At 38.8% G+C, this 72089-nt stretch overlaps 2 protein-coding genes and 3 non-coding genes across 5 annotated transcripts; 3 read left to right on the forward strand and 2 right to left on the reverse strand.

Moving 5' to 3' along the window:
- Window positions 1–5528: 5528 nt before the first annotated feature.
- On the forward strand, window positions 5529–11203 carry LOC120005855. Its single transcript, XM_038855713.1, has one exon. The coding sequence runs from the start codon at window positions 5603–5605 to the stop codon at window positions 10877–10879; it is 5277 nt and encodes a 1758-aa protein (XP_038711641.1). The 5' UTR covers window positions 5529–5602; the 3' UTR covers window positions 10880–11203.
- Window positions 6099–6206, reverse strand: LOC120006738. The gene has a single exon (XR_005470081.1). It is a non-coding gene; the product is annotated as a small nucleolar RNA R71 (small nucleolar RNA).
- A 7950-nt stretch (window positions 11204–19153) lies between the features above and the next one.
- LOC120006751 lies at window positions 19154–19259 on the forward strand. The gene has a single exon (XR_005470091.1). It is a non-coding gene; the product is annotated as a small nucleolar RNA R71 (small nucleolar RNA).
- Window positions 19260–30193: 10934 nt separating this feature from the next.
- LOC120005963 lies at window positions 30194–48679 on the forward strand. The gene is made up of 12 exons (XM_038855842.1): window positions 30194–30374; window positions 33246–33309; window positions 41296–41466; window positions 41638–41690; window positions 42184–42391; window positions 42479–42592; window positions 42995–44242; window positions 44357–45065; window positions 45363–46189; window positions 46765–46856; window positions 46936–46978; window positions 47515–48679. The coding sequence occupies exons 1-12, from the start codon at window positions 30194–30196 to the stop codon at window positions 48677–48679; spliced, it is 4875 nt and encodes a 1624-aa protein (XP_038711770.1).
- On the reverse strand, window positions 41207–41313 carry LOC120006747. The gene has a single exon (XR_005470090.1). It is a non-coding gene; the product is annotated as a small nucleolar RNA R71 (small nucleolar RNA).
- Window positions 48680–72089: the final 23410 nt, after the last annotated feature.

Below are 72089 nucleotides of genomic sequence, written 5' to 3' on the forward strand. Positions count from 1 at the left end.
GAGAAGACAGTAGAGTTGCTACCTTGAAGTTGATCGATCGACTAGTAAAGAAGATCGATTGGCTTATGTTATGTGACACATTTTTGCATGAATAATTTTCACATATATGCACAAGTCTATCACATAGTATGATCAAGAATGAGACACAAATTAAGCATAGTCATTCAAACTCATATGAATTCTTTTCAATTCAATACATAATCAAATTACACTTAAATGAGTGTATATCATCAAAATCAACACTAAGACCAAGGGTCCAACTTATACCAAATAATTCATATTGGGGTGGAATATAAATAAAAAAGTATGTATGAAAGTAAAAATCCACAATCATTAAACTTTTTCGCGAAAAGATCCCATGTAAAACCGCGGTGCCAAGAGATTTGCAATGGCAAGGACAATCACTTGCTCATCAATCGGCTATTATCACTCCTTCCATCATAACTGATACCTATTTTCAGTTATCTCCTCCGATGTTATTATATAATTTTGAGCCGTCCAAGTATCAATTCAACCAGCTATATGCAAAGAAGAGTCCTTGTTGTCGACATAGTAACCCCATGTTGACAACACTAACCATCATGTCGACAACATTGAACCAATGTCCTAAATGTCGAACTCACTTCTTTTCAAATATAGCTGCTTAATCACTCTTATTCGAATCAAGACCTCGAATCCGTCTACATTTGATGCAATATGTAGTTATAAGAATTTTTGGTCAAATATTTTGTGCACCTTACGTTCCATAAGTTATTTTGTAATCTCTTCGAGACATGCACCCATTTATGGCAATAAAACTCGAGCATCAAACCTTCTTTTGGAAAAAAAACCAAATCCAAGGGATTATCACTGACACACACCTAAAATTCTCTCAACCTAATCATATCCAAGATTCATTTCTTGGGCAAGACGAATAATCCTTACTATAAAAAGGGACTCCATCCATCAAGTTAAGGGAGGAGAAGTCCATTTACTAATGCTACTGTAGTGTTTCTTAGAAGAAATCGAAAACTTACTGATTTCCTGATAGGTATGAGTAAATAAGGATCGATTTGTAACTTGATTACTAGAACCAAGAATGATTCCACAGTACAAACACCTTTATTTGCTTGTGAGCTTTTTGTTCTCCAATATCAAAAGGTATGGAAGATTTTACAGAGTTAACTTTCTCTGTACTATGTTCTCTCTTTTAAAGAGAGAACAACGTCAGTTACATCTTTGTAACTGACGTAGGTTACCAGCTTAATAACCAACCTAATATGGGTTGGGTTGGGTTGGGTTAAGCCCTCATGGGCGGCCCATATTTAAAACCCAATTTCCAACATCTCCCACTTGCCCATGTAGGGCTGAACCCCTTTTAATGTAAATTTCAAATTTGTACAAGCAAATTCATACAAGTGAATGGACCGTGCGACCTGAAGTACACGAACAATGGGAGCTCCAATATAGAAACCTTCCATAGGCCATATAGGAGACATCAACCTCTTTGAAAAAATTATTACTCCCGAATATGTACCTATATACCCCAAGTATTTTCAGCTACACATAATTGAGTATTATCCAATCCCTCACGAATTCTATACTCAATCCATCTTTACAATTACAAGTATTCTAAATCAAATCAAACTCTTTTGAATGAGATGATTCCGGCCAGTGAACACCAATAACTGGTGTAAAACCAACAAATACTTTTCTTTTCACCCTCATATCACTTAGATCTGAATCAACATGTTTTCCTAGGAGTGTTCCTTTATGTCGAATCATTCGATAACCATAGGTGACACCCTTAAAGTAGCAAACATTAATTCATCATATCATGACATAGTCAAAAGTTGCAAAGGGTAATAAAAATTTGAGATCTATTTTAAGATCTCCAAGACTCACATAGTAAAGAAGCAGGGATCCATTCTTTACTTCCTGAATGGTCGCTAGCACATGTAGTATGAAATACATGCTATGGTGGAACTTCTCTTTTCTTATCCTCAGATAAAGAGTGTATGTCATTGCCCTCCTCGTAAGAGGAATACACCATACGAGTCTGAGTCTTGTCACAAATTCACAGGTGTCAAACTTGAAATTCTCATCTACTCACTATCAACAATGCTAGATGACTAATTTCACACTTGGCATTCTACAAATAGACTCATGAATGGTGAGGATTCATTCATGTTGGTTCTTCTTATTGTAAGAAACTCATCTTGGCCTTAACCAAGGCGACTTCATAATATTGAATTATACTCGCTCCTACTGCGCCCAAGTCGTGCTCTCAGCGTTCTAATTCAAATAGTCTCATCTCTACTCGCCCTCCTAGCGCTAGAGGCGATTACTCGTGTGAGTGAGCCAATCCATGTCTATTGACACACTTCATAAATTGTACTATCAATATTCACACTGTATGCCATAAATAAATGTTGAATAATTTAATGGCATTCAAATATTATTCAACAGTTGTAAGTATTTACATGGTCCACATAACATATAACATTCTAAATCACATCTACGTAAGCCTAGGGATCTCACATGTTTAACAAATGCGTCCCTAGCTATTGGTTTGGTAAATGGGTCAGCCACCATATCATGTGTAGAAATGTGTTTGAGGACCACTTCCTATTCAGCAATTGCGTGTCTAATATAGTGATATCTCATCCTGATGTGTTTGGTCTTTCCATGGTATTTGGGATCCTTGGCTACAGCCAATGCAGCAGTGTTATCGTAGAAAATTGTCACAAGTTCTGATGCTGATTTGACAATTTCTAAATGCTGCAGGAAACTCCCTAACCAAATTGCATCTAGTGTTGCTGCGGAACAAGCTACGTACTCAGCCTCTATCGTGGATAGGGCTACATAGGATTGCTTCTTGCTACTCCATAGTATTGCACTACCATTAAGCAAGAAAGTATATCCTGAAGTTGATTTAGACTGATCTTTTTCTCCTCCCCAATCAGCATCAGAATAACCGATCCCTCGCAAATCCTTTTTTCCTTGGTAACATAGCATGTAATATGAAGTCCCTTTCAGATATCGTAGAATCCTTTTGACTACTATCTAATGCTTTTGACCAGGGTTCGATTGAAATCGACTAACCAACCCAACAGCATAACATATGTCGGGACGTGTACACATCATTGCATACATCAAACTACCGACAACACTGGCATATGGTACTCTGGACATGTTTTCTATCTCTTCTAGAGTCTTGGGACACATATCACGACTTAGGCTCAAGTTCTTATCAACAGAGGTATCCATCGGCTTGCTATCTTGCATGTGATAGCGCTCTAACATCTTTTTGATGTAAGTCTCTTGAGAAATTCCCAAAAGCCTTCTAGCGCAATCTCTTATGATCTTCACACCTAGCACGTAGCTAGCCTCACCCATGTCTTTCATTTCAAAGTTCGATGATAACCACTTGTTAGTGGCATCAATCAATTCTTTGTTATTCCTAGCCATTAAAATGTCGTCGACATACAAGGATAAAATTGTGAAACCATTACTTGAACGTTTTAAATACACGCAATAGTCTTCTTCCATCATCGTAAAGCCATCCCTTTGGATTGCTTGATGAGATGTTCCATTGCCTAAATGCTTGTTTACGACCATATATGGATCTATTTAGCTTGCAAACTTTGCTCTCTTGTCCTTTAGACTCAAAGCATATGGGTTGATCCATATAGATTTCCTCATCTAGTTCTCCATTGAGAAATGTAGTTTTCACGTCCATCTTGTATAATTCTAAGTCCATGTGTGCGACTATTGCTAGGACGAGACGAACTGAAGTTATTCTCACAACTGGTGAGAAAGTATCTTCATAATCAATTCCCTCTTCTTGAGTGTATCCTTTTGCTACTAACTGAGCCTTATATCGTTCTATTGACCCATCCACCTTTCGTTTAATTTTTAGAATCCATTTATTTCCAATGGATTTTCGACTTGGCGGTAAATCAACCAAGTCCCAGACTTGATTAGTTTTCATAGAATCCATCTCTTCTTCCATAGCTTTAATCCATTCCTTAGTTTTAGGACCAGATAAAGCCTCATTGACTGTTTTAGGCTCTTCATCATCCTATGGAGTAATCATGAGTATTTCCCCCTCAATCTCAAATCGACGACGTGAGATTCGTTCACGAATACTTCCATGAGGTTGAGATTGCTCATGATCTTGCTCCAAAGGAGTTTGATCAGGCACTACTGATGTACATATATTTTACCACATTTTTGTGCTTAAGTGCATTATGTTCTCGGTAATTCTTTATGGAATTAGATTGATATTATTCATGTTCCTTGTATTTTTATGGTAGGAGGAGTTGGAGCAAAGATACGGATCAAAGAGAGGAGTAAATTGCAATTGGAATCATATATAGGACCACTGGAGCACTAATGGCCGCTCGAGCACAAATGACCGCTCAAGCGGCCTAGTATTCCGCTCAAGCACCCCACAGAGATCGAGCGGAGCTGAAGGTAGCTGCTGCCACAGAAGCTACATCTTTGACCGCTCGAGCAGCCATCACCGCTCGAGCGGAGGTTGACGTAGCAGCTTTCCGAAATACACCAAAATTAGGTTTTTCTGGGACTTTTAAGGATATAAAAGAGGGCGGCCGAGTTGAGGAAACTCTGAACTCTTTTCCTGGGTTTTGAGGCTACAAAGCTCCTTCTCACCAAGCTTTCATAGGGATTCAAGGATCTGAAGGTTTCCTACCCAACAACAACTCCAACAAATCAAGGGGATTTTCTTCAACTCTTTTCCATGATTTTTCTTCTTAGATTTCTTTTCCATGATTTCTCTTCTTAAATTTCTTTTTGATACTTTGAAGATGAGTTGTAACTAAACCTCTTTGCTAGGGCTTGATGTAGCCTAGTATGAATATTGCAAGTATTTCAATTTAATGGATGCATAATTTTGGTTCAAGGATTCATGTTTTTAATTACCATGCTTATAGTATATTGTTTGTTTGATTGCTTGATCACCAATTGAATGCTCAATTAGATTCATCTAGCTAGGACTAAGGAACGAACCGAATTCACGTGTTTTAGTGGAACTGAAATTAAGGAAATCAATTGTCGACTGCCATGAACAAGGTTTAGGGGATTGATTGGTTGTTATAGTTCTTTAGATCGTAATGAGTTGTTAGCCTTGGGTTAAAAACTGCGAACCGAACAGGATTAATCCATTGTTAATAATATTTGTTGGCACCGCGAACGAACGAACCAACATATTTAAGAAAGAATCAACCCTTGAATCGGAACCATAATTGTGTGTTTGTTAATTGAATGCTTGTGATAGGATTACTAGGTGAAATCATTGCCCTAGTGTTCTTCTCATATTGGTATCACAAAATCTGAATTTTATTTCTTTGTTTTTATTTTATTTTATTACATCAATCATTCTTCCTTTTTCCCCAAATCTCAATCATTCATCACGTTAGGTACATAAATTAGATTAACTAGTCTCCGTGGGATCGACCTCGTACTTGCATACATTGTACTATTCGTAGACTCTTGTGCACTTGCGAGAATTATTACATCAAGTTTTTGGCGCCGTTGCCGGGGACTAGTTTAGTTCAATTGTGTACTTAATTTTTTTTTATTTTAATTTCTCAGGTTTATGCAAGGTAGACGCTCTTTGAAAGGAGAGCTACAACCTTACATAGACGACATTGAAAGTTTGTTAAGGAATAAGAATCAAGGTGAAAGTAACGAAGAATCCTCAACCGAAGACAAGAAGATGGCAGCAATAGTTCCAGCTGAAACAATGGGTGATCTTGACATCCCCACTATTCCAGAATCCCCATCTTGCATCGTACTTCCGACGGCAGCTAGGAACTACGAGCTTAAGACTATACACTTTAACATGATGCCTTCTTTTCATGGTCTAAGTTCGGAGGATCCACTTAGTCATATTCGTGAAATTTTTAATATGGTTTCTAGCATGTCTTTGTCTACGGGAGTTACTGAGGAGCACTTGAGGTTGAAGATCTTCCCCTACTCTGTGAAGGACAAAGCAAGAACATGGCTCAACAGTTTGAGACCGGGTTCACTGACGACATGGATTGAGGTACAAAATAAATTTTTAGAAAAATTTTTCTCAACTCAGAAAACTGATGCTCTTAGGGATAAGATCATGCAATTTGAACAACAACTTGATGAGTCGTTTTTTGAAGCGTGGGAGAGATTTAATAATTTGTTAACTCAGTGTCCCCATCATGCTTTGCCTTCATTAGTGTTGATGCGCATATTTTATAAAGCACTGACAGTTCCTAGTAAGGCTGCAGTTAATAATTATGCAGGGGGATCTATCAGGAATAAGACTCCAACAGAATGTCAAACTTTGTTTGATAATCTAGCAGTTGAGACCCAACATTCAGAGATGCGAGGTAAGCGAGCTGGTGTTTATGAACTTAATAATTCTGACACTTTTGCACCAAGATCGCAGGTTGACGCCATTGCTAGTAAGTTGGACATGCTTCTAGCAATGAATGGGCACACAATTCAACAAGAGATCTGTGCCATATGTCATGTTCCTGGCCATGCCACCATTACATGCCCTCAAGGAGTGGATTTTCCGGAGTTTGTACAAGAACAGGCAAGCATGATGAACTCTTATAACCGGAATCCAAGGTTTGACCCATACTCCAACTCTTATAACCCAGGTTTTCGAGCACATCCAAATTTTTCATGGAAGAATACCCAGAACCAAGCCAATCCACCAACCACCACATTGGAGGACATGGTGCGGCAATTGGCTATTAGTCAACAAAAGTTGGAGGCTCAAGTTGGTCAAATCGCTGAGGCATTAAGCCAAAGGGAAGCTGGAAAATTTCCTAGTCAAACTGTTGTCAATCCGAAGAACAATGAACAAGCCAAGGCCATTCATCTTCGACGTGGTAAGGTTATTAATAATGGTGTTGATGACATTAATGACGTTGTGGATGTAGGTGAAAAAGAACAAGAAGATGTTCAACAAGATGTTGAAAAATCTGAGCCTACTCCACCTGCCACCCATTCTAAGGAAGGCAATACGAGTGTTCTCCATAAGGAAGTCAATCCTTACATGCCACCTATTCCATTCCCGGGTCGTCTTAAGCAAAACAAGCAGGATAAGTATTTCAAAGAAATTTATGATGTGTTGAGTAAAGTTCAAATTAACTTGCCCTTGCTTGATGTGATAGAACAGATTCCGACATATGGGAAATTCTTGAAGAGTTTGAAGACTCATAAGCTAAAGTTTGCACCTAACGAAGGAGTCAAGTTGAATAAGAACGTGAGTGCAATTCTTCAAAGGGACCTTCCACCTAAGTTATCTGATCCAGGTAGCTTTGATATACCCATCACCATTGGCAGCAAGCGACATGGACATGCGATGCTAGATCTTGGAGCAAGCATCAACTTAATGCCATTCTCGGTTTACAAGGAACTTGGAATCCAAGGAATGAAGAAGACTACAGTTCGTCTTGAGCTTGCCGATCGTTCTGTGAGGTATCCTAAAGGTATTGTAGAAGATATTTTGGTTCAAGTAGATAAACTCATTCTTCCTGCAGATTTCATAATTTTAGATACGGAAGAAAGTGGGATGAATGGACATGATGCACCTATACTTCTTGGTCGGCCATTCATGGCAACTGCAGACACATGCATCCGAGTGAAGGACGGTACCTTGACAATGACCGTTTTGGGAGAAACTGTGGAACTTAAAGTGTTTGAAGCTCTCTCTTTTCCTTCTACTTCACTTGATACGTGTTTCTCTATTGATCTAATAGATACGTTGATTACATCTACCTTTGTGCATAATGAAATTACGGATCTTGAACAGGTTTTGATAGGATCACCTAGTGAAGAAGAAGCAATTGAAAGTGTTGGAGCGGTCTTAGAGCACACCAAACCATATCAACCAAGGTACACGCCTCCAATTGAGCCATTGGTGATGAATAAGACAAAGCTCGAACCATCTATCATCTCTCCACCAAAGTTGGAATTAAAACCATTGCCACAACATCTCAAGTATGCATACATAGGTAAAGATGAGACTCTTTCGGTAATTATTGCTACGGATTTGACTAAGGAAGAGGAGAAGAGTCTCATTCAAGTGCTTAAACATCATCAAACGGCTTTGGGATGGACTATTGCTGATATCAAAGGCCTTAGCCCCACCTTGTGCATGCATAGAATTTTAATGGAGGATGAGGTAAGACCATCACGAGAATCACAAAGAAGACTCAATCCAAACATGAAGGAAGTGGTGAGAGCTGAAGTCCTCAAATTGCTCGATGTGGGGGTGATCTATCCAATTTCGGATAGCAAGTGGGTAAGTCCAGTTCAAGTAGTGCCAAAGAAATCCGGTATCACGGTGGTAAAGAACAAGGATGATGAACTCATTCCTACAAGGATGACTACCGGATGGAGAGTGTGCATTGACTATCGGAAGTTGAATACCGCCACTAGAAAGGATCACTTTCCTCTCCCTTTCATTGATCAAATGCTTGAACGCTTATCGGGTCATTCTCACTATTGTTTTCTTGATGGGTTTTCAGGTTATAATCAAATTCCGATTGCACCTGAGGATCAAGAAAAGACCACCTTCACATGCCCATTCGGTACATTCGCTTATAGAAGGATGCCCTTCGGATTGTGCAATGCCCCCGCTACTTTCCAACGTTGCATGATGGCAATTTTTTCCGACATGGTGGAGCGAATAATTGAGGTATTCATGGATGATTTTTCAGTTTTTGGATCTTCTTTTGATGCATGCCTTGAAAATTTAGCTCTAGTTTTGAAACGATGTCAAGCGACGAATTTAATTTTGAATTGGGAAAAATGTCATTTCATGGTTAGGAGGGGTATCGTGCTAGGACATGTAGTGTCTCACGAGGGGATTGAGGTAGACAAAGCAAAAATTGACTTGATAAAAAATTTACCTTCCCCTACTTCTGTTAAAGGTGTTAGAAGTTTTTTAGGACATGCGGGTTTTTATAGACGTTTCATCAAAGATTTTTCTAAGATCACCAAACCTCTTTGCGATTTATTGGCTAAAGATGCAGTTTTTGATTTTGACAAAGAGTGCTTGGCAGCTTTTAATGTGTTGAAACATGCATTGACCTCGTCTCCTATTATTTCTACTCCCAATTGGTCGTTACCATTTGAGCTTATGTGTGATGCATCTGATTATGCGGTTGGTGCGGTTCTTGGTCAAAAGGATGGTAAGGCGTCCCATGTTATTTATTATGCTAGTCGTACTTTGAATGACGCACAACTGAATTACTCCACCACAGAAAAAGAGTTGTTGGCAGTGGTATTTGCTTTGGAAAAATTTCGTGCTTATCTAGTTGGTTCCAAAGTAATTGTTTATACTGACCATGCGGCTTTAAAGTATTTGTTGAATAAGAAAGATGCCAAGCCTAGGTTGATTCGGTGGATCCTCTTACTTCAAGAGTTCGACTTGGAGATCAAAGATAAAAAGGGTAGTGAGAATGTGGTGGCCGATCACCTATCACGCATTGTGGAAGAAGGATTTTGTCAAGAGAATCAGGTGCCGATCAATGAGACTTTTCCGGATGAACAACTCTTGATTGTCCATTCAAAGGAGCCATGGTATGCTGATTTTGTTAATTATCTTGCTTGTGGCGTACTTCAAGAAGGACTAACTTTTCAGGAAAAGAAGAGATTTTTGGCATCGGTCAAGCACTATTATTGGGAGGATCCTTATTTGTTCAAGCATGGACCCGACCAAATCATTCGCCGGTGCGTTCCTGAAGAAGAACAAGAGAACATTCTACGACATGCACATGATCTTGCTTGTGGTGGACACTTTGGAGCTAAGAAAACAGCTTTAAAAGTGCTCCAATCAGGTTTTTTCTGGCCTACGCTTTTTAAAGATGCATTCAACTTTTGTGCTAGATGTAATAGTTGTCAAAGGTCGGGAAATATTGGTAGAAGGAATGAAATGCCTTTGAATAGCATTCTTGTGGTTGAGATGTTTGATGTGTGGGGTATTGATTTTATGGGCCCGTTTCCCCCTTCTTATGGCTACACTTATATCCTTGTAGCAGTGGATTACGTCTCTAAATGGGTTGAAGCCCTAGCTACTAGGACCAATGACCATAGGGTTGTTCTTACATTCCTTAAGGATATGATTTTTACTAGATTTGGAACCCCTAGGGCCATTATTAGTGATGGTGGTAGTCATTTTTGCAATAAGCCTTTTGAAGCCTTGTTAAAAAAATACAACATCACTCACAAAATAGCCACCCCATACCATCCTCAAACATCGGGTCAAGTGGAAGTTAGCAATAGGGAGATCAAACGAATTTTGGAGAAAACTGTCAACTCCACTAGGAAAGATTGGGCTATTAAGCTTAATGATGCTTTGTGGGCATATCGGACAGCTTTTAAAACACCGATTGGTATGAGTCCTTATCGTCTTGTGTTTGGAAAAGCATGTCACTTGCCTATGGAACTCGAGCACCGGGCGTATTGGGCTATAAAGAAATTAAATTTTGATATACAAGCTGCAGGTGCAGAAAGAAAGTTACAACTCAACGAGTTAGAGGAGCTCCGTCTTGAAGCTTATGAAAATGCAAAGCTCTACAAGGAACGCACTAAGGCAGCACATGACAAATTGATTCAGCCAAAAGAACTTACCGAAGGTATGCGTGTTTTATTATATAATTCTCGATTTCGTTTGTTTCCGGGTAAATTAAATTCTAGATGGACGGGACCATTTGAGGTCATGAAAGTTTTTCCTTATGGTGCGGTGGAAATTCGGAATCCGAGAGATGGTAGCACGTTCAAGGTGAATGGGCAACGAGTGAAGCCATTTTTAACTGACTCTCTCACAGATGTTGACATTGGTGTCGTAGTTGATCAAGTCCCAAATCTAACACCATAGTCAAAGAAGTTTCGTCTTGCCAAGACATTAAATAAGGCGCTTGGTGGGAGGCAACCCACCCGGTAAATTCGTTCCTTTTATTGTATATTATTTTAATTCATCCCACACTGAATTGAATTGCTATTTGTGCATCAAATGCAAAAAGAAAAAGTTGTGCCAAAGTGCTGGATTGAAACAATTTTCTGGAGCAACTCAGGACGAACCAGAATGTTTGCCATATATGTGCAGAAATATACGGATGTCTAGTTTCTGCAGAATTTTACGGTTCGTGAATCCGAGCTCAGATGAAGGAGAAATTGATGATTTTACAACAGATGTGCAGTGCAGAATTCCACGCAGTAATTACTTCCCGAATGTTTTCACAGTCAGGTTGTATCGCTCTAACTCAGTACTTTGTCTTCGCGTTATTTTTTCACATTATTCCATGCACTGAGGACATTGCATAATTCAGGACTCGGGACCCTTCCCTATCCCTATCCTTTCGGCCCCATATAACAGAACACCAAGGCCGGCCACTCCGCAGACGAGGCCCCAAGGGCCAGGGGCACAAGGCCCATGGATACCAGAGCTCCCCACAGGGCAAGAACGAGGGCTCTGATACCAATGATAGAGTAAGAGGACCATCACTCAATAACCAAGCCCCAACCCAACCACAGGCCATTGGGCCTGGCCCATACCATGCAGTCCAAGGCCCAAGGGGGTTGTGGCCAAGCCCTTCTATGGGAAAAGCTTGGTTACTAAGGAGAGAGAATACCTCTCACCTATATACAGCACTTCATCCCCTCTCCTAACCGATGTGGGACTCTATCATAATCAATCTCGACAACTGAGTCTTGATACCACTGTAAAGTTCCTTTTAACCTGAACTCTTTTAAGGAATGCGAGAGTAACTTGAGCATCAGAGGGTTGACAACCAAGTCGTCGGCCACCCCACACGGTTTATTTGGAGTGTTGGAAAAGATGATTGCCAACACGACAGGATTATTAGAAGATAGATAGAAAAAGCATCCACCACCTCTAGGCGACAACGTTCCTCGAACAACTCCGCCATACTCCCAATTCAAGATCAACGACTAAAGCACACTGACCTCAAGTCAAAAAGAAAGCATAAGTATAATATTACCTCACACTCAGATCATGTTTAAGCCTTGTTTAGTTTTCTGTGATCTTAGTCCAACGTATTTTTAGTAAATAACTACTTTTCAATCTGATTACTTTCAATGATTTTGGACTTTATTTAAGTCAAAAAGTGCTTAATTTTGTTCAAATTTTGGACCAGGTATATCAACGTCACATTCCTATGAGATTCCATTTGATTACATGACGTTCAAATTTTATTTGAAATTTGACATAGAAGAGCTCGACATTGCAGATAAGGTACACAAACTCACCTATATTATGTCATTTAAAATCATTTAAAGCATTTGAATCCCAAACAACTCCCTTGTCCTTGTCCCGTTGAAAAACAATATCAACATTTTTCTCAAATACACAGCATCAAGATGTAAATAGTTCTTGTTTATTTACAAATTTTTCTCGACAAAGAAAATGGAATATAGCTTTGCAATAAATGATCCCCTCTAAACATAGTCTTCACAAGAATTCTTCTTCCGCCATCAAACGCTCATCTATGACGACATACAACTTCTTCATATTTTTAACAATATGTGACTTCCTAGCTCCACAAGTTCTTCCTCAATTCCCCGCCTTAATTTTCCCTTTAACAAACTTTTCAAAGAGAGTAATGTCTTTTTCGACCTCGACATGTATTCATATCCTCTTACCACCTTAAGCCTCTTCCGGGGGGATAGGGGGCTGGAATTAGTCCAGCCAATTCCATCAAATCTCCACCATTCAATGTATGAATGCATTGGATTTGGCAACACCACACCCCATCATTCAATGGCGTAGATTTGGTGAAATTGGTGGAATAATTCCAACCAATCTTTTTCCTCTTTCGGGACCCATTAGGCAGTCCATTTTTGCCCACGACAGTTGATATCGCGACCTCTTGCCTCTCTAGAAATGAACCGCCAAACTCTCATATGTAAAACTTGCAGACACAGAGTGAAGCAAAGCAACAATCAGAAATGAGTATTATATCCAATCGGAACATCAACAAAAGCCCATAGATTACTCCGCCTAAATGACTCTTCATTCAAAATCGTAGCCCAGTTTCTTTCTTCCGCATCCCTAGAAAACGAGCAATTCTCATCTTTGATACATCACTCATTGACCCTCTAGTCCGACGCAAGCGAACTACACGATAGAAATTATCATACTTTTAAATCAAAAAGAAAATCCATATTGGTTAGATAAAACTTACTCCCTCCTCTCCAAGCTGTTGGAACGCCAATGATATCCTCAAACAAAGAGTTGGCCCAAACAAAGAAAAACCTTTGCTCCCAGCCATGGTCATCCGACTAGTGTCCAACTATCAAAGTCTTTTGCTCCCGACAGTTAAACTCCTTTCTTTTCTTTTCTTTTCTCTTCTATTCCCTCCAAATCCCTAAATCCAAACACACTTTAAATACCACCAATTAATATGTCTTTCAAAAGAATTGCATATGTAAACTTGCAAAACTAGAAAGCAGAGAGTTGTTCCTACTTTCAAATTCCACCAAAAAGAAAAGAAGAAATAAGAAAGAAGTGAAGACATACTATAATTACAGACAAAACATGCATCTGAACTCTGAAGTAGGTGCTAAAAGATTTGAGGCAAAATTAAACAATAATAGAATTGGGTTGTGAGAAATAAAATGGATGGCTCATTCAACACAGATACAACTATAAGACCAAAACGAAAGAAAGGCCAGAAAACCCTAGAGATGCTTCCAATCTAAAATCCTCGATTCGTCATTCTCACCGTATGCTTCAGCTTTTCAAATCACACTACAGTTACAGTATGCGTCTTTGATTTGATCATTTTCCTTGCATGCTCAGGATGTGAAAAGGGGGTACGATATACATTGTATAATATTATCATCACGTCAACAGTTTAATTGTTGGACCATCTGATCTTAAATCAACATAATATCACTACAAACTGTTTGTTACCTTTCCTAGCACATTATCTGCTAGCATGAAAATAATTAAGAACCTGCCATTGAAAAATTGTGGAAGACAATGAGATTTCTGCCATGAGCTTCATGCCTCTACATAACTGGCGCTGATAAACCATTGGGTTTCATCATACATAAATACTTTGTTGGATCGACAGAACCTGCTTGTGCACACCGGTCTACCACCACTGGCGTATGCCCATGAATGTCCCGCCCTTCATTTAATAGTACAAGAGGATCCTGCGGCCGTCTCCGCCATACAATCTTAGGAGGTAGCAACCTCTGCTTTCTTCCAAAAGTGGGATCCACGCCAAGTTTCATATTTAAATACTCCACAAATCCTAGCCTTGTGCCCTGATGGACCAACATGGACTTCTGAACAATGCTCACAAAGTTTAGCTGGATGAATGATATGGATTTAATTGGAAGCGCACAAATCGCACAAGTAATAAAGATGTGAGTAAATTATCGTTTCCACTAGGGATGTGTTGGCAATAGAAATCAATGTCAAACAAGTTACAATTATGCAAATTGGGAAACGGATTCGAGATTGATTTTGTTTTTAAACTAAACTAAAGCAAAAGAACAAAGACAAATCAAACACAAGTGTGAAGTCAAGGATGGAAAGCGCTAGGGTACTTAACGTCACCTCACCTATCCAATTCAATTCCCTTGGTCCCTTAATCCCTAATTCCTCTCTCTATAATGACAATCGATTTCCCAAACTATTCAATGTTCTATTCCTAGATACATCAAACGTATTTTCAACATAAATCCCTGTTATTCCTAACAATCGGATTAATATATCAAAAACCCATTAAGAACTATGGAAATCATTTAGCGATTGCATAAGCCACAAACCTATATTCCTATGGTTCATGCATCCTATGTCATCTATGGCTTGAGGCAACCCTAGATATCTCCTTCCGGTCTCAATCTAGGCAGCAAATCAATTGAATGATGGCCAAACATTCAAAAGCATTAATCACACCCATAGACAATCAAGAGAGAGAGAGAAATCAAGAAATAAGGAAACCAAGTTTATTGAATCTTCAAGGTTTGGTTACATTAAGACCCTAGTAATAAATCTAGCCACTCATGGAAGCAAAATACATCATTAAACAAAGGAAATCAACCATAGAAACTAGGATAGAAAAGGAGAGAGAAAACCCCCTTGTAGACCCTCTTCTTCTCCAAGCTTCAATGGTGGCTCCAAGCTCTCCAATGGTGGTAGAATGAAAAACCATCCAAGAACTCCCCAAAACCCTATTTTTTGCCCTTTTATACTTCCCCAAACTCTTATGTCGTTTTCAAAACAAGTTGGGGTCGTTTTGGCTTAAAAACAAGTGAATTCGGAACTTTTTCGCGAAACTGCGCGTGCTGTGAATAGTACCTCCGATCGATCGGAACACTGTTCCGATCGATCGGAAATACAATCTGTCTCCATGAATTCAATGCTGTTTTGGCAGGTCCGATCGATCGGGAATGGCTCAGATCGATCGGAAATCGGTTCTGGAGTAAAAATCTTCATTTTACACTCTTTTCCTTCCTTTCTTGCCTTGATACCTACAATATGCAAATATAACTTTCTTAGGCAATATCAACTCTTAATCAACTCAAAATGGGATGAACTTATCTGTAAAGGATGTGTAAATGTATGTATATATTTGGCACATCAAACACCCCCACACTTAATCGTTGCTCGTCCTCGAGCAAATTGAGAATGAATAAAAGAAGAAAAGAGTATTTTCCGTTAAGCTCAAATGAAAAATAAAATAACTAAGACCTACTCCAAATAAGTAACTAATGTATGCCACTTTCGTAGGGCTCACGATGACACTTAGCATGTGCCACAAGCCTTTAAACCCCTAGGTGCCCCTAGTAGGAGGAGTTGTGTCTCCTGAGGGTTTACCAGAATGATACCCACAAACATTAAACAACTTCAATGCCAAAACTCATGTCATCAACAAGAGTATAAAATGGATTCTCAATTGCAACCCTATCCACACTAACAAATCAAGCATTAGGGCATTCAAACCAATAAAAGCATTCCTTCAAGAATCTTATCTCATCCACTTTGCTTATAAATTCAAGAAATGATGCACATAATGGATTTCACTTGATATTCGGCTTCAAAGTGACATAAACAATGGCCATGAAGTCTTCCAAGAACAATAAGAATCAAAAAAACAAATACAATGAGCATTTATTCAAACTTCATTCTATTCACATTTTTTTTTCTTTCTTTTTCTTCTCAAAGGTGATTTGTGCAATGTTCAACCTCCTTAAGCTTTCTAAATGACTCATGTAACGAGCTTTCGACCAATGACTCCCAATCCAGTTGGCTTAGGGCACTAGGTGTTAAGACACCCCAACGGATCTAATTACCCGAGTCAACAAGGCTACGAGGTTAAACTAGTCACCAAGGTACTCTAACATTCATTTCCTACCTTTTTACGCGAAACTCATTGCTTGCTAGGCAAGAGGCCCGGTTACTCAGCAGAAAATTTATGAAAGAAACCATTTATTCATAAACACAATTTTTTTTCTCTTTTCTATTTTTTTTTTCTATATATATATTTTTTTCTCTTTTACATTGCTCAAGTAATGCTACTTAGAATCAAATTGATCTCAAACAACCACAAATGCCAAAGTCAAGTCATATTTCATACCCCACAATCAAGTGTTCCATATTCACAAAGGCACAATGGACAAAACAATTTTCAAGATAGGAACAACTCAATTGGAAAGAATGTCCATAGCAAGATCCATCAATGCTTCAAAGATCACAAAATTCATCCAAATACACTCAAGAGTGACATGGCATAAGGCATTTGAAGTCAAAAATTTTATTTTTTTTACAAAAACTAGAAACCTAAATTCCCACCCCCACACTTAAAATATGCAATGTCCTCAATGCATGGAATAGGTGAAAATAGAAATAAAAAGATAGAGATAGAACAATAAAACCTGGGTTGCCTCCCGAAAGCGCTTGGTTTAAAGTCTTCAGCCCGACTCCCCTTTGTGAATTCAACCGGGATCCTTGAGGGTTATGGTGTATACTCCCCTTGATGGCTTCTTGAGATTGACATTTGATTGCTTAGGTTCCATGCAAGGAGCATAAGCTTTCATCACCACCGTTTCTTTAGGAAAGGCATGTTTCTTCATTTTCTTGGTCTTCCTCTTCTTCTTTTTCTTGCTCTTCTTTTTCTTCTCCTTGGGATCTTCAACTTGAGACTTTGATACATCATTTTCAGCTTGGGTGGATGCCTTGGGAATTTCATGCTTCACTTTGGAGTCTTGGCCTAGGAAAACTTCCACCGGAATATATGGAGTTTCCTTTTTAAGAGTGTCGGGGATAACCATGTCAATATGCTCCACTTGGAGGCATTGTTGAGAAACCTCATCTTGCCTTCTATTGCCAAACACTTTGAAAGTGATTTGATCACCTCCCGCACCTCTCAAAGTAAGCTTCCCTTTTTCAACATCTATCAAAGCTTTCCCGGTGCTCAAGAATGGCCTTCCCAAGATTATGGGAGTGGTGGGATTGGCTTCCATATCCAAGATAAGAAAATCCACCGGGAACATAAGATCACCCACCTTCACTAAAACATCCTCCACCATGCCAATAGGATACTTGATAGATCTATCCGCCATTTGCAAAGACACCGTGGTTGGACTAATCTCCTTCATCCCAATTTGCTTAGCTACCGATAATGGCATCAAATTGATGCTAGCTCCAAGATCACATAAAGATCTTTCAATCAAGGTGTTTCCAATGGTGCACGGGATTGTGAAACTTCCCGGATCATCTTGCTTAATTGGGAGCTTCCGTTGCACAATGGCACTACACTCTTCGGTCAATTGTATCTTTTCATGCTCCTGCAACCTCCGCTTCTTGGATAAGATCTCTTTCATGAATTTGGCATAGCAAGGAATTTGCTCTAAAGCTTCGGCAAAGGGGATGTTCACTTGAAGCTTCTTGAATACCTCCAAAAATTTAGAAAATTGATCATCATTCTTCTTAGTGCTCTTCAACCTTTGAGGAAATGGAATTGGAGGCACATAAGGTTTGATTGGAAGTGCAGGGAGAGAACTATCGGGCCAATCGGGCTCAATTGCATATCGTGGCTGCACATCTTTCGTTTTCACAGGAGCTGGAACAGGTCGATCGATCGGGTGGGGCTCCGATCGATCGGAAATAGCCTCGGGTAAAGTTTTACCAAGGAGGCCCGATCGATCGGGAACCCCCTCCGATCGATCGAAAATTGTCTCTGGACATTTTTCAGCGTCGTTCTCCCCTGTTTTCCTGCACTTCTCCTCCTCCTGCAAAATATTTGCCTTTTCGGCATCTAGATCAGAAGCATTTTTAACCACCTTACCAGTCCGGAGAGTGATTGCCATGCATTGTTCTTTCTCCTTCCCTTTTGGATTCACCTCCGATTGGCTTGGCAATGTACCTCTTTCTCTATATGACAAAGTGTTAGCTATTTGCCCCATTTGTACCTCAAGATTCCGGATGGAAGTTCCATAGCTTTGCATCAAAGTTGCTTGAGCTTGTAGAGTGGCATCTGTTTTACTCATGTATTGCTCCGTCCTCGTCATAAATTGGGAGGTATGAGTTGTAAGTGTATCTAGGCCTCCGGCTAGCTTTGAAAACATCTCATCAATATCCCTCTTCTTCTCTTGGGGCTGCACTAGATGTTGAGGATTTTGCACATTTTGAGTATTGCTCCAAGAGAAGTTGGGGTGATTCCTAAATCCCGGATTGTAGAAGTTGGAATAAAGATCATTGCGAGGTTGATTGAAATTACCTCCACCAATGGCATTCACTTGCTCACTAGGATTAGATGAAGAAGCAATAAGACACTCTTCGGTAGGATGGCGTCCACAACAATAAGCACAAGACATATGAGAATGTGTGTTTTGCATAGCATGTACCCCTTGAGCTTGATTTAGCGTCAATGCCTCAATCTTCTTTGCCATAATAGCCAAGGTAGACATAACTTCATCATCTCTACAACTTCCTCCTTGCTTTGGATTCCCTTTCACCGAGGACCAAGAGTTAGTGGTCTTGGCCACTTTATCAAGTAATTCCCAAGCCTCCTCTTGATTTTTGGTCATAAAAGAACCTCCCGCAGCCGCATCAATAGTCTCTTTAGTATGCATGCACAACCCATTATAGAAAGCTTGGTACACCACCCATTCCGGAAGACCATGATTTGGGCAACTTCGAATAATGCCTTTAAAGCGCTCCCAAGCCTCATAAAATGATTCAAAATCCTTTTGGGCAAAGGACATGATATCCACCCTAATTTGCACCGCTTTGCCCGGAGGAAAGAATTTCGTCAAGAATTGTTCCGCCATCTCATCCCAAGTGGTGATAGAATTGGGAGGCAAGGACATCAACCATCCCTTAGCCTTGTCCCTCAAAGAAAATGGGAATAGCCTCAACAAGATAGCATCCTTAGAAGCTCCGTTAATCCCAAAAGTAGTGCACACATGCAAGAAAGAGCGAAGATGTACATTGGGCTCTTCATTAGGAAGACCATAGAAAACCACCGAATTAGAGATAATGTTGATGATAGCCGGCTTGATCTCAAAATTAGTAGCATTGATAGGAGGATAGCGGATGCTTGAAGGATTTGTATCCCAAGTAGGCCTAGCACAGTCCTCAAGAGAGCGAGGATCAAATTGCCTAGGAGGGTTTTCAACCGCTTCACCACCATTTCTTCCATTAGCACCTCCACCATTACCATTACCATCATTCACATTTAAAGCTCCACCAAGATCACCAACATTCCCCCTTCCTTGATTGTCTCCCATGCCTTCCATTTGATTATTAATAAGCTCCCGTCTAAGATTGTGAAAAGTCCTTTCAATCTCCAAATCAATAGCAATTAATTCCGGATTAATAGAACGTCTTCCCAAACTCATACAAGAGAAAGAATTTCTGCAGAAAAATAAAAACCAATTAACACAATTGAAAACCTAATTTGACACAAAAAACAATTGCCTCAATCCCCGGCAACGGCGCCAAAAACTTGATATGGATTTAATTGCAAGCGCACAAATCGCACAAGTAATAAAGATGTGAGTAAATTATCGTTTCCACTAGGGATGTGTTGGCAATAGAAATCAATGTCAAACAAGTTACAATTATGCAAATTGGGAAACGGATTCGAGATTGATTTTGTTTTTAAACTAAACTAAAGCAAAAGAACAAAGACAAATCAAACACAAGTGTGAAGTCAAGGATGGAAAGCGCTAGGGTACTTAACGTCACCTCACCTATCCAATTCAATTCCCTTGGTCCCTTAATCCCTAATTCCTCTCTCTATAATGACAATCGATTTCCCAAACTATTCAATGTTCTATTCCTAGATACATCAAACGTATTTTCAACATAAATCCCTGTTATTCCTAACAATCGGATTAATATATCAAAAACCCATTAAGAACTATGGAAATCATTTAGCGATTGCATAAGCCACAAACCTATATTCCTATGGTTCATGCACCCTATGTCATCTATGGCTTGAGGCAACCCTAGATATCTCCTTCCGGTCTCAATCTAGGCAGCAAATCAATTGAATGATGGCCAAACATTCAAAAGCATTAATCACACCCATAGACAATCAAGAGAGAGAGAGAAATCAAGAAATAAGGAAACCAAGTTTATTGAATCTTCAAGGTTTGGTTACATTAAGACCCTAGTAATAAATCTAGCCACTCATGGAAGCAAAATACATCATTAAACAAAGGAAATCAACCATAGAAACTAGGATAGAAAAGGAGAGAGAAAACCCCCTTGTAGACCCTCTTCTTCTCCAAGCTTCAATGGTGGCTCCAAGCTCTCCAATGGTGGTAGAATGAAAAACCATCCAAGAACTCCCCAAAACCCTATTTTTTGCCCTTTTATACTTCCCCAAACTCTTATGTCGTTTTCAAAACAAGTTGGGGTCGTTTTGGCTTAAAAACAAGTGAATTCGGAACTTTTTCGCGAAACTGCGCGTGCTGTGAATAGTACCTCCGATCGATCGGAACACTGTTCCGATCGATCGGAAATACAATCTGTCTCCATGAATTCAATGCTGTTTTGGCAGGTCCGATCGATCGGGAATGGCTCAGATCGATCGGAAATCGGTTCTGGAGTAAAAATCTTCATTTTACACTCTTTTCCTTCCTTTCTTGCCTTGATACCTACAATATGCAAATATAACTTTTTTAGGCAATATCAACTCTTAATCAACTCAAAATGGGATGAACTTATGTGTAAAGGATGTGTAAATGTATGTATATATTTGGCACATCAATGAACCAACAACAATTTCTGAACTCCAGCTCTAAGAGTCTCCCGTGCCCTTAGAGTTCTAGTAGCTATGAAACATCGATCGTCATATGACTAAGACTCAGGTCCATCAATATTACATAAGTCGCTGTATGAGTTCTCACTGCTTGGGTAAGAAGTTTCATTATACGAAACAGCTCCTGCCTGCCAGTATAGCTCTACAATGGCAGGAACTCGATCCAAATAAAATCTTTCAAGCTGCTTAATGACATCTTGGAACATGTTTTACAGGTGAAATATCTCTATTGGTACAAGAATGTCATTCAGACCACCATTAATCCATTCATGAACACGATTTCTGCCAAGGCGCTTGTAACCATAGCAAGTCTGAATTAAATGAACTTTCTCACCAATATATACTTCTGGACAGAACCTGCGAACCTGCGAAGTAGTTTAAGTGAAATTAAAGAAAAACACAACAGTTTCCTAGGGATGAGAAATCACACTTTCCGAAAGTTAATAGCATTACTTATTACAGCCAACAAAATTGAATAGAGAGAATAACGAATCCAATTCAGCTTGAATACGGAAAGCATGAGACTCGTATTTAAGCAGATGGAATGATATGCAAACTAATGTTTCAAGTGATGACTGAAGCAAATTAAAGACAACTTGCTGATTAGCACCATATTACAAAATTTAGCATCCAGTTCCCCTAACTTAGAAGCTGGATAAGCTTCACAGTATACAGGTGGCTAATTCAGATCAAGTCTTACCCATTTTTTACAACAGCAGTTATGCAAATTGACCAACACCAAAGTGTGTGTATACTTACTTCAAGTGTAGGGTATCAGCAAGTAATAAACCGATGAGTCCGGTATCGATCCACAAGGAAGCAATGCAAATTTAAGGTGAATGATATGCAATTGACTAGCTAACACTACTAAACACAATGAATATCAAAATAAAGACAAGTAGTAAAAATTGTCGAATGACTCGGTAGCATAAGCGATTCTTGTAGCCAAAGCAACTGTGAATTAGATTTTAAACAATTAATTAAAAACCTAGTCTCTAATCTGTCCCGATGGCTACTCGGTTCTCATACTCAAGGTATCATTGCAAACACACACAACCATACACAATGCATTGTGTGATACTATCAATCATGCATATGCAAAGAGAATGGGATATAAGACTTCAATTCATACATGTAGGCCTTCGAGTCTCTTAGTCTACGATGAACGCAAAGGGGTAAACACCTAATATTATGGATTAATGTTCCCCTTGGGGCTCGGCCTTGCTAACACACTAGTTTCACACTCAAAGATAAATTAACCATAACTCTCCCAAATACATTCATAAAGTAAGCCAAAACTCCATCATCAATACACATAATTAATAGCTATGCAATGGAAAACTCAATTAATTAAGGAAATCATACAATGGGTTTAACAATTCTCAATCAAACACATTAGATGCAATCCCTAGACTAGACAATCCAAGAATACAATCAAATATTTCATTCTCATATATCCAAGCACACAACTATCATGAAATTAAAAGAGAGAAATCGAAGCTACGATTCTTTGAGTATACCTTGAGTAATCGAAACCTTGCACCCACCGCTCTGGATTAGAAACTAGAAAGGGAACTTAGCCACTCATTATAATGAGAATAAACATCAATTTTATAGAGGAAAACCAATGTTTACAATCAAGATCACAAGAACTAAGCAAAACCCTAGAGAGAGAAAGAGAAAGAACTATGGAGGCTCAAATGTTGTGTAATGAATTGGGGTAGAAAACCCAATCTTAGGGTTTTCCCTCTTTTTACAATAAGAAATACCTAATTACCCTTACAATATCAATCCCCATTGGTTACAATTAAGAAATATCCAAAAAACCCTTCAAAAATCTATGTTGCAACTGCTGGTTAGCGATAAGGTGTCCAGACGATTTTGAAAGGTGTCCGGACACCTAGGCTTCATCAAGTCTTCAACATGGGCTCTATTTCATTTTTCAAAGGAAGTGTCCGGACACCTTGGGAGGTGTCCCAATACCTCACAGCAAAAAATGCCCAAAAAGTGTTCCAACTTGTCCGAACAAGGTCTGATTCCTACAAAACCAAGGGGAAACATTTGTAAGTGTAAAACTAAGCCAAAATGCAATAAAATACATTAGCTAACTGCTAGAATATCCTAATTAAAGGACATTAGAACCTCAAAATAGAGGTCCAATCACACCCACCAACTTAGATGTTGCTAGTCCCTAGCAATGCAACCACCATGTAAAACTAAAATCTACTAAATAAAATCCTAACTCACTGACGTAGGCATCACGATTGCATTTAGCGCATGCAACAAGCCTTTAAACCCAAGTTCTCACATGCAAGAAATAGAGCTAATCCCCCAATTCCCCTGCTAGTCGAAAACATGCAAAATCTTTGGACAACCAATCTCAACCTCTCAAATGTACACAAAAACATAAAAGCATTGTGCTAAGTGAATGACTTACACAACTGAATTAAATGTATGTGTTTATAAAAGATAATATGGATGGGCATAGCTTTGAGAAAGAAATCACCTATAAGAGCAATTAATGCATTCACCAACTAACTTGCTTACCTTGGATCAAATTCATCAAAAGGTTAAATGGGTTGTAATGTGGCCATGGGACAAGGTAGGAAGAATTTGGATCTAGATAACAAGTTGCAAGGTTAAGTTCAACATGTAAGCTAAGTTCTCATTCTTGTCACCCCTTCCATTGTACCACAAATTCAAACACTTCTCGTCCTTTACACATAAAAGCTTAACTTTATTGCATACATCACTTTTTGATGTTTTTTTCTTCTATTTTCTATGCATTTTTTTTCTTTTTTTTTCTTTTCCTCGTTTTTTTTGAAATAAGGAGGGGTAATATCACTACCGACTTATTTTTCAAGCTACTACTCAACCTTGTGTAGTAACTGGTTTTCGTCCGACCAACAATAGTAATAACAGAAAAATAAAGATATGAAATCCAAAATAAAAATTAAAGGAAAGAAAATGAAATCCAAACTCACTTTTACTTAAAAGCCCGTGGATTCATAAATTCAAAATTCAACTCCCAATACCTAAGTTTTGGCTCAATTATCAAAAACAAAACCCTAGAAAGTATTTAGAGAATAAAAATAAATTAAATGGAAAATTAAAAGTGAAAAAGACCAAAAAGAATAGTCACCTTGGTTAAAAGGAAAGAAAAAGTAAGGGCAAAAGGGACAAATTGAAAGAACTAGGGTTTTAGGAGAGAGGGGGGTCTCATTCTCTCTTAATATAAAAGAAAGACAGCATTCTTTGAGGGGAGGGCCACACAAGGGAAGGAAGAAAAAAAAGAGAGAGCAGTCGCACAAGGGTGAAAGAAAAGGAGAGAGGCAGCCGCACACAAAGAGAGAAAAAGAGAAAAAGAGCAACCGGGTGAGAGAAAAGAAAAGAGGAGAAAAAACGGGAAGAAGAAAGAAGCAAAAGGAGATAAAAGGCATACGGGTAGTGAAGAGGTTTTGGGGTAAAAAAGAAGTGGAGTCACCGGACAAAGGAGAAAACAAAGGAGATCGAAGAAGGAGTTTCATTCTCCTCAGTTCTGTTCTCCTGAGAAGGTAATAGATCCACTCATATTCGACACTTCTTATTCCATTTCACTATTTATGTTCCTGTAGTTCTACTTTGCATCTCTTTATTTGTGATTCCTTGGATCTGGCTTTCTTTCTTTGGATTTGATTCTTGGAGGTTTATGTCCTTGTTTGCTCACTATTGAAATTAGGTTTTTACTCACTTATGTTAGTCCGGTTGCAACATATGTTCTTGGAATGTTGTGATGTATTGTGTATATATACGAGTATGTATGTATATGTGTATGTATATATATATGGGTTTGGTTGTGTCCGTGTGTGTATATATGTGTGCAGTTTAGTGTGTGTGTATATATATACAGTGTGTGTGTATATATGTACAGTGCGTGTGTATATGTACAGTGTGTGTATGTGGGTATAAATACCGTAGGTTTGTGTGTATATATTATATGTGTTTGTATATGTATATGTGTATGTATTGCTATGGGTACATGTACATGAATTATGTGTTTATATATGTATAGGCAGGTATACATGATTTAGAGATGGATATGTGGATGATATTATCATATATGTTTATATGTGTACATGAATCTTTGAATATGGATTTGATTTGATATCATGTTTAGACACCCATTTGACCCATTTTGTGTTTGCTTGTTGGGTTGGATCGGGCTTGACCCCATTTGGGCCGGAGGGCATACTTAGAGGATTTGGACCGGGTTTGAGCAACGTGTCCCATTGGCAATATTCCAATTGTTGTGTAATATTTGTATTTCTCATTTTATATTTGTCTTTTGTTCATAATTGTAAAGTATAAGCCATGTAATAGGGTAGTGGAAATAATGAAAAGTAGTGTAGTTTAGTTTAGTTTTATTTATGTTTAACGTAATTGGTATACATGTTTAGGGGTTTAGTTTTGCCAAATTGATGTATGTTTAAGGGTTTAGTTTTGCCAATCCATCAATTCAATAATTACGTTTTTACCAACTCTTCATAGAAACAACTTAATGGATACTAAATTAAAGTTCATTAGGAGGAGGATCGATGACATTCAGCTCCTGCCTAAACTTTAATTGTGTTATCCTTATTTAAACAAAATATAAATGGTAATTTAACTTACTAGATACCTAAATTAAAGTTCATTAGGAGGAGGACTTGATGACATTCAGCTCCTGCCTAGGCTTTAATTATGTTATCTATTCAAATTAAAATGTCATTTGTATTTTTAAACACAGTGGTAATTTAATTTATTAGATACCTAAATTAAAGTTCATTAGGAGGAGGACTTGATGACATTCAGCTCCTGCCTAGACTTTAATTATGTTATCTCTTCAAATTAAAGTATCATTTGTAATCGTAAAAGTAATGGTAACTAAATTGAAGTCAATTAGGAGAAGGACTTGATGACATTCAGCTCCTGCCTATACTTTAATTATGTTTTCTTTTCAAATCAAAATACCATTTATATCTGACAAACAAATTTAGATTGTTCTTTCTGTTTCATTCATTGTTCTTTGATTATATGATAGAAAAATCCTCTTGGTATAAAACCCAATGTCCTTTTGCAAATGCCACCAAATATTTTTTCAAGTCAAATTCCAATAAAACCTATCAAAATGAGATTTTCAAAACAAAGCCTTGGTCTAACATTAATGGAAAGACTCCACCCATTTGATAATACATGGTTTTTCGGGTATATGAAAAATCCATTAAAACAAATTGGGACATACAAACAAGTTTTCAAGAAAAGCACATAGATAAATCTTGGTAACCTTTTAGGGAGTTGTGGGGTGCCTAACACCTTCCCCACACTCAATAGACCCCCTTACCCATTTTCTGGTTTGCAGACCATTTTTAGTGTCCAATTGCACTCATATCAATTGGTGGCGACTCTAAACATTTTTCATCCTTTCATCGCCGGTCGACGTCGTGACCCCGGTTGCGACAACTGGCGACTCTGCTGGGGACATTGGTTTTTATACCAAAGGGGTTGAGCCTGCATGATTGATTTTTGTGCTTTTCTTGTATAGTTTCTATGTTAGTTCCTATTTGTATTTGTATATTAAATTTGAAGAATTTGATAGATTTGTTCAATGTTGTAGATTTCTTCATCAGATATGGGCCTTGTGAGATTTAAATGTTAGGGATATTGGTTTGTATGCCCCCACACACACACTCACTTATCACTTCACACACACAACCCTATACGAGTGATTAGTGAAGGTTGACCTACCACTTTCATGGGATTCACTTCCCTGTATGGGTGGAGGAAGACACCTTCTTGGATTGACGTCCTCTTATAACATTAAGGGATGGGCTTTTGTGATCCAATGGAGCAAAAGCCACCTGATCCAGAGATCTCGTGATTAGTTAGTTAAACCACCCATATGCACCATAGATAAACCGTAGCCATGGTTCTATACCTTCAGAAATTTTTAGGCGGTATTACCCATTTTACGAACAAAGGGGGCATTCCTATCCCTAGCTATTTATTTCACATGCTTATATTATGTTATATTCTTGTACATTTATATACCATGTATCTTTATCCCTTATTTACATATTCATATGTACTCAATGCATTAGTTAGATTACACTTGTATATACACATTTATTGAACCACACATGTTTATACATTTGTCATATATATGTTAGCCTAGGTTGTACCCATGTGTATGTTTGTTAATTATCCATACATGTCCATATATGCTTGCACACTTGTTAATCATCCATACATGTACATATATACTTTTCATATACATAACTATTGCACATATAATAGATCAATTTTTTAAATCATCTTGTTAATTGTAAGGAGTAGTTGGGATTTGCACAAATAATAACCACATGCATGCATGTTCTTAAAATAAAGTAAATGAGGACTAATGTCGTTGTTTTCAACATGCACAGAAAATCATAAATAATCATAGCGTCCAAGAAGCACCATCGACACCCCTATCAGACTCGCCTACAATCAAGAATTATTGAGAATATGGAACAGGAAATGGGTGAGCATAGTCAGAATCAGGATATAGCTGAATTGAAAGAACAGATGGCCTTATTGATGAAGAATATGGCGTTGCTAATGAAAGGAAAGGGAGTAGCTAAAAATTCTGAAACACTGGTGATTCCTGAGAATCATCTATACCAGGAAATATCAACTTACCCACCCGGGTTTACTCCTGTTCGAAATCAACCTTTGGCTAGTTTGCATCAACATCTGTATGAAGAAAGTAGCTCAATGGATGCCATCAAGAAGTTGGAAAAGAGATTAAGAGCCATGGAGGGTTTCAATGCTTCAGGGATGTTGAACCCAGCAAATTTGTGCTTGGTGAAGAATTTGAATATTCCACATGATTTTGTATCACCAAAATTCAGTTTGTTTGATGGCACTGGACTTCCATTGGATCATTTAACGATGTATTGTCGACGTATGCAGCCATATGCAAATGATGAGAAAGTGTTGGTGCATTATTTTCAAGATAGTCTGACTGGGGCAGCTCAAAGGTGGTTCAATACCCTTAGTCCTTCATCAGTAGCTTCATGGGACAATTTAACTGAAATGTTTATGAAGCAATATAAGCATAATGAAGAGAATATCCCTACCATCTATGATCTGCAGAACACAATAATGAAGAGTGGGGAAAGCTTAAGGGAGTTTGCTCATCGATGGAGGGATTTGGCAGCTCAGATAATTCCGCCACTGACAGAGAAGAACCTGTTGAATGCTTTTATTGACGCCCTCCAAGAGCCTTATACGTCCAATTTGGCTGGCGGTGACCATAATAATCTAGCTGATATGATACAAGCAGGCGAACGAGTTGAACGGTGTATGAAGAGAGGTACCCTGCAATATCCCATCCTTGACAAACCACACCCAGCTAAAGGAAGTAAAGGCAAGAAGACTGAAGTGCATTCTGTGAATTTTGATTCAAATCCTGTTGTTTATGGTGCACCTACTTCAGACTATCACCCTAGAAGCAATGCCCCAAGGATGTCAAACCCATGAGTCTATTATAACCAAAACCACATCCAAAATTCTTACCCACCCCGATTCAATGCATCGCTACCCAATCAGTACCCGCAAAACCCAAACACTTACCAAAACTTTCAGAACCCAAATACCTACCAAAACCCTCTTCCAAATTTCCAAAATCCAAGACCCAAAAGGCCGGTGGAACGCTTTGACCCTATACCTATGACATATGCGAAGTGTTTCACTAAGCTACAAGCCCAAAGGGTGGTAGTACCAATACCAGGAAGAGTTCACCAGCCCCTATATCCTCCCTGGTATGATCCAAATTCTACATGTCTTTACCATGGGGGCGTACCCGGACATTCAACAGAAGCATGTTTGTCTTTCAAGAGGTTAGTTCAGGGGATGATTGAAGCAAAATGGCTCAACTTGGATGCTGTGGACAAGCCAAATGTTAACAACAATCCGCTACCAAACCATGGAAATGAAGGTGTGAATTGTGTTGGTGAGTCTCGTGTTATCAAGAGATAGGTGTCAGAGATTACGATGCCATTGAGCCAGTTATTTGACATCTTAAAGGAGCAGGGGATGATTGAAATGATGAGTTCGTTTCACCAAAGTAATCAACTCGATACAACTAAGATTTACAAATTTCACAGTGGAATGGAAGGTCATACTATTGAAGAATGCAATGATTTTCGAGAGAAAGTACAAAAGCTGATGGATTTGAGGAGAATTATTTTTGAAGAAGGAGAAAGTCGAGAGGGTCATGTCAATGTCTTAGGGGGTTACTACCAAGGACCAAGGCTGAATTGTGTGAAACCTTCTGTTCTACAATACTCTACAGAGGATAAGCCAGTGACTGTGACTCCAAGGATAGATCCTTTGTACAAGAATGACAGGGTTGTGCCATGAAATTATGAGGTTGAAGTTAGGAGAAAGCAAGGAGAAATGGTAGATAATATTTCTAGTGTCAGTGGAGTTACCCGGAGTGGGAGATGTTACGCGAGAAATGAGCCAGAAGGGAATCCGATAGTGGATCTTGAAGCTGAACGTAAAAGAAAAGGGAAAGCAATACCTGAAGTTGAAGGATCAGGTTCTATTCCAGAAGAAGGTCTTTTTGTACGCCCAGAAGATAAAAAGAAAGTTGTAACTGATGTGGAAGTCCAGGAGTTCTTGAAAATTATTCGACAGAGTGAGTACATGATAGTGGATCAATTGAAGAAAACCCTGAACCGCATCGACAAGTCTTGATGAGAACGTTAAATCAGGCGTATGTATCAAACAAGATTCCTACAGATTCTTTTAATGGCATTATGGGAAATGTGTTGGTGTCACATTTGTTGTCCTTTACTGAAGATGATATTCCGCCTGAAGGAATGGGGCATAACAAAGCTTTTCATATTTCAGCTATGTGTCGTGGAAAAGAATTAGCAAGTATCCTTGTGGACAATGGATCATCCCTCAATATTTTACCAAAGGAGGCTTTTGAGAAGCTGCCGATCGACAGATCTTATTTAAGACAAGTGTCGATGGTAGTGAGGGCATTCGACGGAACACGTAGAGAGATTATGGGAGAAATTGAAATACCTTTACAGGTTGCGAGTGTAACTTTCAATGTGCCGTTCGTGGTAATGGATATCTCACCAACCTACAGTTGCCTGTTGGGATGACCTTGGATTCATACTGTAGGAGCCGTTCCCTCATCGTTGCATCAGATGCTCAAGTTTGTTCATGATGGAAGGGTTTATATAGTAAAGGGTCGGTCAGAATGGATGGTTGCCAGCTTGTCTAATAGTTCTTCTATTGATGCTCCGACGGAGGGGATTGAGAGTTCATTCCAATCTTTTGAAATTGCTAGTGCTAGCTATGTGAAGGAAGGACTTTCTCCCTTAAAGCCACAAGTATCCAAGGTTATGAAGAATGTAGCAAAATTTATGTTGAAAAAGGGGTTTCGCCCTGGAGAAGGACTTGGTAAGAATCGACAAGGGATTAAAAAGCCAGTTGAAATGGTGAAACATCCAGAACGTTGGGGTCTGGGTTATAAGCCAACTAGGGTTGATAGGAACCGTGCACAAGCGGAAAAGCAGGCGAAAAGGTTTGCTCGCTTGGAAGGAAAGGAACTGGAAGTTGAAAAGAAACCGATTCCCTGGCTTTATGATAGTTTTGTGTATGGAGGAATGTAGAACAAGATAAGTTTCACTGATACTGGGGCAGTTTTTGGAAAACTGCCACTTGAAAACTCGACTGATGTGATTGGGGCAATTTTGACAAATATATGTGATCAGTTTGAGGAGTTTCAAGTTGCTGTGGTGGAAGAGGAACAGAGTTTGGCTGCTAGACCTTGCTTGGTCATCTCACGTCCTTCAAATTTCATACTTGGCAACTGGACCAGTCTGGAGCTCCCAATATCTCTCAAGAACCTGCAAGAGTAATCCCGAGTGCACTACCATCGTGGGCCTAGCTCACGGCCTTCATTTGGGTCTTTTGTAATGAGCATGCTTTACTTTGCTTTCAATAAATTTTATAGTATGGCGATTGCATGTTCTATATTTGTACATATTTCCTTTTCCATGAAATGAAAGTCCTTTGACAGTTATCCAATTTCATGTTTCTTCATTCCCATTTGAGTTTTTCTTCTCAAAATCATTTATATTCGTTTCTTTAACAGGATTGAAAATGATGATAATGAAGATGACGAACTTAATGAACCAGATTTTGATGCACCCATTAGCAATGTTGAATCTGACTATGAAATAGAGGAAGAAAGTGAGATTTTACCTGAAATGTTAAGACAAGTCAATCAGGAAGAGAAACTAATACAGCCGCACCAAGAGATAACTGAAGTTGTTAATTTGGGAACTGAAACGGAGAAAAATGAGGTTAAGGTAGGAGTTGCCTTCGATGGAGAAAACAAAAGGAAGTTGATAGATTTATTGCATAATTACCAGAATGTCTTTGCATGGTCTTATCAGGACATGCCTGGTCTTAATACAAGTATTGTTGTTCACAAATTGCCATTGATTCCTGAATGTACCCTAGTGAAACAAAGGCTAAGGAGATTGAAAGCGGATATGCTTTTGAAAATATGAGATGAAGAGAAAAAGCAGTTCGATGCTGGTTTTTTAGCAGTGGCTAGACACCCAGAATAGGTGGCAAATATTGTCCCTGTTCCTAAGAAGGATGGTAAAGTTCGGATGTGTGTCGACTATAGAGATCTCAATTGTGCAAGCCCGAAGGATAATTTTCCTCTTCCCGATATTGATGTCTTAGTAGATAATACAGCTAGACATTCTACTTGTTCTTTCATGGATGGATTCTCGGGTTACAATCAGATAAAGATGGCACTAGAGGATCGCGAGAAAATGACTTTTATTACCCTTCGGGGAACCTTTTGCTACAAAGTCATGTCGTTTGGTCTGAAGAAAGCCGGTGCTACTTATCAACGGGCCATGGTCACTTTGTTTCCTGACATGATGCATAGAGAAGTTGAAGTATATGTTGATGATATGATAGCAAAATCCAAAGAAGGTGAAGATCATATTGTGAATCTCCAGAAGTTGTTTGATCGATTAAGGAAGCATCAATTGAAGTTGAATCCAGCTAAGTGCACATTTGGGGCAACTTCGGGGAAGTTGTTAGGTTTCATTGTAAGCAGGAAAGGAATTGAGATAGATCCTGATAAAGTGAAGGCGATTCTAGAGATGCCACCTCCTCGGACAGATAAGGAAGTTAGGGGTTTCTTGGGAAGATTGAATTATATTGCTAGATTCATTTCATAGTTGACGACTACTTGTGAACCTATCTTTAAATTGTTGCGTAATAGTAACTCTACTGAGTGCAATGAAGATTGTCAGATAGCATTTGAAAAGATCAAGCGATACTTGAAAAGTCCTCCAGTGTTGATGCCTCTTGTGGCTGGCAGGCCGCTTATTCTCTATTTGACTGTCTCAGATAGTTCGATGGGATGTGTGCTTGGACAACATGATTCATCGGGAAGGATAGAGCATGCCATTTATTACTTAAGCAAGAAGTTTACTAGTTGTGAAGCAAACTATTCGATATTGGAGAAGACTTGTTGCTCTTTGGTTTGGGCTGCACATCGACTTAGATAGTACATGCTTTATCATACTACATGGTTGATTTCTAGGATGGATCCTATCAAGTACATTTTTGAGAAACCTTCTCCTTTAGGAAGGATAGCTAAATGACAGATGTTGTTATCAGAATATGATATTTTGTATGTCACACAGAAGGCGATCAAAGGGAGTGCAATAGCAGATTATTTGGCGAATGGAGCGATTGATGATACTCAGCCAATGGATATGAAATTTCCAGATATTGATGTTATGACTGTGGTGATAGAAGAGGAGAATCAGAAGGATTTGGCAAAATGGACTATGTTGTTCGATGGTGCTTCTAATATCATAGGATGCGGAGTCGGTGCAGCGTTGATATCACCTGAAAAGAATGTTATACCATTTACAGCTAAGTTGTATTTCGAATGTACTAACAATGTGGCTGAGTATGAAGCATGTACGATGGGAATTCAAGCTGCTATCGATATGGGGATTAAGAGGCTACAGGTTTATGGTGATTCACAGTTGGTGATTAGGCAATTGAATGATGAGTGGGAAACCAAAGATGACAAGCTCATTCCATATTATCAGCATATCAATAAGTTAGTCAACTTTTTTGATTGGGTTGAGTTTGATCATATCCCAAGAGAGGAGAATCAAGTAGCGGATGCTTTGGCAACTTTGGCGGCAATGTTTGATGTAGACCCAAAAGGGGAAGTGCATGTGATTAAAATAGAAACGAGAAGTTTGAGGTTACTGTTCAAATTTGGAGGGAGAGCCTGATGGTAAACCGTGGTATCATGATATCCAACAGTATATTGAAAAGAAAGAATATCCATCAGGGGCATCAGAGAATGATAAGCGCACGATCAGAAGATTAGCAGGATCTTTCTTCTTGAGTGGAAATGTTCTTTATAAAAGGAATGATGGGATAGTTTTCTTGCGCTGCGTTGATGTTGCTGAGGCTAAACAAATAATGGAGGAAATTCATGAAGGAATATGTGGCACTCACTCCAGTGGATATGCAATGGCAAGGAAGATTATTCGTGTAGGGTATTATTGGTTAACCATGGAGAGGGACTGTATAAGTTATGCAAACAGATGCCACAATTGCCAGATTTATGCAGATAGAACACATGTTCCAGTTAATCCATTACATGTGTTGACATCACCATGGCCTTTCTCCATGTGGGGATTAGATGTCATTGGTCCAATTGAGCCAAAGGCTTTTAACGGGCATCGGTTCATTCTGGTTGCTATCGATTATTTTACCAAATGGGTGGAGGCTGCTTCGTATTCTAGTGTGACAAGTAGTGTGGTTGTTCGGTTTTTGAGAAAAGAGATTGTTTGTCGATATGGAGTCCCATAAGGAATTATCACTGATAATGGCACGAATTTCAATAGAAAATGGTGAAGGATTTTTGTGACCAGTTCAAAATTAGTCACCATAATTCGACGCCATACCGTCCGAAGATGAACGGGGCTGTCGAAGCGGCAAATAAGAGCAACAAAAATCCCGCTGGAGTGAAAACCCCTTGTGGGGGCTTGAGGCAAAAATTAGGGAAAAAGAAAAGTTTCTACAAGAGTGAAAACCCTTCCTGGGAGCTTCAAGTAACGTTGATATCAGAAAGGGGTGGAGAAAGCAATTAAGGAGAATTGATAAAGGCCATTATGAGGATTCGAGAAGAATATGGGGAAATACAGATAGCAAGACTATGCATAGTTGAACTGGTTATGATCAGAGGTATCCATGATGAATTTGTGGGGGAGAAACTTCATATGAAAATAGTCAGATTCAATAATTGCAATGTGGGTGCAAACAAAACTGGGGCAGTTTTGTGCGGAATCGGAATTATTTCATTTATATCTTGCAAAGATTTCTGCTATTTCCTTTGTTTCTAACCTTCTGGAATCATATATGTACTTCATCAGTTTCTCTTGTTATCTATCCATTTTAATAAAATGCTCTGAAGTCATTCATTTCTAAGTTCCTAATTCATTGATTGTTTTCATCAAAATTTTGATTGCTTGCATAAAATTCTCATATATTACAAGCATCACCATGCTATTGAATTTATTTAAAATGGAGTAAAGCAATAAAAAAAATCATGACAAGTGCATTAGGACATTGTTCTTAGCAGGAACCTGTGAGATTTTGGTGTTCTTGACTGTAAAGGAGCTAAAAGAAATTAAATGGCGCTAAAAGGCATGGTGGAGCCTAAGAGAGTGTGGTGTTCTTAACTCTAAGAGAGCTAAAAGAAATTAAATGATGTTAAAAGACATAGTGGGGCCCAAGAGATTTTGGAGCCGAAAATCTTTTGTTTGGCGTTAAAGGTATGTCGGATTTGATGGAATTCAGATGGAAGCAGTAAATCGATGGAAAGACCAGACAAAAAGAGAACGAAAGATACAAGAATAAGCGTAACATGGCAGATTGAAGATAGGATGGAATCAAAAGATGCAGTCTTCTCATGATGGATGATTGCAGGATGACAGGGGTGATGGTGCTTACGACAATTAACCAAAATCAAATTTTCAAAAGGAGAAAAATGAAAGAAAATACAGTTTTCTTCATGCATTCATACACTCATGGATATTTTCTTGCATAAAATTCAAACAAACATTTTTTGCCAAGCTGAGAATGGATGTAGTGATCCCCCGCACTTTCTTTTCATCAGCCAAGCTGGGAATGACTGTAGTGATCCCATGCACTTTCTTTTCTTGCTGGCCAAGCTGGGAATGGCCATAGTGATCTCATGCACTTTCTTTTTCTTGTCAACCAAGCTGGGAATGGCTATAGTGATCCCATGCACTTTCTTTTCTTGTCGGCCAAGCTGGGAACGGCTGTAGTGATCCCATGCAATTTCGTTTCTTGTCAGCCAAGCTGGGAATGGCTATAGTGATCCCATGCACTTTCTTTTCTTGTCAGCCAAGCTGGGAATGGCTATAGTGATCCCATGCACTTTCTTTTCTTGTCGGCCAAGCTGGGAATGGTCGTAGTGATCCCATGCACTTTCTTTTCATCAGCCAAGCTCGGAATGGCTGTAGTGATCCCATGCACTTTCTTTGCTTGCTGGCCAAGCTGGGAATGGCCGTAGTGATCTCATACACTTTCTTTTCATCGGCCAAGCTGGGAATGACTGTAGTGATCCCATGCACTTTCTTTTCTTGCTGGCCAAGCTGGGAATGGCCACAATAATCCCACGCATTACCTTTTACAGTTCTTCCATACGAAAATCGGTCGACTACACCTTTGTTTGCCTTTTACTTCATAAAAGACATACAAAGGGGGGCAGCTGTAGTAACCGGTTTTCGTCCGACCAACATAGTAATAACATAAAAGTAAAGATATGAAATCCAAAATAAAAATTAAAGGAAAGAAAATGAAATCCAAACTCACTTTTACTTAAAAGCCCGTGGATTCATAAATTCAAAATTCAACGCCCAATTCCTAAGTTTTGACCCAATTATCAAAAACAAAACCCTAGAAAGTATTTAGAGAATAAAAATAAATTAAAAGTGAAAAAGACCAAAAAGAATAGCCACCTTGGTTAAAAGGAAAGAAAAAGTAAGGGTAAAAGGGACAAATTGAAAGAACTAGGGTTTTAGGAGAGAGGGGGGTCTCATTCTCTCTTAGTATAAAAGAAAGGCAGCATTCTTTGAGGGGAGGGCCGCACAAGGGAAGGAAGAAAAAAAAGAGAGAGCAGCCGCACAAGGGTGAAAGAAAAGGAGAGAGGCAGCCGCACACAAAGAGAGAAAAAGAGAAAAAGTGCAACCGGGTGAGAGAAAAGAAAAGAGGAGAAAAAAGGGGAAGAAGAAAGAAGCAAAATGAGAGAAAAGGCATACGGGTAGTGAAGAGGTTTTGGGGTAAAAAAAGAAGTGGAGTCACCGGACAAAGGAGAAAACAAAGGAGAAGAAGGAGTTTCATTCTCTTCGGTTCTGTTCTCCTAAGAAGGTAATAGATCCACTCATATTCGACACTTCTTGTTCCATTTCACTATTTAAGTTCCTGTAGTTCTACTTTGCATCTCTTTATTTGTGATTCCTTGGATCTGGCTTTCTTTCTTTGGATTTGATTCTTGGAGGTTTATGTCCTTGTTTGCTCACTACTGAAATATGGTTTTTACTCACTTATGTTAGTCCGGTCGCAACATATGTTCTTGGAATGTTGTGATGTATTGTGTATATATACGAGTTTGTATGTATATGTGTATGTGTATATATATGGGTTTGGTTGTGTCCGTGTGTGTATATATACAGTGTGTGTATATATGTGCAATGTGTATATGTATATGTATATGGTGTGGGTGTATATATGTGTACAGTGGGTGTGTGTATATGTGTGCAGTATAGTGTGTGTGTATATATGTGTGCAGTTTAGTGTGTGTGTATATATATACAGTGTGTGTATATATGTACAGTGTGTGTGTATATGTACAGTGTGTGTATGTGGGTATAAATACCGTAGGTATGTGTGTATATATTATATGTGTTTGTATATGTATATGTGTGTGTACTGCTATGGGTACATGTACATGAATTATGTGTCTATATATGTATAGGCAGGTATTCATGATTTAGAGATGGATATGTGGATGATATTATCATATATGTTTATATGTGTACATGAATCTTTGAATATGGATTTGATTTGATATCATGTTTAGACACCCATTTGACCCATTTTGTGTTTGCTTGTTGGGTTGGATCGGGCTTGACCCCATTTGGGCCGGAGGGCATACTTAGAGGATTTGGACCGGGTTTGAGCAATGGGTCCCATTGGCAATATTCCAATTGTTGTGTAATATTTGTATTTCTCATTTTATATTTGTCTTTTGTACATAATTGTAAAGTATAAGCCATGTAATAGGGTAGTGGAAATAATGAAAAGTAGTGTAGTGTAGTTTAGTTTTATTTATGTTTAACGTAATTGGTATATATGTTTAGGGGTTTAGTTTTGCCAAATTGATGTATGTTTAAGGGTTTAGTTTTGCCAATCCATCAATTCAATAATCACGTTTTTACCAACTCTTCATAGAAACAACTTAATGGATACTAAATTGAAGTTAATTAGGAGGAGGACTTGATGACTTTCAGCTCCTGCCTATACTTTAATTATGTTATCTTTTCAAATCAAAATACAATTTATATCTGACAAACAAATTTAGATTGTTCTTTCTGTTTCATTCATTGTTCTTTGATTATATGATAGAGAAATCCTCTTGGTATAAAACCCAATGTTCTTTTGCAAATGCCACCAAATATTTCAAGTCAAATTCCAATAAAACCTATCAAAATGAGATTTTCAAAACAAAGCCTTGGTCTAACATTAATGGAAAGACTCCACCCATTTGATAATACATGGTTTTTCGGGTATATGAAAAATCCATTAAAACAAATTGGGACATACAAACAAGTTTTCAAGAAAAGCACATAGATAAATCTAGGTAACCTTTTAGGGAGTTGTGGGGTGCCTAACACCTTCCCCACACTCAATAGACCCCCTTACCCATTTTCTGGTTTGCAGACCATTTTTAGTGTCCAATTGCACTCATATCAATTGGTGGCTACTCTAAACATTTTTCATCCTTTCATCGCCGGTCGACGTCGTGACCCCGGTTGCGACAACTGGCAACTCTGCTGGGGACATTGGTTTTTATACCAAAGGGGTTGAGCCTGCATGATTGATTTTTGTGCTTTTCTTGTATAGTTTCTATGTTAGTTCCTATTTGTATTTGTATATTAAATTTGAAGAATTTGATAGATTTGTTCAATGTTGTAGATTTCTGTTGGATATATATAGCATACATAAGTCAATATAGTAATAACTGCATAAACAATGACCAAGTTACACAAACAGTAACATACATTAACAAAACAGTAACATAAATGCAATTGCTTATATTAAAGAATACCAAACCAAAACGTCAAGACAATTGATAGGAGAACAGCAAGGAAGAGCGAGGTACGGTGTGCACCGAATTTCCTTAAGGTGAATTTGCCCCAGCCACTTGGTGTCAATGATATGCCAATTATATTCATATAATTGTGCATCCTTTTATATGAAATCTTGCATTGTTTAAGAGTTAATTCGAATTATATGCTGCTTAAAGAGTGTTATTTGCACATTTCAGGTTCCGGAGCATAAATGGAAGAAAAGCAGCTTAATGGATAGGAATAAGCAAGAAATTGGACCCGGAAAGAAAAAAATCCGATCGATCGGACCAAATGCCCGATCGATCGGATTCTAATTTAACTGAATTGGACAGTGGAGAATTCCGATCGATCGGGCCAAAAACCGATCGATCGGCCAGAGTAGTCTCGCGAATTTTTAGGCCTTTAGATGTCCGAAATCAACCTAAAGTCAAGAAAGACCAGCTCAAAACGACATCATCCTGTGAGATAAACGACTCTGGGTCATGGGGAGTATAAAAGGAATAAGTTGCTAGGTTTTGAGGGGTTGGAACTTTTTGGAGAAATTCTCTCAAGCTTGGACGGCAACCCTTGGGAGCTCAAGCTGGAATTTCAGGGGTTTCATCTAATTTCTTCTCATTTCTTGTATTAAATGACTGCTAGTATGGATTTCAAGTTGTATTTCGTGATTATGAGGAACTAATCCTCTAACTAGGGGTCCTAATGGAACCCCTCTTTGAATGTTGAATGAACTTGATTTTTAGCCTTTAATCTCTCTTATGGTTGTTGATTTTCTATGGATACACTTATTGCTTTCAAATGCTTGATCACCATTTGAATGATTTTTAGCTTGAGTTGAGTCCGGAAGGATAGGCCTAAGGTTGCAAGAATCCGTAGAAAACATAAGTTGAATGAACCATAGAAATATAGGTTTATGACTTATGCAATTGTTAAGTGATTTCCATTGATCTTAATGGGTTTACAATGTACTAATCCGAGTGTTAGGAATAACCCGGATTTATGTTGAAAACACATTCGATGTATCTAGGAATAGAACATTGAATAGAGTGGGAAATTGATTGTCAACAACTAATTTGAGAATTGAGAGTTAAAGAATCAATGGAGTTCAATTGGATGAGAGGTGGTGAAATTAGGAACCCTAGTGTTTAACTTTCTTGGAAATCAAATTGTCGTTTGTTGTTAGTTAATTGTTCAATTTGTTACTTACTTAGTGATTTTGCAGTTGCTTGTTAGCTTTGAATGACCACAATCACAATTCGCATTGCCAATTAGTGTAAAAATTGTTCGAATTGACTTTGAATTTGAATTTGCTAAAATATCCTCGTGGGAACGATACTCTACTCATTCTTTATTACTTGTGCGACTTGTCCGCTTGCGAATAATTTCACAACAGTCAACACTTCCGGACAAGCACCTCCCAAGATACAACGCTCTTTTTGTGTAGGTAAGTGACACTTCAATACCACACAACACTTTCGAACCAAGAAAATGAATGTACTCTCGGATTTGTGAACAAAAGAATAAGAGGAGAATAATGGTTTTTTTTGTAGTCTCTCAACTCTACAAATAAGCTCTCTATTTATAGTAGAGCATTTCAACAAAATGGTCCACAAAATCAGCAATATGGACTGATTTTTAGGACTCATTATTGACCCACTTTCATGGTGAAATTATCTCCACTAATCATTGACCATAAACAAACCAAGAAATTTGTGGGAGGACCTTAACTAACTTTGAATTGGTCATATTATGCACCAATGTATGAGCTTGGGAACACGTTCTTCTAATCCAGAATTAATTGCTATTGATTTGGAGATTGAAAGGACTCTTCACTATCTTAGACGAGAGCTTATTAATAATCAAATGGAAGGCTTTGGGGACAATCAAGGAAGGGGAAATCTTGGTGATCTTGGTGGAGCTGTAAATGTGAATGGTGGCAATGGTAATGGTGGAGGTGTTAATGTAAGACATGGTGATGATGAGGTTGAAGGTCCTCCTAGACAATTTGATCCTCGCTCTCTCGAGGATTGTGCTAGGCCTACTTGGGACACCAATCCTTCAAGCATCCGCTATCCCCCTATCAATGCTACTAATTTTGAGATCAAGCCGGCTATCATCAACATTATCTCTAATTCAGTGGTTTTCTATGGTCTTCCCAATGAAGAGCCCAATATTCATCTTCGCTCTTTCTTGCATGTGTGCACCACTTTTGGGATTAACGGAGCTTCTAAGGATGCTATCTTGTTGAGGTTATTCCCATTTTCTTTGAGGGACAAGGCTAAGGGATGGTTGATGTCTTTGCCTCCCAACTCTATCACCACTTGGGATGAGATGGCGGAACAATTTTTGACGAAATTCTTTCCTCCAAGCAAGGCGGTGCTAATTAGGGCGGATATCATGTCTTTTGCCCAAAAGGATTTTGAATCATTTTATGAAGCTTGGGAGCGCTTTAAAGGAATTATTCGAAGTTGCCCAAATCATGGCCTCCCGGAATGGGTAGTGTACCAAGCTTTTTATAATGGTTTGAGCATGCATACTAAGGAGACTATTAATGCAGCTGCGGGAGGTTCCTTCATGACCAAGAATCAAGAGGAGGCTAGAGAATTACTGGAAAAAGTGGCCAAAACCACTAACTCTTGGTCTTCGGAGAGGGGGAATCCAAAGCAAGGAGGAAGTTTTAGAGATGATGAAGTTATGTCTACCTTGGCTATAATGGCAAAGAAGATTGAGGCATTGACACTAAATCAAGCTCAAGGAGTACATGCTATGCAAAGCACACCTTCTCATATGTCTTGTGATTATTGTTGTAGTACTAACCATCACACCGGAGAATGCTTGATCACTAATGCATCTTCGTCTCAAGGTGAGCAAGTTAATGCTATTGGAGGTGGATATTACAGTCGGCCCCGAAATGATCCATACTCAAACTTCTATAATCCGGGGTTTCGGAATCATCCAAACTTCTCTTGGAGCAACAATAAAAATGTGCAAAACCCCCCCCCCTCAACAAATTCAGCCACAAGAGAAAAGGAGGGATATCGATGAAATGTTTGCTAAAATGGCCGGAAGTATGGAGGCATTAGCCAACAACACCAACAATTTCATTAGCAAGACTGATTCTGCATTACAAACTCAAGCGTCACTGATTCAGAATCAAGGGGCATCCATTAGAAATCTTGAAATACAAGTGGGGCAGCTAGCTAATGCCCTATCATCAAGAGAAAAAGGGGAACTCCCTAGCCAAACGGAAGTGAATCCAAAAGGTAAAGATCATTGTTATGCTATCACCTTACGGAATGGGAATCTAGTAAAAACTGCTGCTGATCTCGATGCTGAAAAAGCGAAAAAATTGAAAGATGCAGAATTGCAGAAAAATGTAGTTGAGGAAACACAGAGTCCAAATCCGATCGATCGGACCTCAAATCCGATCGATCGGATCCCTGAATTTGAAAATGAGACAGGAGAAAAATCCGATCGATCGGACACAATTCCGATCGATCGGACCACTGCAGACCAAAATGAAAGTGTTGAAAATATGCAGAAGAGCAAGGATGTGCAGTCCCGGTATGCAGTTGAATTGGATTGGCCTGATAGTTCATTGCCAGCACCTCCAGTTAAAGCATATGTACCTCCAATTCCTTTTCCACAAAGGTTGAAAAACACCAAGACGGATTCTGGATTCTCAAAGTTTCTTGATGTGTTCAAGAAATTGCAGATAAACATACCTTTTGCCGAAGCTTTGGAGCAGATGCCCAGCTATGCCAAGTTTATGAAGGAGATTCTTTCTAAGAAGCGGAGGTTGAAGGATTATGAGAGTGTCCAGTTGACAGAGGAGTGTAGTGCAATAGTGCAGCAAAAGCTTCCAGTTAAGAAGAAAGATCCAGGAAGTTTCACTATTCCTTGCACTATTGGCAGTACAGTAATTGAAAGGGCATTATGTGATTTGGGAGCTAGTATCAATTTAATGCCACTATCGATAGCCAAGCTCATTGGCTTGCATGAAATCAGCCCCACTACAATGTCTCTTATCATGGCGGATCGATCTATTAAACATCCTCGGGGTATCATTGAGGATGTTCTTGTCAAAGTAGACAAATTGGTTTTTCCGGTGGATTTTGTGATTCTTGATATGGAAGAAGATTCTAATACTCCAATTATTTTGGGGAGACCTTTCTTGCGTACGGGGAGGACTCTTATTGATGTGGAAAAAGGTACTTTGGTATTGAGAATTGCGGATGAAGAAGTCACGTTCAAGGTGTTTAACACTACCAAGTACCCGAATGACGAAGAATCTTGTCTTTGCATAGACTCGGTGGACCATATTTTGGCTCATACTTATTCCATCAATTCTTGCCAAGACCCTCTTGAGTCTTGCTTGGTGAATAGAGATGCTCTTGAATACGGTGATGATGAAATGGTAGAGTTTATGAATTGGTTAGAATCGATGCAAGAAGCTAAACCAAGAAGATTCCAGCGATTTGAACCGCTTGGTGTTTTGTCTTCAAGGCCACAACCAAGTATCATAGAAGCTCCAACACTCACTTTGAAACCTCTTCCGTCTCATCTTCGGTATGCTTACTTGGGAAATTCTACTACCTTGCCGGTTATTATCTCTTCGAAGTTGAATACGGAAGAAGAGGACAAACTTTTAAGAGTATTGAGGGAGCACAAAATGGCTTTGGGGTGGACAATAGCAGATATTCGGGGAATCAGCCCCACTATGTGTATGCATCGTATTCTAATGGAGGAGGATTACAAGTCTTCGGTAGAGCATCAACGCCGACTAAATCCCAATATGAAAGATGTAGTAAAAGCTGAAATTTTAAAACTTCTTGATGCAGGAATTATTTACCCTATTTCAGATAGTTCTTGGGTAAGTCCGGTGCAAGTAGTCCCCAAAAAGGGTGGAATCACAGTGGTGAAGAATGAGAAGAATGAATTGATTCCCACCCGCACTACGACTGGTTGGCGAGTTTGCATTGATTATAGGAAGCTCAACAATGCCACTAGGAAGGATCACTTTCCTTTACCCTTTATTGATCAAATGCTAGAGAGGCTTTCGGGATATTCCTATTATTGCTTCTTGGATGGTTATTCGGGGTACAATCAAATCCCCATTGCTCCGGAAGACCAAGAAAAGACCACTTTTACTTGTCCTTTTGGCACTTTTGCTTATAAAAGGATGCCTTTCGGCTTATGTAATGCGCCGGCCACCTTTCAACGGTGTATGATGAGTATTTTCAGTGATATGGTGGAGCACACAATTGAGGTATTCATGGATGATTTTTCTGTTTTTGGCTCATCATTTGACTCTTGTTTGAAAAATTTATCTATGGTGCTCCAAAGATGTGAAGAGACTAATTTAGTGCTCAATTGGGAGAAATGCCATTTCATGGTGCAAGAAGGGATAGTCTTAGGGCATCGAATTTCTCAAAAGGGCATTGAAGTGGACAAAGCTAAAATTGAACTTATTGAGAAACTCCCTCCACCAACTTCGGTTAAAGAGGTGAGAAGTTTTTTGGGGCATGCGGGATTCTATAGGCGTTTCATCAAGGATTTTTCGAGAATCACAAAGCCTTTGTGTGAATTATTGTTGAAAGATGTTAAGTTTCATTTTACAAAGGAGTGCTTGGCAGCCTATACCACTCTCAAGGAAAGGCTTACTACAGCTCCTATTATCACTTCTCCGGATTGGAACATTCCATTTGAGCTCATGTGTGATGCTAGTGACTACGCTATGGGAGCGGTTCTCGGTCAAAGGAAGAATAAAATTTTGTATGTTATCTACTATGCTAGCCGTACTCTAAATGATGCTCAACTCAATTACACAACAACGGAGAAAGAACTTTTGGCGGTTGTCTTTGCTCTTGACAAGTTCCGGTCGTACTTGATTGGCTCTAAAGTCATTGTATACACTGATCATGCAGCCTTGCGCTATTTATTAATGAAGAAGGAAGCCAAGCCAAGGTTGATTCGATGGATTCTTCTATTGCAAGAATTTGACTTGGAAATTCGAGATAAAAAGGGATCCGAGAATGTGGTGGCGGATCACTTGTCTAGAATATTGGAGGGGCGTGAAGAAGCGACCATTCCTATCAAAGAAACATTTCCAGATGAACAATTGTTTGCTATTCACTCTTCTACAACTCCTTGGTATGCTGATTTTGTAAATTATTTGGCCAAGGAGATCCTTCCTCCGGATTTATCCCACTCTCAAAGGAAGAGATTCCTCCATCTTGTTCGGTTTTATTATTGGGAGGAGCCTTTCTTATGGAAGCAATGTATGGATCAAATTATTCGTCGGTGTGTTCCGGAGGAAGAAATGATTAGTATCTTGAAGCATTGCCACTCGTTTCCATGTGGTGGTCATTTTGGCGGTAACAAAACGGCAGCTAAGGTCTTGCAATCCGGTTTTTATTGGCCTACTTTGTTTAAAGATGCCCACTCATTTGTTTCTGCTTGTGATGAATGTCAACGTACTGGGAATATTTCAAATCGAAATCAAATGCCTTTAACCAATATTCTCGAGGTGGAGCTTTTTGATGTGTGGGGCATAGATTTTATGGGGCCATTCCCTAATTCTTTGGGAAATTACTATATCCTTATGGCGGTTGACTATGTTTCTAAATGGGTGGAGGCCATGGCATTACCCACCAATGATTCCAAAGGGGTGTTGAAGTTTTTGAAGAAGAATATTTTTACAAGATTTGGTACCCCGAGGGCGATTATTAGTGATGGGGGTACCCACTTTTGCAACCGGCAATTCGATTCCTTGCTTGCCAAATATGGCATTACTCACAAGGTCGCTACTCCGTACCATCCTCAGACAAGTGGCCAAGTGGAGATTTCTAATAGAGAGTTGAAGAAAATTCTTGAAAAAACAGTCAATGCCTCAAGGAAGGATTGGTCTTTAAAGCTAGATGATGCTTTGTGGGCTTACCGTACAGCTTTTAAAACTCCTATTGGCATGTCTCCCTTCCGCTTGGTATTTGGGAAAGCTTGTCACCTCCCGGTTGAATTGGAGCACAAAGCCTTTTGGGCTATTAAATTTCTGAATTTTGACATGGCAAGTGCGGGAGAACAACGGTTATTGCAATTGAATGAGCTTGATGAAATTCGCCTTGATGCTTATGAGAATGCAAAAATCTATAAGGAACGGACCAAGAAATGGCATGATAGCCACATTGTTCGGAAGGAGTTCAAGGTGGGGCAACAAGTGCTGTTATTCAATTCAAGACTCCGTCTATTTCCGGGCAAGCTCAAATCGAGATGGTCCGGACCTTTTCTAGTTACCACGGTGTTTCCTCATGGCGCCGTTGAGATCAAGCATGAAACTATGGGAACTTCATTCAAGGTGAATGGGCAGAGATTGAAGCCTTATTATGAAGCTGAATTTTCTGGAGGGAAGGTCACTCTTCCTCTCCAAAATCCACAACAATGAGCAAGCCATAGTCGGGCCATCGACTATAAACTAGGCGCTTGTTGGGAGGCAACCCAACCGGGGTACTTTCGTTCCCTAATTTCTTTTGCATTGCTTTATTTTCATGTACATATTTGTTTTGCTTGTTTTGAAAACTGCCTGGGTTGGATTGGAAGTGTTATGGTGCAGGATATGCAAAATTGTGAAAATATGGACAGAGACGAAGTCCGATCGATCGGACCATATAGCCGATCGATCGGATCGGGTAAGTAAAAAAAAAAGGGGGGACCCGTGGGAAAATCCGATCGATCGGACCTTACTTCCGATCGATCGGACGCGCGGGCCAGGATTTTTAAAGACCCCAGCCCGCGCCGCGCCCCTTCCCCTTTTACCTTTTCTCTCTTTTCTCTCTTGTTCTCTCACCCGAACCCGACTCCATCAACCATTTTTCATCATTTTTCTTTCCCGTTTTCTTTCATTCACTCATTTCTCTCACTTGGGTTCATCTCCCTCTCAGGTATGATTCCTTCACTCTTCCTTCGCATTTAAATTTTGAGATTGTGTGCTGCCATATGTTGATATTTCCTGATAATTGGAGATTTGGGAGAGGTGGGCTGTATGGATTGATTGAACATGGATTCGAAGTGTCTGAATGTTTTGTTTACTCTTATTCCATCATTCTTTCTAGGAACAAGGGAAGCCATTACTATTTTGCACTTTGTTCTTGACTTGTATTCCTTATGCACACAATGTGTTCGATGAAATGTTCCAACCATGTTAGAGTGCTTGCAATTATCACGTTCCAATTTTGATATGCTCTAGTGACCTGTATGAGTGTTTTCTTGCCAATTTGAACTGTTCTTCACTATTGCAATATGCCCGCGCTCAAGTTCTCATTTTCATGCATAACGAGCTTAGTAAAATGTGTCACCCACTTTTCTTTGTTTGAAATTGCGAATTCACATACGTTTCTTTGTATGCTCACTTCCCTTGCTCCATTATATACATATATATCCTGTTGGGTCGTGCATTGAGGACTTTTGGTGTTTATTTGCCCATTATTGATTTTTGCGCACAGTTTCTGATGCGTGTGGTTTTGGGTGAGATTATGTCTTCCACATTTGAAGTGCGGGATTTGTTTGAATGCTTACACTATTTTGAAATGGATGCCTGTGGGAACTTGAGCTTGTTAGATGTATCCGACCTTGTTGTCCTTGTGTTTTCCATATTTTTGCATCGTGCTCTCATCTGTTTTCGTCTTTTGCAGCATGGGACGACGCAAGGCAGCTGAGGCGTCCGGTTCCACCACACCTCCATCCTCCCCCAAGCGAGCGCGGGGCACTAAGAAGAAAACTTTGGCACCTCCGCGTCCGCGGCCATCGGAGGATAATTTTGCTTCGGCTCGCATTGCGAATGATTGGAGGCTCGACTCCCGTATCATGGACGAGCCACTGAATTCTTGGGCCGCGGGGTACTTGAGTCGAGCTCGGCTAGATTTTCTGTGGAACTACCGCTATTTCCGGCTTGATGTATACTCCACTTTAATTCGTGCTTTCTACCGTACTCTACGCACGGTTGATTCCAGCGAGGGCGACGACGGCCCCGAGCATTACATTGTGAGAATACCCAAGATAGACAAAGGAGCCGTTTCTTATACATTCACTACTGCTGATATTTGTGATGCTCTTGGCTATCCTGCTTCTTATTCAGAGGATCTTCCAGTCGGCCCTCCGGTAGAGGTGGATCACACTACCATGTTCCACACGTTAGTTCCCGACCCAGTTGTACGCCAGAGAAATAGGCATGCTGCTACGAGAGGCTCTATTCCCTCTCGTCTTTGGATTATTGACAGTATGATGAAGAAAAATTTATGGCCCCATGGCCATAAATCTGAGAGACGCGGCCCAGCCTTGGAGTTACTGTATTTCTTCCATCAGGAGTGCTGGTTTGATATTGGCTATTATTTTGTGCGCTCCATGCTGCAATGCACTACGGAGGTGTGTCAGGGGAAGAAGATGCAGTTGTTCTTTCCCCGGTTGATCACTCGTTTGCTCCGTCATTTGGGGCACCCGCTACCAGAGACCGGTGATGCTGATCCTCTTGTTTCTGAGCTCTCCCCCGCCGACTGGAATCTGCGTACAGGTCATCTCCCTCCAGCTGTTGATCCGGCTGCTGAGCCGGCTGATTCTAGTCCCCCGTCCAGTCCGGCTGATCCACCACATGTTCGCTCTACGGAGGAGCGGTTAGAGGCCATTGAGATGTTTCAGATTGAGACACGTGACCAGCTGGCTGCCATTCGTGCTCAGCAATCGGAGATGGTTGCTCTTCTACGCCAGCTGTCCATGCAGTCTTCTAACGCGCCAGCTGCTCCTGCACCTGCTTCTGCTGGGCCATCCACTGTTTCTCTTCCATCCAGGCGTCGTTCCTTCTGAGATTGCCCAGGTTGTTTTGTTCCTCTCCTCCCTACTGTGTACTCATAGTTTGCAACACTGAGGACAGTGTTCCCATCAAGTGTGGGGGTGGGAAGGAAAAACTTTTTATTAGATCATGTTTCTTCTTTTTATTGTGTTTTTCTTTTCTTTTAGAACCTTTTAATTTTATGGTAGTGTAACTTTTTCTTTTGAAACTTTTAGTGTTGCTTTCCCCCTCTATGATGCTTCCTATTGATGTGTTCAATGCATTGGAGATGAATTGATGAATTGTAGATTAGAAAGTTGATTTTTAGCCTTAAAAAAAAAAAAAAAAAAAAAAAAAAAAAAAAAAACTTGTGGCCAAAGGATCAAATTGAAAACTTTTTGGTAGTGCACATCCATTATTTAGCAAATTGTGGAGACTTGAACCAATGTGAGTTTTTGAGCCATTCGTTTCTTAATGAGTGATATAAATCAACTCTATTGTTTTTATTCCGCTCACTATAATATTTGCTTGATCTCATTATTCTTCATCTCGGTTGCTTGCTAAGTACTCATTGCATGACATTACATCCAAATCACTTTCTTGTGGGAAATTCAATAGTGTTCTTGAAAGATGAGAGTAAGGCCATTTTTGAATCTATAAATACCTCTTTCATCATATTTTATACATGCTATCCATTGCACCCTTTTTGAAGCCAAACACTGACCTTTTATTCATAGCCCACTTCCATGCTTCTTATTGTGGAGGAAGAATTATTTATGTTAAATGAAAAATTGGGATGATATATGCTGAATCTCTTTTGATCATTGAGGGAGTGTGGATGGATGTTGTAGTTTCTTTTGGAAGAAGTGTGGGGGGGTATTGACTGATAGAAAAGAAGAAACAGAAGCATGCAATTGGTTTCTTCTTTAAAAAAAAAAAAAAAAAAAAAAAAAAAAAAAAAAAAAAAAAAAAAAAACCAATTGCAATTGCATGTGACTCTATAGTTGTGAATTGATTGTGAAGGAAAGGGAATGATGGAAGAATGGAAAGATAGTGAAGTATGGAGAAAAATTTGAATGACATTTCTTTGTATAATGATCCTCCACTAATTCAAAATTCTATACCCTTTGCCCTTCTCATCTAGCCTTTACCCTACATTACAAGCTTAAAAAGTCCCACTTGATTTTGAGAATGCTTTGAATTTGAACACGAGTTGGTGAATGAGGATGTTGGTCAATTGCTTGGTTAAGTGACATCCATTCATGAGATCATTTCATTTGTTTCTTAAGCCTTCATTACATTATTGCATGTGAGAATTCTGAGTTCTTGTTTATAATATTCCGCCCGCATGCACTTAAGAGAAACACTTAGCCACTTCAGTGCGATTTTGCTTGCTAGTGAATATCTGTGAGGCTTGAAGTTGAAGCTAAAAACTTTGTAATGTGCTGTGTTTTCTGCTAGAGTTTGATTTTTGATCCTAAGGCTGCTCGACATTTTATAAAAAAAAAAAAAAAAAAAAAAAATTTATTACTGAGCTACAGTTTTGTTGATGCTCCTCCTTTGTCTTGAATTATTTTCATTCCTGAGAGTGTGGGAAAGTTTTAAAATTCCTTTCATTCTTGATTTTGGAGTTACTCGAGGACGAGCAAAGATTAAGTGTGGGGGTATTTGATATGCCAATTATATTCATATAATTGTGCATCCTTTTATATGAAATCTTGCATTGTTTAAGAGTTAATTCGAATTATATGCTGCTTAAAGAGTGTTATTTGCACATTTCAGGTTCCGGAGCATAAATGGAAGAAAAGCAGCTTAATGGATAGGAATAAGCAAGAAATTGGACCCGGAAAGAAAAAAATCCGATCGATCGGACCAAATGCCCGATCGATCGGATTCTAATTTAACTGAATTGGACAGTGGAGAATTCCGATCGATCGGGCCAAAAACCGATCGATCGGCCAGAGTAGTCTCGCGAATTTTTAGGCCTTTAGATGTCCGAAATCAACCTAAAGTCAAGAAAGACCAGCTCAAAACGACATCATCCTGTGAGATAAACGACTCTGGGTCATGGGGAGTATAAAAGGAATAAGTTGCTAGGTTTTGAGGGGTTGGAACTTTTTGGAGAAATTCTCTCAAGCTTGGACGGCAACCCTTGGGAGCTCAAGCTGGAATTTCAGGGGTTTCATCTAATTTCTTCTCATTTCTTGTATTAAATGACTGCTAGTATGGATTTCAAGTTGTATTTCGTGATTATGAGGAACTAATCCTCTAACTAGGGGTCCTAATGGAACCCCTCTTTGAATGTTGAATGAACTTGATTTTTAGCCTTTAATCTCTCTTATGGTTGTTGATTTTCTATGGATACACTTATTGCTTTCAAATGCTTGATCACCATTTGAATGATTTTTAGCTTGAGTTGAGTCCGGAAGGATAGGCCTAAGGTTGCAAGAATCCGTAGAAAACATAAGTTGAATGAACCATAGAAATATAGGTTTATGACTTATGCAATTGTTAAGTGATTTCCATTGATCTTAATGGGTTTACAATGTACTAATCCGAGTGTTAGGAATAACCCGGATTTATGTTGAAAACACATTCGATGTATCTAGGAATAGAACATTGAATAGAGTGGGAAATTGATTGTCAACAACTAATTTGAGAATTGAGAGTTAAAGAATCAATGGAGTTCAATTGGATGAGAGGTGGTGAAATTAGGAACCCTAGTGTTTAACTTTCTTGGAAATCAAATTGTCGTTTGTTGTTAGTTAATTGTTCAATTTGTTACTTACTTAGTGATTTTGCAGTTGCTTGTTAGCTTTGAATGACCACAATCACAATTCGCATTGCCAATTAGTGTAAAAATTGTTCGAATTGACTTTGAATTTGAATTTGCTAAAATATCCTCGTGGGAACGATACTCTACTCATTCTTTATTACTTGTGCGACTTGTCCGCTTGCGAATAATTTCACAACAGTCAACACTTCCGGACAAGCACCTCCCAAGATACAACGCTCTTTTTGTGTAGGTAAGTGACACTTCAATACCACACAACACTTTCGAACCAAGAAAATGAATGTACTCTCGGATTTGTGAACAAAATAATAAGAGGAGAATAATGGTTTTTTTTGTAGTCTCTCAACTCTACAAATAAGCTCTCTATTTATAGTAGAGCATTTCAACAAAATGGTCCACAAAATCAGCAATATGGACTGATTTTTAGGACTCATTATTGACCCACTTTCATGGTGAAATTATCTCCACTAATCATTGACCATAAACAAACCAAGAAATTTGTGGGAGGACCTTAACTAACTTTGAATTGGTCATATTATGCACCAATGTATATGAGAATTACACATGACTGGAAAATGTGTCTTGGAATGAAGTATATTTCATTCAACTACACTTAATGATATTTAATATCATTATTTTCCAACAATCCCCCACATTGAATGATAATAGATGATAATTCAGACACGGAAGTTAGTCTGAGAGTACATTAGGAGAAGTACTGCATTGAGATAGGTAGCTTTTGGCTTTGAACCTTCCTTAGTGAAAACTTATCGGACTCACTTAACTAGTCAGTGGACTAATGCCTTGAACTGCCAGTTGTTTATGTAAGCCTAGTCAATAAATCTCACACAGCACTAATCCAATTCATAATTGGTTCTCGGTTGTGTTCATTATTTCGGCCCTGAACATCTTGGGTTCAGTGAGTGCTTTAGAAAATCCCGCCTTTAAAGATTTTCATAGAGTCGGCCTTACTCTTCACTCACATAGGTGATATCCTATCAAGAGTATCCTCTAATACTCCACTTGTATTTACAAGATATAGGTATCATTAAAAGCATTGCTTAACCTTGATACTCGCTTAGCACTTAGTGCATCCAAAGAATGGGTTGGAATTAAAATTCCAAAGTACTCACTTGAGTTACACAAACTTGTGTTGTCCTATTGAACCTAGTCCATGGGATCTCCAATTGCTAGGTTAGGTTTCCATCTGGATAACTCATTATTATAAGGCTTTCAAGCCCATCCCCCTCGATGCGCAGTCAATTTGCTCTCTACTCAACCCCTTTGTAAAGGGATCCGCTAAATTGTCTTTAGACTTCACAAAGTCTATGGAAATTATTCCAATTGAGAGCAACAGCCTAACGGTATTATGTCTACGACGAATATGTCTGGACTTACCGTTATATATCATATTTTGTGCCCTTGCAATTGCAGCTTGATTATCATAGTGAATGCAAATTGCAGGCATGGGTTTCGGCCATATGGGAATATCCTCTAAAAAGTGACGAAGCCACTCTGCTTCTTCACCAGCTTTATCCAAAGCGATGAACTCCGATTCCATCGTTGAACGTGCTATGCACGTCTGTTTTGAGGATTTCCAAGATATTGCCGCATCCCCTAGGGTGAATATATAACCGCTAGTTGATTTCGACTCCTCAGAGTCTGAAATCCAATTAGCATCACTATACCCTTCTAGAACAGCTGGGTATTTACCATAATGCAAAGTATTCTCCTTGGTTTTATTCAAATACCCTAATACTCTTAATAAAGCTTTCCAATGCTCATGTCCAGGATTGCTTGTGTACCTGCTTAGTTTACTGACAGAGTACGCAATGTCTGGCCTCGTGCAGTTCATAATATACATGAGACTGCCTATAACCCGAGAGTATTCCAACTGTTCAATACTATTACCAGTATTTTTATGTAAGACTAGATGAGGGAGAAAAGGATTATTAGCATCCTTGATGCCATGTTCTTTAAACCTTTCAATCACTTTCTCAATATAATGTGATTGAGATAAAGCTAGACTTTCCGAATTCTTGGAAATTTTAATGCCCAGTATCACATCAGCTTCACCCAAGTCTTTGATATCAAAATTTTTTGATAGCATTTTCTTGGTACTATTGATTATCTCAATATTACGTCCAAGAATTAGCATATCATCGACGTATAGACAAACAATTACACATTCGTCGTTAACGACTTTGGTGTAAACACATTTGTCACACTCATTGATTTGGAATCCGTTCCGGATCATCACTTGGTCAAATTTCTCATGCCATTGTTTAGGAGCTTGTTTAAGTCCATATAATGACTTGACAAGCCTACATACTTTGTGTTCTTGTCCTTTGACCTTAAACCCTTTAGGTTGCTCCACATAGATCTCCTCATCGAGTTCACCGTTCAAGAATGCAGTTTTTACATCCATTTGATGTATCTGCAATTCATATAGTGAGGCTATGGCAATTAGCATCCGGATGGATGTAATTCTCATGACCGGTGAATAAGTATCAAACTAGTCTAGACCCTCTTTTTGTCTAAACCCCTTGGCTACAAGCCTTGCTTTGTACTTATCTATAGAACCATCAGCTTTAAGCTTCTTTTTGAAAATCCATTTACATCCAATTGGTTTATTCCCCGGAGGGAGATCAACCAATTCCCAAGTATGATTACTTAGAATGGATTCTATTTCGCTGTTTACAGCTTCTTTCCAAAATGGAGCTTCTGGAGTTGACATTGCCTCATTGAATGTCTGAGGCTCACTATCTATCATGTATGTTAGATAGTTTGAACCAAAGGATTTAGAGATTTTTGATCTCTTGCTCCTTCTTGGTTCTATTTCATCAGCCTCTTGATTCTCATTCTCAGAATTCGATTCTCTAACCCTTTTCTGAGAGTTTTCTGTATTTTTATAAGGAAAAGTTTCCTCAAAAAATTCAGCATCTCTTGTTTCCATGATTGTATTAACATGGATGTCATCAATTTCAGATTTGTGTACCATAAATCTGAATGCACTGCTATTTTGTGCATATCCTATAAATATGCAATCAACTGTCTTAGGTCCAAGTTTAACTTGCTTTGGTGGAGGTACTGCCACCTTAGCAAGACACCCCCACACTTTCAAGTATTTGAAAGAAGGTGTTCTTCCTTTCCACATTTCATATGGAATACTGCCTGTCTTTTTGTGGGGTATTCTGTTAAGAATATAATTAGCAGTTAAAACTGCTTCCCCCCACAAGTTTTGAGGTAAACCATAACTTATTAACATGGCATTAACCATCTCCTTTAATGTCCTGTTTTTTCTTTCGGCAATCCCATTTTGCTGAGGAGTGTATGGTGCAGTAGTTTGGTGGATTATTCCAAAATTTGCACATAACTCATCAAATGAGACAGAATCATATTCTCCACCTCTATCGGACCTAAGAGATTTGATCTTTTTATCAAGTTGAGTTTCGACCTCATTTTTATACTTGATAAAAGCGTCCAAAGCTTCATTTTTGCTCGCTAATAAATAGACATAGCAAAACCGAGTACAATCATCTATGAAAGTGATGAAGTATTTCTTTCCACCTCTACTTTGAATAAATTTCAAATCGCATAAATCACTGTGGATTAATGCTAGAGGCTCAGTGCTTCTCTCAATTGATTGAAAGGGTTTTTTAGCAAACTTTGCTTCAACACATGTTTCACATTTATGGTTGTCATCCAAATTAAATTTGGGAATTAGCCTCAAGTTTGCTAGTTTTTTCATTGTACCATAGTTTACATTTCCTAATCTACCATGCCATAGACAAGGAGAAACAACAAAGTAAACTGAAGACTCTGCTTTATTATTATCGGCAATAACAGCCTTCGGGTACACAAATTTGGATTTTTCATCCATTACAGCAACACAAGCCTTAAAAAGGCCATCACTAGCATAACCCCTTCCTACATACATTTCACCCTTCCTAATAGTGAACTTCTCGGATTCAAACACCATCTTGAATCCCTTCTTGATCAGTACAGGGACTGAGAGCAGATTCTTGCGAACCTCTGGAACATGAAGCACGTTCATTAGGGCCAAGGATTTCCCGGATGTGAACTTCAGGATCACCTTACCCTTTCCCTCTACAGTGGCAGGAACACCATTAGCCATGTAGATCTTCTCTCCATCATCTTTCTTTTCATAAGAGGCAAAGAGATTCTTGTCAGTGCAAATGTGAGCAGTTGCACCTGTGTCCACGTACCAATCTTTGGTATTTGTCACCAGATTCACCTGGGAGACCACAGCACACAACATCTCATCATCTTCTTCACCTTCTTGCTCGGTCAGATGAGCTTGATTAGCAAGTTTTCCCTTGCCCTTTCCTTTGTTGTTTGGGCGTTTTCTACAGTCTTTGGCTCTATGTCCGGGTTTGTCGCAGACATAGTAGTTGCCCTGAAACTTTTGTGACTGCTTGCCTTTGGTTTGGTGATCTCGTTTCCTTTTCCCATTGGGCTTGGAAGTTTCCACCAAATTTGCCTTGGGCACCCTTGGAAGTTTACCACTCTTCTTCATATTTTCCTCTTCAAGCCTTAGATGAAGGCTTAGATCCTCCATATTCATCTCCTTGGTTTTGTGCATCAAGCGATTCTTGTAGTCGCTCCACCCAGGAGGTAATTTCTCTATGACTGTTCCTACTAGGAAAGCCTCACTCAAATTCATTCCTTCTGCTTCAATTTCATGCAGGAGAAGTTGAAACTCTTCCACTTGTGCAACGACAGACTTTGAGTCTACCATTTTGAAATCATGAAACCGACTCACCATAAATTTCTTTGTGCTGGCATCCTCGGTCTTGTACTTCTTGTGAAGAGCTTCCCATAATTTCTTAGCGGTGGGTATCTTACAATACACACCGTAGAGTGAGTTCACCAATACATTAAGGACATGGTTTTTGCATAGATAGTCTCCATACATCCATGCTTGCACAGTAGCAACAGTCGAAGGATCCAACCCATCCGCACTTATGGCAGGACACACTTCTGTGAGGTATTTTGAAAGTCCACAAGTGGACAAGTAGAATTGCATCTTTTGTTCCCACCTCTTGAACTCAGTACCACTGAATTTCTCCGGTTTTTCTCCCAAAACCACAGAAGTCACGCGACCAGTCACGGGATCAGCTGTCCCCACAGTGGGTGCCATCGGAGTGGTCACACCAACGCCACTAGGGCCAACCATACCAATCACGTTGGTAGGAAGAGCAGGGCTACCATGAGTAGTCACACCAGTTTGGGCAACAGAACCAACTGGGGTCAGACCACCAGTGGTATTCTCATCACCTCCAGGAAGGACGGTGGATTTCTCAATATTTTTATTTTCAGTCATTGTCTTTCTACACAAATCAATGTGTAGTGTTAGTAACACAAATAGATCAAATAATTTTAAGATATAACTTTCAATAATTTTCAATTCAAGTAAGCACAGAATTTTTGGTTTAATTATACACAAAATTTTGTTGGCTTTCTTTGTTAGGAAACAATTATAGCAACCAGATCGTTCCCAGATAAGAGGGGGCCTTCCGTATAATACGGTGCTCAATTAAATAACCTCTTTCCTAGACAGAACTTTCTAGACATTGCTTAGTCATTGTTAATCACTAAAAAGATTACCAAAAAATTTTAGATAATTAAAAAAAAAATTAAACTTTGTTTTAATAAAATCAATATAACACACTGAATCATGCAGTTAGAGATGTCACAAATATTATCAAATAAGCATGCAATAATAACACCGTGTACTTTAAACAACCTTTATTTATACAAAGAAATATTATTTGTTATTATTTAACAAGTTTGATATAGGTTGTACATAGACATACACGTAATACACATGCAAAGCACTTAATACAAGTACAAGTAACAAAATTTGATTGGCTTACTCAATATGCACATACAAGTAAACAAAATTTGTAGCAATTCACTGATTAAACACAAATAGATCAAGTTGAAAAACTTTATCGAATTCATACAATGACAGTTTTACCAGATGCGTACAGGTCCAGATTTAACAAAAAGAACACAAAAGCCAAGATTCACCTTAAGATTGTTGGATATATATAGCATGCATAAGTCAATATAGTAATAACTGCATAAACAATGACCAAGTTACACAAACAGTAACATACATTAACAAAACAGTAACATAAATGCAATTGCTTATATTAAAGAATACCAAACCAAAACGTCAAGACAATTGATAGGAGAACAGCAAGGAAGAGCGAGGTACGGTGTGCACCAAATTTCCTTAAGGTGAATTTGCCCCAGCCACTTGGTGTCAACACTTCCGGACAAGCATCTCCCAAGATACAACGCTCTTTTTGTGTAGGTAAGTGACACTTCAATACCACACAACACTTTCGAACCAAGAAAATGAATGTACTCTCAGATTTGTGAACAAAAGAATAAGAGGAGAATAATGGTTTTTTTTTAGTCTCTCAACTCTACAACTAAGCTCTCTATTTATAGTAGAGCATTTCAACAAAATGGTCCACAAAATCAGCAATATGGACTGATTTTTAGGACTCATTATTGACCCACTTTCATGGTGAAATTATCTCCACTAATCATTGACCATAAACAAACCAAGAAATTTGTGGGAGGACCTTAACTAACTTTGAATTGGTCATATTATGCACCAATGTATATGAGAATTACACATGAGTGGAAATTGTGTCTTGGAATGAAGTATATTTCATTCAACTACACTTAATGATATTTAATATCATTATTTTCCAACAATTTCTTCATCAGATATGGGCCTTGTGAGATTTAAATGTTAGGGATATTGGTTTGTATGCCCCCACACACACATTCACTTATCACTTCACACACATAACCCTATACCCGGGTTACTTAGTGATTAGTGAAGGTTGACCTACCACTTTCATGGGATTCACTTCCCTGTATGGGTGGAGGAAGACACCTTCTTGGATTGACGTCCCCTTATAACATTAAGGGATGGGCTTTTGTGATCCAATGGAGCAAAAGCCACCTGATCCAGAGACCTCGTGATTAGTTAGTTAAACCACCCATATGCACCATAGATAAACCGTAGCCATGGTTCTATACCTTCAGAAATTTTTAGGCGGTATTACCCATTTTACGAACAAAGGGGGCATTCCTATCCCTAGCTATTTATTTCACATGCTTATATTATGTTATATTCTTGTACATTTATATACCATGTATCTTTATCCCTTATTTACATATTCATATGTACTTAATGCATTAGTTAGATTACACTTGTATATACACATTTATTGAACCACACATGTTTATACATTTGTCATATATATGTTAGCCTAGGTTGTACCCATGTGTATGTTTCTTAATTATCCATACATGTCCATATATGCTTGCACACTTGTCAATCATCCATACATGTACATATATACTTTTCATATACATAACTATTGCACATATAATAGATCAATTTTTTAAATCATCTTGTTAATTGTAAGGAGTAGTTTGGGATTTGCACAAATAATAACCACATGCATGCATGTTCTTAAAATAAAGTAAATACGGACTAATGTCGTTGTTTTCAACATGCACAGAAAATCATAAATAATCATAGCGTCCAAGAAGCACCATCGACACCCCTATCAGACTCGCCTACAATCAAGAATTATTGAGAATATGGAGTAGGAAATGGGTGAGCAAAGTCAAAATCAGGATATAGCTGAACTGAAAGAACAGATGGCCTTATCGATGAAGAATATGGCGTTGCTAATGAAAGGAAAGGGAGTAGCTAAAAATTCTGAAACACTGGAGATTCCTGAGAATCATCTACACCAGGAAATATCAACTTACCCACCCGGGTTTACTCCTGTTCGAAATCAACCTTTGGCTAGTTTGCATCAACATCATAATGTTTCTCAACATGCAACGACTCAGAACCCAACGTACATTCATCAAGTTGATCCTCATGTGCATGACAATCCCTTCCCAGTCGGTGCTGATATTGCAGGAGCTGTCACTGGCGGAGCAGTGACTGAGGGAGTTTAGTATGAAGAAAGTAGCTCAATGGATGCCATCAAGAAGTTGGAAAAGAGATTAAGAGCCATGGAGGGTTTCAATGCTTCAGGGATGTTGAACCCAGCAAATTTGTGCTTGGTGAAGAGTTTGAATATTCCACATGATTTTGTATTACCAAAATTCAGTTTGTTTGATGGCACTGGAGTTCCATTGGATCATTTAACGATGTATTGTCGACGTATGCAACCATATGCAAATGATAAGAAAGTGTTGGTGCATTATTTTCAAGATAGTCTGACTGCGGCAGCTCAAAGGTGGTTCAATACCCTTAGTCCTTCATCAGTAGCTTCATGGGACAATTTAGCTGAAATGTTTATGAAGTAATATAAGCATAATGAAGAGAAGATCCCTACAATCTATGATCTGCAGAACAAAATAATGAAGAGTTGGGAAAGCTTCAAGGAGTTTGCTCATCGATGGAGGGATTTGGCAGCTCAGATAATTCCGCCACTGACAGAGAAGGACCTGTTGAATGCTTTTATTGACGCCCTCCAAGAGCCTTATACGTCCAATTTGGCGGGCGGTGGCCATAATAATCTAGCTAATATGATACAAGCAGGCGAACGAGTTGAACGGTGTATGAAGAGAGGTACCCTGCATTATCCCATCCTTGACAAACCAGACCCAGCTAAAGGAAGTAAAGGCAAGAAGACTGAAGTGCATTCTGTGAATTTTGATTCAAATCCTGTTGTTTATGGTGCACCTACTTCAGACTATCGCCCTAGAAGCAATGCCCCAAGGATGTCAAACCTAAGAGTCTATTATAACCAAAACCACATCCAAAATTCTTACCCACCCCGATTCAATGCACCGCTACCTAATCAGTACCCGCAAAACCCAAACACTTACCAAAACTTTCAGAACCCAAATACCTACCAAAACCCTCTTCCAAATTTCCAAAATCCAAGACCCAGAAGGCTGGTGGAATGCTTTAACCCTATACCTATGACATATGCGAAGTGTTTCACTAAGCTGCAAGCCCAAAGGGTGGTAGTACCAATACCAGGAAGAGTTCACCAGCCTCTATATCCTCCCTGGTATGATCCAAATTCTACATGTCTTTACCATGGGGGCGCACCCGGACATTCAACAGAAGCATGTTTGCCTTTCAAGAGGTTTGTTCAGGGGATGATTGAAGCAAAATGGCTCAACTTGGATGCTGTGGACAAGCCAAATGTTAACAACAATCCACTGCCAAACCATGGAAATGAAGGTGTGAATTGTGTTGGTGAGTCTCGTGTTATCAAGAGATGGGTGTCAGAGATTACGATGCCATTGAGCTAGTTATTTGACATCTTAAAGGAGCAGGGGATGATTGAAATGATGAGTTCGTTTCACCAAAGTAATCAACTCGATACAACTAAGATTTACAAATTTCACAGTGGAATGGAAGGTCATACTATTGAAGAATGCAATGATTTTCGAGAGAAAGAACAAGAGCTGATGGATTTGAGGAGAATTATTTTTGAAGCAGGAGAAAGTCGAGAGGGTCATGTCAATGTCTTAGGGGGTTACTACCAAGGACCAAGGCTGAATTGTGTGAAACCTTTTGTTCTACAATACTCTACAGAGGATAAGCCAGCGACTGTGACTCCAAGGATAGATCCTTTGTACAAGAATGACAGGGTTGTGCCATGGAATTATGAGGTTGAAGTTAGGGGAAAGCAAGGAGAAATGGCAGATAATATTTATGGTGTCAGTGGAGTTACCCAGAGTGCGAGATGTTACGTGAGAAATGAGCCAGAAGGGAATCTGATAGTGGATCTTGAAGCTGAACGTAAAAGAAATGGGAAAGCAATACCTGAAGTTGAAGGATCAGGTTCTATTCCAGAAGAAGGTCTTTTTGTACGCCCAGAAGATAAAAAGAAAGTTGTAACTGATGTGGAAGTCCAGGAGTTCTTGAAAATTATTCGGCAGAGTAAGTACATGATAGTGGATCAATTGAAGAAAACCCCTGCAAAGATTTCGATCTTGGAGTTGATAATGAGTTCTGAACCGCATCGACAAGTCTTGATGAGAACGTTAAATCAGGCGCATGTATCAAACAAGATTCCTACAGATTCTTTTAATGGAATTATGGGAAATGTGTTGGCGTCACATTTGTTGTCCTTTACTGAAGATGATATTCCGCCTGAAGGAATGGGGCATAACAAAGCTTTGCATATTTCAGCTATGTGTCGTGGAAAAGAATTAGCAAGTATCCTTGTGGACAATGGATCATCCCTCAATATTTTACCAAAGGAGGCTTTTGAGAAGCTGTCGATTGACAGATCTTATTTAAGACAAGTGCCGATGGTAGTGAGGGCATTCGACGGAACACGTAGAGAGATTATGGGAGAAATTGAAATACCTTTACAGGTTACAAGTGTAACTTTCAATGTGCCGTTCGTGGTAATGGATATCTCACCAACCTACAGTTGCCTGTTGGGATGACCTTGGATTCATACTGCAGGAGCCGTTCCCTCATCGTTGCATCAGATGCTCAAGTTTGTTCATGATGGAAGGGTTTATCGAGTAAAGGGCGGTCAGAATGGATGGTTGCCAGCTTGTCTAATAGTTCTTCCATTGATGCTCCGACGGAGGGGATTGAGAGTTCATTCCAATCTTTTGAAATTGCTAGTGCTAGCTATGTGAAGGAAGGACTTTCTCCCTTAAAGCCACAAGTATCCAAGGTTATGAAGAATGTAGCAAAATTTATGTTGAAAAAGGGGTTTCGCCCGGGAGAAGGACTTGGTAAGAATCGACAGGGGATTAAAAAGCCAGTTGAAATGGTGAAACATCCAGAACGTTGGGGTCTGGGTTATAAGCCAACTAGGGTTGATAGGAACCGTGCACAAGCGGAAAAGCAGGCGAAAAGGTTTGCTCGCTTGGAAGGAAAGGAACTGGAAGTTGAAATGAAACCGATTCCCTGGCTTTATGATAGTTTTGTGTATGGAGGAATGTAGAACAAGATAAGTTTCACTGATACTGGGTCAGTTTTTGGAAAACTGCCACTTGAAAACTCGACTGATGTGATTGGGGCAATTTGACAAATATATGTGATCAGTTTGAGGAGTTTCAAGTTGCTGTGGTGGAAGAGGAACAGAGTTTGGCTGCTAGACCTTGCTTGGTCATCTCACGTCCTTCAAATTTCATACTTGGCAACTGGACCAGTCTAGAGCTCCCAATATCTCTCAAGAACCTGCAAAAGTAATCCCGAGTGCACTACCATCGTGGGCCTAGCTCACGGCCTTCATTTGGGTCTTTTGTAATGAGCATGATTTAATTTGCTTTCAATAAATTTTATAGTATGGCGATTGCATGTTCTATCTTTGTACATATTTCCTTTTCCATGAAATGAAATTCCTTTGACAGTTATCCATTTTCATGTTTCTTCATTCCCATTTGAGTTTTTCTTCTCAAAATCATTTATATTCGTTTCTTTAACAGGATTGAAAATGATGATAATGAAGATGACGAACTTAATGAACCAGATTTTGATGCACCCATTAGCAAGGTTGAATCTGACTATGAAATAGAGGAAGAAAGTGAGATTTTACCTGAAATGTTAAGACAAGTCAATTAGGAAGAGAAACTAATACAGCCGCACCAAGAGATAACTGAAGTTGTTAATTTGGGAACTGAAACGGAGAAAAAGGAGGTTAAGGTAGAAGCTGCCTTCGATGGAGAAAACAAAAGGAAGTTGATAGATTTATTGCATAATTACCAGAATGTCTTTGCATGGTCTTATTAGGACATGCCATTGATTCCTGAATGTACCCCAGTGAAACAAAAGCTAAGGAGATTGAAAGCGGATATGCTTTTGAAAATAAGAGATGAAGAGAAAAAGCAGTTCGATGCTGGTTTTTTAGCAGTGGCTAGACACCCAGAATAGGTGGCAAATATTGTCCCTGTTCCTAAGAAGGATGGCAAAGTTCGGATGTGTGTCGACTATAGAGATCTCAATCGTGCAAGCCCGAAGGATAATTTTCCTCTTCCCCATATTGATGTCTTAGTAGATAATACAGTAGACATTCTACTTGTTCTTTCATGGATGGATTCTCGGGTTACAATCAGATAAAGATGGCACTAGAGGATCGCGAGAAAATGACTTTTATTACCCTTTGGGGAACCTTTTGCTACAAAGTCATGCCGTTTGGTCTGAAGAAAGCCGGTGCTACTTATCAACGGGCCATGGTCACTTTGTTTCCTGACATGATGCATAGAGAAGTTGAAGTATATGTTGATGATATGATAGCAAAATCCAAAGAAGGTGAAGATCATATTGTGAATCTCCAGAAGTTGTTTGATCGATTAAGGAAGCATCAATTGAAGTTGAATCCAGCTAAGTGCACATTTGGGGCAACTTCGGGGAAGTTGTTAGGTTTCATTGTAAGCAGGAAAGGAATTGAGGTAGATCCTGATAAAGTGAAGGCGATTCTAGAGATGCCACCTCCTCGGACAGATAAGGAAGTTAGGGGTTTCTTGGGAAGATTGAATTATATTGCTAGATTCATTTCATAGTTGACGACTACTTGTGAACCTATCTTTAAATTGTTGCGTAAGAGTAACTCTACTGAGTGGAATGAAGATTGTCAGATAGCATTTGAAAAGATCAAGCAATACTTGAAAAGTCCTCCAGTGTTGATGCCTCTTGTGGCTGGCAGGCCGCTTATTCTCTATTTGACTGTCTCAGATAGTTCGATGGGATGTGTGCTTGGACAACATGATTCATCGGGAAGGATAGAGCATGCCATTTATTACTTAAGCAAGAAGTTTACTAGTTGTGAAGCAAATTATTCGATGTTGGAGAAGACTTGTTGCTCTTTGGTTTGGGCTGCACATCGACTTAGATAGTACATGCTTTATCATACTACATGGTTGATTTCTAGGATGGATCCTATCAAGTACATTTTTGAGAAACCTTCTCTTTTAGGAAGGATAGCTAAATGACAGATGTTGTTATCAGAATATGATATTTTGTATGTCACACAGAAGGCGATCAAAGGGAGTGCAATAGCAGATTATTTGGCGGATGGAGCGATTGATGATACTCAGCCAATGGATATGAAATTTCCAGATATTGATGTTATGACTGTGGTGATAGAAGAGGAGAATCAGAAGGATTTGGCAAAATGGACTACGTTGTTCGATGGTGCTTCTAATATCATAGGATGCGGAGTCGGTGCAGCGTTGATATCACCTGAAGAGAATGTTATACCATTTACAGCTAAGTTGTATTTCGAATGTACTAACAATGTGGCTGAGTATGAAGCATGTACGATGGGAATTCAAGCTGCTATCGATATGGGGATTAAGAGGCTACAGGTTTATGGTGATTCACAGTTGGTGATTAGGCAATTGAATGATGAGTGGGAAACCAAAGATGACAAGCTCATTCCATATTATCAGCATATCAATAAGTTAGTCAACTTTTTTGATTGGGTTGAGTTTGATCATATCCCAAGAGAGGAGAATCAAGTAGCGGATGCTTTGGCAACTTTGGCGGCAATGTTTGATGTAGACCCAAAAGGGGAAGTGCAGGTGATTAAAATAGAAACGAGAAGTTTGAGGTTACTGTTCAAATTTGGAGGGAGAGCCTGATGGTAAACCGTGGTATCATGATATCCAACAGTATATTGAAAAGAAAGAATATCCATCAGGGGCATCAGAGAATGATAAGCGCACGATCAGAAGATTAGCAGGATCTTTCTTCTTGAGTGGAAATGTTCTTTATAAAAGGAATGATGGGATAGTTTTCTTGCGCTGTGTTGATGTTGCTGAGGCTAAACAAATAATGGAGGAAATTCATGAAGGAATATGTGGCACTCACTCCAGTGGATATGCAATGGCAAGGAAGATTATTCGTGTAGGGTATTATTGGTTAACCATGGAGAGGGACTGTATAAGTTATGCAAACAGATGCCACAATTGCCAGATTTATGCAGATAGAACACATGTTCCAGTTAATCCATTACATGTGTTGACATCACCATGGCCTTTCTCCATGTGGGGATTAGATGTCATTGGTCCAATTGAGCCAAAGGCTTTTAACGGGCATCGGTTCATTCTGGTTGCTATCGATTATTTTACCAAATGGGTGGAGGCTGCTTCGTATTCTAGTGTGACAAGTAGTGTGGTTGTTCGGTTTTTGAGAAAAGAGATTGTTTGTTTATATGGAGTCCCATAAAGAATTATCACTGATAATGGCACGAATTTCAATAGAAAATGGTGAAGGATTTTTGTGACCAGTTCAAAATTAGTCACCGTAATTCGAAGCCATACCGTCCGAAGATGAACAGGGCTGTCGAAGCGGCAAATAAGAATATTAAGAAGATTATTGGGAAGATGATAGAGAATTACAAAGATTGGCATGAGAAGCTCCTTTTTGCTCTATATGGTTATCGGACATCAGTATGCACATCTACCGGGGAGACTCTTTTCTCTTTGGTGTATGGTATGGAAGCAGTTTTGCCTATCGAAGTGGAGATTCCATCCCTTCGAGTAGTTCTGGAGGCAGGTTTGGAAGAATCGGAATGGACTCGAACAAGATATGAGCAGTTGAATTTGATTGAAGAACGAAGATTAAGAGCAATTTGTAAAGGGCAATTGCATCAAAGAAGATTGATGAAAGCACATAATAAGAAAGTTTGACCTCGTAGTTTCAGAGAAGGAGATTTAGTGTTGAAGATGATCTTGCCACCTCAAAAGGATCACCGAGGAAAGTGGACACCGAATTATGAGGGACCAAATGTGGTGAAGAAAGCCTTTGAAGGAGGGGCAATAATTTTGACAAGAATGGATGGAGAAGAACTGCCTAATCCGGTGAATGCGGACGCCATTAAAAAGTATTACCCATAGTAAAAAATAAATAAATAAATAAACTTGCTAGATTGAAAACCCGAAAGGGTGATCTAGGCAAAAATTAGAGTTAAAAGCTCGCTAGATTGAAAACCTGAAAGGGCGGTCTAGGCAAAAATTAGAGCAATAAAAATCCCGCTGGAGTGAAACCCCTTGTGGGGGCTTCAGGGAAAAATTAGGGAAAAAGAAAAGTTTCTACAAGAGTGAAAACCCTTCCTGGGAGCTTCAAGTAACGTTGATATCAGAAAGGGGTGGAGAAAGCAATTAAGGAGAATTGATAAAGGCCATTATGAGGATTCGAGAAGAATATGGGGAAATACAGATAGCAAGACTATGCATAGTTGAACTGGTTATGATCAGAGGTATCCATGATGAATTTGTGGGGGAGAAACTTCATATGAGAATAGTCAGATTCAATAATTGCAATGTGGGTGCAAACAAAACTGGGGCAGTTTTGTGCGGAATCGGAATTATTTCATTTATATCTTGCAAAGATTTCTGCTATTTCCTTTGTTTCTAACCTTCTGGAATCATATATGTACTTCATCAGTTTCTCTTGTTATCTATCCATTTTAATAAAATGCTCTGAAGTCATTCATTTATGAGTTCCTAATTCATTGATTGTATTAATCAAAATTTTGATTGCTTGCGTAAAATTCTCATATAGTACAAGCATCGCCATGCTATTGAATTTATTTAAAATGGAGTAAAGCAATAAAAAAATCATGACAAGTGCATTAGGACATTGTTCTTAGCAGGAACCTGTGAGATTTTGGTGTTCTTGACTGTAAAGGAGCTAAAAGAAATTAAATGGCGCTAAAAGGCATGGTGGAGCCGAAGAGAGTGTGGTGTTCTTAACTCTAAGAGAGCTAAAAGAAATTAAATGATGTTAAAAGACATAGTGGGGCCCAAGAGATTTTGGAGCCGAAAAGCTTTTGTTTGGCGTTAAAGGTATGTCGGATTTGATGGAAATCAGATGGAAGCAGTAAATCGATGGAAAGACCAGACAAAAAGAGAACGAAAGATACAAGAATAAGCGTAACATGGCAGATTGAAGATAGGATGGAATCAAAAGATGCAGTCTTCTCATGATGGATGATTGCAGGATGATAGGGGTGATGGTGCTTATGACAATTAACCAAAATCAAATTTTCAAAAGGAGAAAAATAAAAGAAAATATAGTTTTCTTCATGCATTCATACACTCATGGATATTTTCTTGCATAAAATTCAAACAAACATTTTTTGCCAAGCTGAGAATGGCTGTAGTGATCCCACGCACTTTCTTTTCATCAGCCAAGCTGGGAATGACTGTAGTGATCCCATGCACTTTCTTTTCTTGTTGGCCAAGCTGGGAATGGCCATAGTGATCTCATGCACTTTCTTTTCTTGTCAACCAAGCTGGGAATGGCTATAGTGATCCCATGCACTTTCTTTTCTTGTCGGCCAAGTTGGGAACGGCTGTAGTGATCCCATGCAATTTCTTTTCTTGTCAGCCAAGCTGGGAATGGCTATAGTGATCCCATGCACTTTCTTTTCTTGTCAGCCAAGCTGGGAATGACTATAGTGATCCCATGCACTTTCTTTTCTTGTCGGCCAAGCTGGGAATGGTCGTAGTGATCCCATGCACTTTCTTTTCATCAGCCAAGCTGGGAATGGCTGTAGTGATCCCATGCACTTTCTTTTCTTGTTGGCCAAGCTGGGAATGGCCGTAGTGATCTCATACACTTTCTTTTCATCGGCCAAGCTGGGAATGACTGTAGTGATCCCATGCACTTTCTTTTCTTGCTGGCCAAGCTGGGAATGGCCATAATGATCCCACGCATTACCTTTTACAGTTCTTCCATATGAAAATCGGTCGACTACACCTTTGTTTTTACTTCATAAAAGACATACAAAGGGGGGCAGCTGTAGTAACCGGTTTTCGTCCGACCAACAATAGTAATAACAGAAAAGTAAAGATATGAAATCCAAAATAAAAATTAAAGGAAAGAAATGAAATCCAAACTCATTTTTACTTAAAAGCCCGTGGATTCATAAATTCAAAATTCGACGCCCAATTCCTAAGTTTTGGCCCAATTATCAAAAACAAAACCCTAGAAAGTATTTAGAGAATAAAAATAAATTAAATGGAAAATTAAAAGTGAAACAGACCAAAAAGAATAGCCACCTTGGTTAAAAGGAAAGAAAAAGTAAGGGTAAAAGGGACAAATTGAAAGAACTAGGGTTTTAGGAGAGAGGGGGGTCTCATTCTCTCTTAGTATAAAAGAAATGCAGCATTCTTTGAGGGGAGGGCCGCACAAGGGAAGGAAGAAAAAAAAGAGAGAGCAGCCGCACAAGAGTGAAAGAAAAGGAGAGAGGCAGCCGCACACAAAGAGAGAAAAAGAGAAAAAGAGCAACCGGGTGAGAGAAAAGAAAAGAGGAGAAAAAAGGGGAAGAAGAAAGAAGCAAAATGAGAGAAAATGCATACGGGTAGTGAAGAGGTTTTGGGGTAAAAAAAGAAGTGGAGTCACCGGACAAAGGAGAAAACAAAGGAGAAGAAGGAGTTTCATTCTCTTCGGTTCTGTTCTCCTAATAAGGTAATAGATCCACTCATATTCGACACTTCTTGTTCCATTTCACTATTTATGTTCCTGTAGTTCTACTTTGCATCTCTTTATTTGTGATTCCTTGGATATGGCTTTTTTTCTTTGGATTTGATTCTTGGAGGTTTATGTCCTTGTTTGCTCACTACTGAAATATGGTTTTTACTCACTTATGTTAGTCCGGTTGCAACATATGTTCTAGGAATGTTGTGATGTATTGTGTATATATACGAGTTTGTATGTATATGTGTATATATATATATATGGGTTTGGTTGTGTCCGTGTGTGTATATATACAGTGTGTGTATATATGTGCAATGTGTATATGTATATGTATATGGTGTGGGTGTATATATGTGTATAGTGTGTGTGTGTATATATGTGTGCAGTTTAGTGTGTGTGTATATATATACAGTGTGTGTGTATATATGTACAGTGCGTGTGTATATGTACAGTGTGTGTATGTGGGTATAAATACCGTAGGTATGTGTGTATATATTATATGTGTTTGTATATGCATATGTGTGTGTACTGCTATGGGTACATGTACATGAATTATGTGTCTATATATGTATAGGCAGGTATTCATGATTTAGAGATGGATATGTGGATGATATTATCATATATGTTTATATGTGTACATGAATCTTTGAATATGGATTTGATTTGATATCATGTTTAGACACCCATTTTGTGTTTCCTTGTTGGGTTGGATCGAGCTTGACCCCATTTGGGCCGGAGGGCATACTTGGAGGATTTGGACCGGGTTTGCGCAACGAGTCTCATGGGCAATATTCCAATTGTTGTGTAATATTTGTATTTCTCATTTTATATTTGTCTTTTGTATATAATTGTAAAGTACAAGCCATGTAATAGGGTAGTGGAAATAATGAAAAGTAGTGTAGTGTAGTTTAGTTTTATTTATGTTTAACGTAATTGGTATACATGTTTAGGGGTTTAGTTTTGCCAAATTGATGTATGTTTAAGGGTTTAGTTTTGTCAATCCATCAATTCAATAATCGCGTTTTTACCAACTCTTCATAAAAACAACTTAATGGATACTAAATTAAAGTTCATTAGGAGGAGGACTTGATGACATTCAGCTCCTGCCTAAACTTTAATTGTGTTATGCTTATTTAAACAAAATATAAATGGTAATTTAATTTACAAGATACCTAAATTAAAGTTTATTAGGAGGAGGACTTGATGACATTCAGTTCCTGCCTAGGCTTTAATTATGTTATATTTTCAAATTAAAATGTCATTTGTATTTTTAAACACAATGGTAATTTAATTTATTAGATACTTAAATTAAAGTTCATTAAGAGGAGGACTTGATGACATTCAGCTCCTGCCTAGACTTTAATTATGTTATCCCTTCAAATTAAAGTATCATTTGTTATCATAAAAGTAATGGTAACTAAATTGAAGTTAATTAGGAGGAGGACTTGATGACATTCAGCTTCTGCCTATACTTTAATTATGTTATCTTTTCAAATCAAAATATCATTTATATCTAACAAACAAATTTAGATTGTTCTTTCTGTTTCATTCATTGTTCTTTGATTATATGATTGAGAAATCCTCTTGGTATAAAACCCAATGTCCTTTTGCAAATGCCACCAAATATTTTTTCAAGTCAAAGTCCAATAAAACCTGTCAAAATGAGATTTTCAAAACAAAGCCTTGGTCTAACATTAATGAAAAGACTCCACCCATTTGATAATACATGGTTTTTCGGGTATATGAAAAATCTATTAAAACAAATTGGGACATACAAACAAGTTTTCAAGAAAAGCACATAGATAAATTTAGGTAACCTTTTAGGGAGTTGTGGGGTGCCTAACACCTTCCCCACACTCAATAGACCCCCTTACCCATTTTCTGGTTTGCAGACCATTTTTAGTGTCCAATTGCACTCATATCAATTGGTGGCGACTCTAAACATTTTTCATCCTTTCATTGCCGGTCCGCGTCGTGACCCCGGTTGCTACACCTTGCAACCAAAGGTGGGAAATATTTGGGAAAGTGGCTCACACAAGGCTTGTAAGTGAAATCAAAAAGCTTAAAGAAATTTAGGGTTTATAATCACTCAAAAATGAATAGGCTAGGCTCAAATCTCTCAACCTAATGAATCATTCAATCCTAAGTTCACACGCTAGTGGCAAATACAAAAATCACACTTCCCAATAATCAAATGTAATAGATGCAAAGCTATCATGCTCATAAGATGTCAAATGAATATCAATGAAGAGAATCACCCAAAACCCAATGTCTATCAATGAAGAATGGCTCAAAAGAATAAGAAGGGTAAAAAGGTAATTTTTCAGACAAAATAATCCAAAAACGCAGTCATACAAATGCTTCAATGCCAAGATGTCTGCTCAATTAGACAATTCTATATCAAACTAGGTCCCAATCATTCCAAGAGAAATTGATCATAGTCATCCCACTTAATCACATGCATCGATTTCGCAAAAGAAACCAAGAAACCTACTCTACATTTGCACGTTTGAACAAGAATAAGAAATTAACGTTCAAAATGGGAAGTGAATCCCGAAAGCATCTACCTATCCCTTCCTAAAGTCCATCTAGCATGTATGAACAACAAAGCACAACACAATAGGATAGAGGGTAAGAAGTCATACCATACTCTTCAAAAGTGGTTGGAATCATGAGAAATAAAGTATATCCTGACAAAGTTAATACCAACCACACAATCCAAGCATGACACAATAAGATTTTTTTTCAAAATTTTCAAAATTTTGATATTCACAAAAGTACACCAAAATAATGCAAATTTTACAATGAATTCACAATTCCCTCACCCCAAACTTAAATGAGACATTGTCTCCAATGTCAAGAATGGAAAACAAGGCAAGAACAAATTGTGAGAGGCATCGTGAACATACAAAAACATACAAAAATTAAGGGTAAGAAAATCACAACATAACACACAACCGTCTCAAAATTCTCACCCCCCAACTTGAATAAGTGCATAAGGAAAGAAAAAAAAAATTGAGAAATGGATTGTGAGCATACAATACACACACAAAGATTGAAATCAAACCAAAACTAAGCACAACCATACTATGGTACAAGGGTGGAATCTCCCACAAACTAGGTGGGGGTGGGATCCTTTAGACCCCGGGGAACAACCAAAGCGTCA

Source organism: Tripterygium wilfordii, chromosome 9 (genome assembly GCF_013401445.1).
Source record: "Tripterygium wilfordii isolate XIE 37 chromosome 9, ASM1340144v1, whole genome shotgun sequence".
Taxonomy (NCBI): domain Eukaryota; kingdom Viridiplantae; phylum Streptophyta; class Magnoliopsida; order Celastrales; family Celastraceae; genus Tripterygium; species Tripterygium wilfordii.

Bases quoted from the DNA above. Each gene is read 5' to 3' on its own strand.
- LOC120005855 (XM_038855713.1), top strand. From the start codon at position 5,603: ATGCAAGGTAGACGCTCTTTGAAAGGAGAGCTACAACCTTACATAGAC.
- LOC120005963 (XM_038855842.1), top strand. From the start codon at position 30,194: ATGGGGCATAACAAAGCTTTTCATATTTCAGCTATGTGTCGTGGAAAA. The intron at 33,310-41,295 runs GTATTTCGAATG...AATTATTCGAAG, and splicing joins ATACCATTTACAGCTAAGTT to TTGCCCAAATCATGGCCTCC. The intron at 46,190-46,764 runs GCAGAGATTGAA...TCTCCCTCTCAG, and splicing joins ACTTCATTCAAGGTGAATGG to GTATGATTCCTTCACTCTTC.